General features: G+C 33.5%; 4 protein-coding genes and 1 long non-coding RNA gene across 5 annotated transcripts; all 5 read right to left on the bottom strand.

Annotated features, from left to right (window-relative positions):
• Nucleotides 1-3,218: 3,218 nt before the first annotated feature.
• On the bottom strand, nt 3,219-4,288 carry LOC121207849 (uncharacterized). The gene is made up of 2 exons (XR_005902963.1): nt 3,934-4,288; nt 3,219-3,566 (listed from the first exon to the last, which is right to left on the bottom strand). It is a non-coding gene; the product is annotated as an uncharacterized lncRNA (long non-coding RNA).
• A 22,932-nt stretch (nt 4,289-27,220) lies between these two features.
• On the bottom strand, nt 27,221-29,902 carry LOC121207848 (protein SUPPRESSOR OF npr1-1, CONSTITUTIVE 1-like). The gene is made up of 2 exons (XM_041078334.1): nt 28,531-29,902; nt 27,221-27,663 (listed from the first exon to the last, which is right to left on the bottom strand). The coding sequence occupies exon 1, from the start codon at nt 29,898-29,900 to the stop codon at nt 28,605-28,607; it is 1,296 nt and encodes a 431-aa protein (XP_040934268.1). The 5' UTR covers nt 29,901-29,902; the 3' UTR covers nt 27,221-27,663; nt 28,531-28,604.
• A 356-nt stretch (nt 29,903-30,258) lies between these two features.
• LOC107915656 (disease resistance protein TAO1-like) lies at nt 30,259-40,884 on the bottom strand. Its single transcript, XM_041078631.1, has 8 exons — nt 40,839-40,884; nt 40,434-40,535; nt 33,667-34,580; nt 32,435-32,584; nt 31,980-32,126; nt 31,124-31,270; nt 30,681-30,827; nt 30,259-30,387 (listed from the first exon to the last, which is right to left on the bottom strand). The coding sequence occupies exons 1-8, from the start codon at nt 40,882-40,884 to the stop codon at nt 30,259-30,261; spliced, it is 1,782 nt and encodes a 593-aa protein (XP_040934565.1).
• A 2,957-nt stretch (nt 40,885-43,841) lies between these two features.
• Nucleotides 43,842-50,405, bottom strand: LOC107915657 (protein SUPPRESSOR OF npr1-1, CONSTITUTIVE 1-like). The gene is made up of 13 exons (XM_041078630.1): nt 50,379-50,405; nt 49,860-50,006; nt 48,973-49,108; nt 48,523-48,668; nt 48,086-48,232; nt 47,669-47,815; nt 47,224-47,370; nt 46,785-46,931; nt 46,346-46,492; nt 45,464-45,610; nt 44,874-45,167; nt 44,699-44,774; nt 43,842-44,380 (listed from the first exon to the last, which is right to left on the bottom strand). The coding sequence occupies exons 1-13, from the start codon at nt 50,403-50,405 to the stop codon at nt 43,842-43,844; spliced, it is 2,247 nt and encodes a 748-aa protein (XP_040934564.1).
• Nucleotides 50,406-57,584: 7,179 nt separating this feature from the next.
• Nucleotides 57,585-58,235, bottom strand: LOC107916160 (disease resistance protein RUN1-like). Its single transcript, XM_016845314.2, has 2 exons — nt 58,105-58,235; nt 57,585-58,021 (listed from the first exon to the last, which is right to left on the bottom strand). Exons 1-2 carry the CDS (start codon nt 58,197-58,199, stop codon nt 57,745-57,747), a joined length of 372 nt encoding a protein of 123 aa, XP_016700803.2. The 5' UTR covers nt 58,200-58,235; the 3' UTR covers nt 57,585-57,744.
• Nucleotides 58,236-62,128: the final 3,893 nt, after the last annotated feature.

The raw sequence follows: 62,128 nt of genomic DNA, 5'->3' as shown, positions 1-62,128 counted from the left end.
TAGACGCAAGGACAGTATTTAATCGATTTGGTACCAATTTTGGGCGTAGTGAGGGTGCTAATCCTTCCTCAAACGTAACCGACTCCCGAACCCGTTTTCTCATATTTTCGTAGACCAGGATCGTTGTTTTAGTAAACCAAAATATTTTATTAAAATAACCAAATTCTTAGGTGACCCGATCACACCCAAACAAAAAAGATCGGTGGCGACTCCATATTTCTGTTTTTCAAAAGTCAATCCTCCCGTATTTTCATTAAATTTAAAATTTTAAAATGTTTGAAAAAGGGGTGGTTTCGACACTAAGAACATAATATAATTATCACTAAGAATATAGTTTATAATTATATTGATACACTATTAATATTTATCAATTTCTACAAGATTAATATTTACAAATAAGGAACTTAAAAAATTTGTTTATTTAAAATTTCAAAAATATTCACTAATTAATTTTCATAATGAATGTTTTAATTTCTTGGTAGAAGTGTTTTATTTCAATAAGTTCACCTAATAAAAACTAAAGTATTATAAATACTTAACAATAAATTATGTCATACCATTATTTATTATTTTGCACATATCAACTTTCAGCTATCAACTAAGTTTTACCAAATACTTTTAAATAAACAGTTAATGAAATCAATTGATTAAACAAGTTATTGCTATAAACTATCAACTATCAACTATCAGTCAATTGCCAAATAGGACTAATATATTTATGTTAATAAAAAATAAATTAATAAAAGTTAATTGCTAATATGATTATGTTTGAATTTTATATAATTTGTTAATATCAATATGATGTACAGATTTTGTGAAACTTTCTTGAAAGTGTCTGATCTGATTTTTACTAAATTCCTCTTTATGGAAAAGAAGAAAAAGAAAAAAGTTGGAGATGATTTGAAAGCGCGGTAGGAATAAGCGTTTATTAAGCGTTGTGTCAAAAATAATCCAACTCAACAAATCCTTTTTTATTCGTCAATCAAATCTGATTAAGATCTTCAAGTCAATCTATTTGGGATTTGCATCATAATTTCGTCCCTTTGATAACCTTTGCTTTGTCAAAAGCAGCAACTAAACTACTGCTTTCTAAAACATTAATTAAATCTTTGTCCAAAGCAGCTACTTTTTTCTTTTTCAAAGGAATAAAAATGAAGATATAAGAAGACTAACTGGTACTAATCGGGGGATCAAGTTTGTGTTTAGCAACAAATGTATATTAAATTCAATGTTACTAACATTAAGTACCGAGTTTAATGTCACAAGTTAAATAACAAGAACTCAATTGATTAAATTATTAATTTTTTATATTTAAAATAAATTATATTATTAAAATATTTTTTATATTTGAAAAAAAATAAAAATATCGTACGAAAAAAATTAAATTCATGCCACCAACATCAATAATATTTTAACTTTACTGCTTCAACCAAAATTTTACTTTGATTTGATGTGTTTATATTTATTAAGAAATCTCAATTAAAATATACTCCTTTATTGAATTTAGTATAACGAGTTAAGTGATATTAACTCAGTTGATTAAATTACTAATTAACCTCTCCATATTCAAAATAAAAATCAATTTTTTTAAATATATTTGTACTTTTGATTCCAAAAGGAAAAGGTTAAAAAGGAGAATAACAAAATAAAATAAAATAAACCAAAGGTTAGGTACAGAATTCTTAATTATCCAAATTCAATGCCTTTATTTACTCACTGCGGTGTTGCATCATATGAATGGAATAATTATAGGCTATTCTTTCATGGGTTGAAGCTTTTGGGGGTATGTAAAGGACATCAATATATGGGTTTTTTTTAAAAAAAAAAAAAGTATAGCATATGGAGCATAAAATATTTGTGTTATTTTACATAAACCTGACAATGTAGGTTGAAAAATGAATCAACACTGTTGTTAAGCACTCATATAAGAGAAATAATTATGTTTATACCTTAGAAACCGCACCATCCATGAATTTCTTCATTTCAAAAATGTGCTGACAATCATAAAAAATAATTAAGGCAAAGTAAAATGAATTAAAATGGCTTCTTTATTAAAATACATCAACTAGTTTTTTACTTCTTTGCAATAAGGTTTGAGATGTAGCAACAATCTGCTTCCCTTCTTTTGGATGAATAAAATTTACTTAGTAGATAACGTGATTGATGGAGAAAAGGGAGCTATGCTCTCAAGTTTCAACTGCCTTCATTTTCATTCCACAAAAAAGTTATTTTTTATGGCACTTTGAAACCTCGTCCAATCATCTTATTTTTCCAATAAAGTGGAATCTGGTGGGCTGAATTATCATGGAAAATTCCACAATGTTTTTTTGGTGGAATCGGGTATATAAACTACAGTTGAATATATTTTAAATTAATTTTAAATTTTAATAATAATGTGAGTCATACAATAATAATTAAAAAACATGATAAGTAGTTCAATATTATTTTAAAATATAAAATATGTAATTAAATTTAGAAAATAAAAAAGATGGGAAAACAAGGAGGGGTTATGTTGTAATATTCCCAATCTCTCTTGTTGGACGATTTTGGCCATTTGTTGGTCGGTACCACACCCCCCAAAAAAATATTTTTTTTAATCAAATCAAGGGGTGCCGCTATCAGTGTGCCAACACCTTAATTTTTTTCAAAAAAATACACGGGTGCTGGCTATCTAGTGTCAAAACCCTAATAATTATTTTTTTAATGGAAAAAAATAGTGGTGCCAGCCATCTATTTTCCATAACCCAATTTTATTGTTCATTTCAAGTCATTTAGGTGAATATTTTTGAACTAGGGTCATTTTTATAAATATATATATATTTTTTGGATTAGATGAGTAAAATAGCCCGAAGTTAGCCTTTACTCGTTTACAGTTAGTCAATCAAAAAATGTCATGTCAACACTCCCGTTAAAATGTAATAAAAAAATTATTTTATATTAATATTAAAGATAAATAATTATATTAATATTAAATATTATTTCTGGCTATCCTAAGTTAAATTGTTAACGGAAATGATGACTTGGTTACCCTCCATTAAATTGTTGATATAAATGATGACGTAGCATTTTCTTAATTGATACAATAACATTTTGATCCTCTATATTTATACATTCTATTAATTTAATTCTAATTTTAAATAATTTAATATTTAAACCTCTACAATTACAAAACTAATATATTTAATTATTTTATAACTTTTTATAGTGCGTGCAAAAAGTTATTTGAATTTTTCATCTTCTTTCTTTTCACTAAAATTTTAATATTTACACGCTTTATAATTGTTATAGCCCAAATTTTGCCCCATTTACAATTTTGACCCACCTACCCAATACACAAGACCCATTAAACCCAAACCAACAAACCAAATCCCATAGCCCAAATACCACCAGCCCAATACTCAACTAGCCCAACATAAAAAAAAAAGAAGAGAAACAGACAACAAGAAACCTTGGCTACCACACCCCACTTTCCTCTGACACTAGCACCATCTTTGGTCACCACCATGTCGGCTACCACGCCCCATGCTTCTGCCAACACCATCCCCGCATGCCTGGCACCTCCATACCTTGCAAGCAGCAATGAAGAGATAGAAACTAATAGAAAATGAAAGTGTAAAGGCTATAAAAGCCATGAAAACAAGTGTAAAAAAAGGGGCGGGAAGCAAAAAAAATTTTCTAGCAAAAAAATTCCAGCAGCAAAAAATTTCAAGCAAAAAAATTCCAGCAGCAAAAAAATTTCCAGCAAAAAAAATTCCAGCAAAGAAAATTCCAGCAAAAAATTTCCAGCAAAAAAAAAACCAAAAAAGGAACATTCAGCAATCTAAGCAAGAAAAAACTTCAATATCCGGCAAGCAACCAAGCAATCAAGCAACCAAGGACTAACCACCATTAACACCACAACCAAGCTCCCAAACCGAAACCCACTCTAAATACCTGAGCCAATCGATTATAAGCCACCCCAAAACCCAAATCTCAACTACCCGTAGCTTGATTTCACGCAGCGCATACGATGGCTGTTGGTGGCGCGCACGGTGGAAGGAAAAAGAAGGGTTCGGCGGCTTCAAGCTTGGATCTCTTCTTTCTTTCTTTGTTTGCTGCTGGAGATTTGTTTGTTTTGGGGGGGTTTAGTATTCAAAAAAGAAAGAAATATTTTAGTTAATGGGTTGGTTTATGTAAGGTTTGATGGGTTAAATTTAGTTTGGGTTAATTAGTGGATTGGGTGATATGTTAAGTTAGTGGGTTGGGTTGGTTGTGTTGGGTTTATTAAGTTAGTGAGTTGGGTTGGTTTGTATTATTATTATTATTTTAAATCAGTGAGTTGGGTTTAGTTTGGTTTGAAAAAATAATAAAATAAATAAATAAATAAATTTTTAAATAGTTGGGTCAACCCGACTCTATTTGCGGCAATCTAATCCAGTGACGATCACCAACAAAGGCCCATTTCAGCAACCCGAGGAGAAAAGAGATTAATTTCAGTAACCCATAATATTGGACTTCGGTATATTCTTACCCTTATTATTTACTCATTCCGAATTTAATATATATTTTAGATCACATATTATTACAACATTATTATTATTTTTCTTTTTATTATTTTAGAAATATTTTTATTTTCTTCTAATTAATTTCAATAAATAAGGCAACGTATCGATTTAACATAAGGTCGTTGATTTCATCGCTATGTTGGGTGAATATTATTGGCTCGTGTTAAAAATGGGACGTCCTTTTTGAAAAATCGAAAAATTTACAAATTCTTATGTTTTGAAATAGGATATTTATTTTTGTGATTATTGGTAAGTGATCAAATTTTATTTTTAAAATGCAGATGAGGATAGGTAATTTGTCAAAATTCTAGTGTTGTAAACTTTTCGTGTTTCCAAAATTTTCCGTGTTTTTCTAAAAAAAAATTTCAGGTTTGAAAAATTTTTGTGTTTTAAAATTTCTCATTTTTCAATTGGATCATGATTAAATATTAAATTGAATTCGTTCTTTGAAATTAAAGACAACGCGTGTTTAACAAGATACCAATTTTGGGCGTCGCGAGGGTGCTAATACATTCCTCGTGCGTAACCGACTCCCGAACCTTATTTTTCTCTGGATTTTTGCGTAGACCCAAATTTGGCCTTCATTTTTGTTCAAATAAATTTTCTTTTCAAAAAAGATGATTTATTAGGTGTCCGATCACACCTAAAAAAAGATCGGTGGCGACTCCCCTTTTTAAAAAAAACGAAAGTCGGTTTTTCAAATTTCCAATAAATTACCTCAATTAGCGATCGAAAGCTAAAAATTTTTTTTACGTCGCTACAGCTGGCGACCCGCTGGGGATCCTAACCTTTTTTTGAGAGTCGAGTCGAATTAAGCGTGCATTGTCGAAATTTTCAAAATTCCTCGTTCAAGTAAATATTTGGTCGTGATCCGAAAATCTCGTTTTTGAAAAATCATGCACTTGCATCTGTTGTAAATATTTTGCTAACTTATTTTATCTTTTTGTTTTTAAGCTCTAGATTCTTACGACTCTGATTTAATTTTAAATAAAACGAAAGGTTTGTGAGTTTCTCCCCACACATCGTGCATGTGCATTTTTGCATAACATGAGCTTTATACCCGGGCTCCGCCCGTTTAAGTGAAAGTAAACGCTATGCCTTCGTGAGTTAACTCGTCCCTCCGCACAGGCTAGTGAATACTTTCGGGTTACATATGACTTATGCTTTCGTGAGTTAACTTGTCCCTCCGCATAAGCATAAGTAAATGTAATCCCTCGAATTGGACTCGAAAGCCTATGATGGGCAATGACTGAGGCTATATACTAATCTTAGTAGATGACAGTATGGACAATTCGAGTACCTATCTAGAGCCAAAACCGCATATAGTGAACTGTACGAGCCACCTAACTAGAGCCATGCCTAACCTTTGTCCATTTACTAGTCACCGAAATAAGTACACGGGAAAAACACATCTTACCTTCTGTTTCTTTTACATTTATGCTTTCTATGCAAGGGAATCGAGTCCATTGGACCAAGGACCTTAATTTGTTAGATTTTCCACAGTTTTTCTCTGTTCATATGTGTTATGCTAACCAAAGTTGTTTGTCTGTATTTCTATTTTTCATCATGCATCAAAGGCATCTTGTTAGGAAGGTGTTGATTAGAGATTGGTTGCCAAAAATGGGTTTCTGATGGAGGAGTCAATTATACGAATGGCTGAAATGTTGTGTAATAGACTCTTTTAATTAAGGAAATGCCTAAATAGGGGCTATCTTGAAATTAACACCAAATTTTTGCATATTCATGACTGACATTCATCTGCCATTTATTCATTCATCCATTCATTGCATGTACATGTCCCTTAATCATTCACTGAGGCTGAAACCGTATGATCTACAGTTGTAACGCTACGAGTCTGGAATCATGCCATTCGTATAAGACGCGACTAAGAGCTAGAACTATGGAGGCCGAATTCAATGAGAGAATTGAAAGAATGGAAAAGGCCCAAAGAGAATTGCAAGAACAGTTGGCTAAATCACAGCAGGAAACGAGAGATCTGATGGTAAGGTCTCGAGAGGAATCACTCAAGCAAAGGGATCAAATGGCCAAAATGATGGAGATGATGTCAGCTTTTGTTAAAGGGAATGGACTTATGCAGAGTCCTGACGTTATAGAACCTCAGTCAAGAGTTAATCATGATCAGGATCCGTTTTATCCCCAAGATTCACCCCACCTCACGTTCATGTAACGCAAAGAGGATGTCCTCAAAAGGAGCCTATAGGCTTGGAGCAACGACCTGTACCACCTACTCATTTAGGGCAAGGTATATCTGTATCAAACCCCGGAGGTAATCCCGTTGATCCCAATATTCCAGATCGGGATGACCCAGTAGAGATAGCCATGTTGAAATTAGACGATCATGATGTTTGGGGCAAGTATAGGAGTTTTGAAGAAAGGCTCAAGGCAATCGAAGGCGCTGAAGTCTTCTCTGCATTAAGTGCCAAGGAGCTCAGTCTGGTGCCTGATCTGGTTCTACCTCCGAAGTTTAAAGCACTAGATTTTGAAAAATACGACGGAACGAGATGTCCAAGAACGCATCTTGTCATGTTTTTCTGAAAAATGACGAGTCACATGAATAAAGATAAGTTGCTAATACACTGTTTCTAAGACAGCTTAGTCGGATCGGCTCTTCGATGGTATAATCAACTTTGTAAAGAAAGGATCCGATCATGGAAAGACTTAGCATCAGCATTTTGTGAACAGTACAAGCATGTGTCTGACATGGTGCCTGATCGAATGACTCTACAAAGGATGGAAAAGAAACCAGCAGAAACCTTTAGGCAATATGCTCAAAGGTGGAGAGATATCTCGGCTCAAGTGGAACCACCATTGACTAAGACTGAGATAACAGTCCTTTTCATCAATACTCTGAGAACACCATTCTATGACAAGTTGGTAGGAAGTGCTACCAAAGACTTTGCGAACATTGTGATATCCGGGGAACTTATAGAGAATGCCATCAAAAATGGAAGGATGGAATGCCCTGAGAGCTCAAAAGGGCAGCACCCATGAAGAAAAAAGAGCCAGAAACCCATGTGGTGGGAATAGGAAGCCACTATGCTTCTAATTCGTACCCAACTCAACCATGACCTCGATATCACCCACCTCCGAATTTCACATACTTGGGAGTGTTTTGAACAATGGGACAGTGGAAGAGATCCGTGTAATTTTAAAGCTAATCTAGAGTAATATTCAAAACATACTTATTGCCTTAAGACCTAGAGGTGATAAGATTTCTTTTGAGAAATAGGTTTCGGTCCAAGATTTTTATTTCAATGAAATGCATCTTTTTGAGTAAATTTTCTTCTATTTATAGATTCTTTTATTATTTGGACTTTCATTCTTTTATTTTACATTCATGATCATCCTATACAAATAATCATCCTTAGAATCATTTATTCTCTAGAATTTTCCTTCATACCCACAGTGGGTCCCCAGATATCAATGTCACGAGCGACACTGTTACTAACTCCCTTTGGAGCAAGATGTGTGTCTAGAGGAATCTCAGGACTTTGAAGATGACAGAGACTGTGTCCATCTTCTGATTCGCGAAGGATAACAGAATGAGATGAAAAACAGATCCTAACTTACAAAGGGTCAGCTAACATTGTGAGCTTGGGAAAGTGATGAAGATCGAAACCTAGCTCACCGCAAAAATAAGGCAAGACTATTGAGTTATTTCTAAGAATTTAAGGATGTTTTTGCACGATCATATTAAGACGCACTTAGGAACATCTGGAAAGAGGTCCATAAGGGTGTCTAGAGAACACATGACAATGGTTCTGCAATAGCCAAGCTAATCAATGAGGATCGGATGTTGTTGGTCCACCATGGGAAGGGAATAGCATCAGTTATGACGTCAAGACTCACGTGCTTCTTTCATCTCTTCACAAACTTTTCAATACGTAGGGCATAGATGTTCTGGGGATGATTTCGTCAAAAGCTTCCAGTCAGCATCATCGTCGTGGCCGTCAATTGCTTCACTAAGAAGATGAATGTAGCTTCATATGCCAATATTATAAGGTCGACAGTCATGAAAAGAAAAAGAAAACAAAACAAAAAAAAAACAAAAAGAAAAAAAGGACAAGAAAAAAATAAAAAAAATCAAATGCCAGAAAGAATCATGTTTTAATGCGTAACTGTACAATGTCATATCACAATGCAACAAAGGCTGCCAAAAGAAAGATACAAAAATCAAGAAAAGTTATAGAAGGTGACCGAGACTTGTAAATATTGACATAAGAAGCTACCTTTTACTCTTTATGCTTATTAAAGTTGACCAGGACCTTCACTGGGGCATTAGAGGTGGTTCTGTCCATGGAAATTAAGATTCTTTTTCTCCAAGCTTTGATTGAATCAAGGATTGGATGAAGTAAAATGTCTTCATTAAACTTGACTGCAGAAAAAGGTTTGAAGGTCAAACGCCTATGATGCTGAGTTATGGCGGAAATGGTTCACCCAAAGGAATTTCATAGTAGGAACTTGGTATTGCAGAAGATCCTTGCTATACAAAAGGATTTCAAAGGGAAATGGATGCTTAAGAACTTTATGCGGTAAAGGAGGCTTTCCCCGAAAGAACACTAATCCAATCCTAAATTCGGATTCAGTCCAGAAATACTTGAAAATGAGTGGCCAAGGTGAAAACCCGCAAAGGGCGCCTTGTGACCTTCATTCATTCAAAAGAAAAAAAAAAGAAAAAAGAAAAAAAATGGAGAGGTCAAGGTGAAAACCCGCAAAGGGCACCTTGAGACCAAAGGGGTTTTGAGTTGAAAACCTGAAAAAGGCAGCTCAAATCTTGTTCAAAGGTGGGGCATATGGTAGTCTTGCTATACTTAAATTGACAGTGAAGAAGTATGCTATGTCTTGGAGCATTGACAAAGTACTCTGAATCCCCTAAACACATGTTGAACTCAGAATTGTCTCAAAAAGAGTTTGTACAGAGAAGCTCAGGCGGCGATATTTGGGGCACTTAGCTTTCCATTTTACCCATTTCTGAATTTATCTTTGATTATCTTATTCTTTTCAAAATAAGCTTCCAATAAACTTGCATTTACTCTCATTGTTCAACTTGTTTGTTTCGAGCTATGCTCTTAACCGATTTTCTTCTTGTCCATCAGTTCGATCCTTTTCAAGCATTTCGCATTGAAATAATGATTAATGGACTAATCATACTTTTATAAAAGGAATTTTGCATATTACTCTGAAAGCTTCTAAATAGTACAGGAACCTGAAACCAGTCGGTTGTTCAAGAGCTTACCAAGTGTAAGGGTTGGAAATATTTGAGCTCAAATTGAGTTTATCTCCTCAGATTTTCTGTCAAAAATATTAGTCGATGGAACAAATTACAGATCATACACCCTTGAGTTACAATAGGATACAGATCCTATAGCCATGAATTGCAGTGGAATGGTTTAAGGATAGTGCCAACCTTGTATCCCAAAATTACAGTGGAATGGACCCTAAAATTACGGTGGGGCTGAGCAAAACGCGATTATTTCTTCGGATTTTGGGTCAAAATACCAACCGAGCATTAGGGCAGCGTACTACGTCCGTAATAGAGCCCTGATGGGCAATGAGTGATGACGCCTTAAAAAAAGAAGAAGATCGAGATGAAAACCTGAAAAGGGTGTCTTGATAAATAAAAATTAGGATGAAAACCCGAAAGGGCGTCCTAATGAAGCAGGTTTGGGCCCAATGAGTAAAAAGATTCAAGAAGTGAGTCAAGCAGCAAGACTACAGTATTTGAAGGATTTTTAGCAGCTCAAAAATTTATACGCAAGAAGACATACTCAAAAAGATTCTTGATTAAGAAATGTGGAAGAGTTCATGCGTTGAAGATCTAGAGTATTTTGAAATGACATGCTCCAAACAAAAGAAATGTTGAGCATTACCCGGATGAGAATTTGATAAGTACAAGAGCCTCAACGCAAGGACAAAGTTCAACCAGGGGCAAGAGAGCGATAACTGAGAAACGCAGATTACTCGTGAAGCCAGAGGACGGGTACAGGGCCTGAAGAGAAAGTCAAGAGTCAAAGCAATGAACACAGATCATCAAAAATCATGACGGAAAGGGACATACGACAAACATGCCTAAGGCGCATAGCATAATCATGTAGGCATAAAGGCATTTAAGACAAACATGTACATATCATGATAACATCATGCATGACATATACAGGTACTCCAGTAGAATAAGAAGATGTGATGATAGTTGTATTGAATTAAAGGAAAAGACACCTGAGTTCCACCAGATAACATGTTTTGGTATTCTGATGCTTTTATTTCTGTTTCAAAAATTCAACTCATATTGCGAGAAATGAGTTGAGCCTCAAGACACGTTGAGGTAATTTCAATTTCTGTTTTCAAAATTCAACTCATATTGCGAGAAATGAGTTGAGCCTTAAGACACGTTGAGGTATTTTCAATTTCTGCTTTTCAAAATTCAACTCATATTGCGAGAAATGAGTTGAGCCTCAAGACACGTTGAGGTATTTTCAATTTCTGCTTTTCAAAATTCAACTCATATTGCGAGAAATGAGTTAAGCCTCAAGACACGTTGAGGTAATTCCAATTTCTGTTTTCAAAATTCAACTCATATTGCAAGAAATGAGTTGAGCCTCAAGACACATTGAGGTATTTTCAATTTTTGCTTTTCAAAATTCAACTCATATTGCGAGAAATGAGTTGAGCCTCAAGACACGTTGAGGTAATTTCAATTTCTGTTTTCAAAATTCAACTCATATTGCGAGAAATGAGTTAAGCCTCAAGACACGTTGAGGTATTTTCAATTTCTGCTTTTCAAAATTCAACTCATATTGCGAGAAATGAGTTGAGCCTCAAGACACGTTGAGGTAATTTCAATTTCTGTTTTCAAAATTCAACTCATATTGCGAGAAATGAGTTGAGCCTCAAGACACGTTGAGGTATTTTCAATTTCTGCTTTTCAAAATTCAACTCATATTGCGAGAAATGAGTTGAGCCTCAAGACACGTTGAGGTAATTTCAATTTTTGTTTTCAAAATTCAACTCATATTGCGAGAAATGAGTTGAGCCTCAAGACACATTGAGGTATTTTCAATTTTTGCTTTTCAAAATTCAACTCATATTGCGAGAAATGAGTTGAGCCTCAAGACACGTTGAGGTAATTTCAATTTCTGTTTTCAAAATTCAACTCATATTGCGAGAAATGAGTTGAGCCTCAAGACACATTGAGGTATTTTCAAAATCTGCTTTTCAAGTTAAGTTTCAAAAAATCAACTCATATTGCGAGAGGTGAGTTGAGCCTTTTAATTCCTGTTTTTCAAAAATCAACTCATATTACGAGAGGTGAGTTGAGCCTTTTAATTCCTGTTTTTCAAAAAATCAACTCATATTGCGAGAGGTGAGTTGAACCTTTTAATTTCTGGTTTTCAAAAATCAACTCATATTGCGAGAGGTGGGTTGAACCTTTTAATTTCTGTTTTTCAAAAATCAACTCATATTGCGAGAGGTGAGTTGAACCTTTTAATTCCTATTTTTCAAAAATCAACTCATATTGCGAGAGGTGAGTTGATTTCTGTTTTTCAAAAATCAACTCATATTGCGAGAGGTGAGTTGAGCCTCGGGTCACATGTCGAGGTTTTTTCAAAATCTGCTTTTCAAATTAAGTTTCAAAAAGATCAACTCACATTACGAGAAGTGAGTTGAGCTTTAGCTCATGTGCTGAGCTATTTTCAATTTCTGTTTTAATGTCTATTTTTAAAGAATCAATTCATATTGCGAGAAATGAGTTGAGCTCAAGATCACATGCCGAGTAGAGAATAAAGATTGAAGCTGGTTGAAGACGCCAGATTTTGTCTTTCTGAAGTTGCAGTGGAGCTGATCGAGGATATAAGATCTTGCCTTTCTGAAGTTGCAGAAGAAAAGACCACAAACCTCACTTCCCTGAAGTTGTAGTGGAACATATTGAAGATATCAGATCTCATCTCTCTGAAGTTGCAGAAGAGCAGAACACGACGGATCTTATAGCCCTGAAGATGCGAGTAGATTGAAAATACAAGTTTCTATCTCTTTGAAGTCACAGTGGAATGAACTAAAGCTACAAGATGCGAGGGACTGGAAAGAGACTACCTGAAGAAGAGAAGCGCTAAAGAGGTCAAAGCTCAACGAGGCTGGGCAAAATTGGTATTTCCTAAAAGTCTTTACTCTATTCTCGTTACACGACAACAACTCTGTTCTCGTTACACGACAATGAGTAAAGAGGGGCAGCTGTTATAGCCTAAATTTTGCCCCATTTACAATTTTGACCTACCTACCCAATACACAAGACCCATTAAACCCAAACCAACAAACCAAATCCCATAGCCCAAATACCACCAGCCCAATACTCAACTAGCCCAACATAAAAAAAAAGAAGAGAAACAGACAACAAGAAACCTTGGCTACCACACCCCACTTTCCTCTGACACTAGCACCATCTTTGGTCACCACCATGTCGGCTACCACGCCCCATGCTTCTGCCAACACCATCCCCGCATGCCTGGCACCTCCATACCTTGCAAGCAGTAATGAAGAGATAGAAACTAATAGAAAATGAAAGTGTAAAGGCTATAAAAGCCATGAAAACAAGTGTAAAAAAAGGGGGGGGAAGCAAAAAAATTTTTCCACCAAAAAAATTCCAGCAACAAAAAATTTCCAGCAAAAAAATTCCAGCAGCAAAAAAATTTCCAGCAAAAAAATTCCAGCAGCAAAAAAATTTCCAGCAAAAAAAATTCCAGCCAAAAAAATTCCAGCAAAGAAAATTCCAGCAAAAAATTTTTAGCAAAAAAAAAACCAAAAAAGGAACATTCAGCAATCTAAGCAAGAAAAAACTTCAATATCCGGCAAGCAACCAAGCAACCAAGCAACCAAGGACTAACCACCATTAACACCACAACCAAGCTCCCAAACCGAAACCCACTCTAAATACCCGAGCCAATCGATTATAAGCCACCCCAAAACCCAAATCTCAACTACCCGTAGCTTGATTTCACGCGGCGCATACGATGGCTGTTGGTGGCGCGCACGGTGGAAAGAAAAAGAGGGGTTCGGCGGCTTGAAGCTTGGATCTCTTCTTTCTTTCTTTGTTTGCTGCTGGAGATTTGTTTGTTTTGGGGGGGGTTTAGTATTCAAAAAAGAAAGAAATATTTTAGTTAATGGGTTGGTTTATGTAAGGTTTGATGGGTTAAATTTAGTTTGGGTTAATTAGTGGATTGGGTGATATGTTAAGTTAGTGGGTTGGGTTGGTTGTGTTGGGTTTATTAAGTTAGTGAGTTGGGTTGGTTTGTATTATTATTATTATTTTTAAATTAGTGAGTTGGGTTTAGTTTGGTTTGAAAAAAAATAATAAAAATAAATAAATAAATAAATTTTTAAATAGTCGGGTCAACCCGACTCTATTTGCGGCAATCTAATTCAGTGACGATCACCAACAAAGGCCCATTTCAGCAACCCGAGGAGAAAAGAGATTAATTTCAGTAACCCATAATATTGGACTTCGGTATATTCTTACCCTTATTATTATTATTTACTCATTCCGAATTTAATATATATTTTAGATCACATATTATTACAACATTATTATTAGTTTTCTTTTTATTATTTTAGAATTATTTTTATTTTCTTCTAATTAATTTCAATAAATAAGGCAACGTATCGATTTAACATAAGGTCGTTGATTTCATCGCTATGTTGGGTGAATATTATTGGCTCGTGTTAAAAATGGGACGTCCTTTTTGAAAAATCGAAAAATTTACAAATTCTTGTGTTTTGAAATAGGATATTTATTTTTGTGATTATTGGTAAGTGATCAAATTTTATTTTTAAAATGCAGATGAGGATAGGTAATTTGTCAAAATTCTAGTGTTGTAAACTTTTCGTGTTTCCAAAATTTTTCGTGTTTTTCTAAAAAAAAATTTCAGGTTTGAAAAATTTTCCTGTTCTAAAATTTCTCATTTTTCAATTGGATCATGATTAAATATTAAATTGAATTCGTTCTTTGAAATTAAAGACAACACGTGTTTAACAAGATACCAATTTTGGGCGTCGCGAGGGTGCTAATACATTCCTCGTGCGTAACCGACTCCCGAACCCTATTTTTCTCTGGATTTTTGCGTAGACCCAAATTTGGCCTTCATTTTTGTTCAAATAAATTTTCTTTTCAAAAAAGATGATTTATTAGGTGTCCGATCACACCTAAAAAAAGATCGGTGGCGACTCCCCTTTTTAAAAAAAAAACGAAAGTCGGTTTTTCAAATTTCCAATAAATTACCTCAATTAGCGACCGAAAGCTAAAAACTTTTTTACGTCGCTACAATAGTTGTCAAAACTCGATAAACTCAAAACTATGAGTTAACTTTGGATTTTTTTATGATCTCCAAACTCGAAGCCTCAACTATCTTGCTAATGCATTGAAATCTCCAAACTCGAAGTCAAACTTGTGGCAGTGCAAATCCCAAATAGATTTAACACAATAAAATCCACCAGTAGCTAAATAACACTCATTGAAGCTCTCAAGGATTTAAGACAACAGAAAAATTACTGAATATATTCGTTTTCAGTATCTCAAGGTATTCCCCTGCATCGTTCGGTTTCTTTGTATCTATGGCGGTGCTTAAGATCGACCACAAGGCATATAACAAAACCCAATAATTTCCTCTCGCTACACTTATTTGTGCCTATCCTCAAAACTATTGAAGAATTCGTGCTTTGATACTGCAACTTATTTGTTGAAATTTCATTTCTAGGGAACAACAAAACAATTTGTCTCCCTGAAGTTCGTATTTTCGTAATTCATCTATCGGTTGCTTTACTATGGACTCAATTCTAAGCATGCCATTTTCCAAAATGTTGAGAATTGAATCTTGATTCAAGTTGAATCAATTAGAGAACTTGATTACACGGATATTGATCTGCGAAACCACTTCCTTTAATGATGTACAGTCATGTGCAATCTAAGGTTAGAAGCAGCTTACTTAGACACCCTACAGACGAGGACAGTTCTTTGATTCAGAGTCCCGAATAAATCTAATTCTGTTAAGCTTCGAGGGATTTCTGGAAACTTGGCAATCGAGCAATGACTAAGATTCAGGTAATAAAGAGATTCCAATTTGGAGATTTCGCTGGAAATATTTTTGAGCTTTGAATTACTCATATCCAACTCCCCAACTTTGAGGAGATGCTCAATTCAATCAGGCACTTCTTGGATCCCAGTATTTTGTAAATTTAACCCAGGAAACTTGGTTAGTTTATAACATCCCTTAAGTTGTAGCGTTTTTAAGAGATGTCAAAGGATTGAGGCAAGGAAGTTCAGCCAAACATTCGCACCCACAACAGCTAAGGATTTCAAGTTGCTTGGCTGTTAATAGATTGTAGATCTTCCTTAAACTCTTGCGATTAGAAAGGTCAATTTGTCTTAAATTAACAACATCCTGTACAATGAAAATAATTAAATAGCACTTTAAATTGCATCTTTGGGAGTATTGGAAAAGAAAGGAAAAAAAATTATTAGTCTACTTTAAAATTAATTAGATTATAGCACACCTGCATGGGGATGAAAATTTTATGTAACAAATTATAAAATTTAGTTTTTTTTAGTACAAAAATTATAAAATTTAGTTGAAATGGTAAAATTGTGATAGTGAATGTTATAATTTTAAAATTAAAATCTTATGATTCTCATTATGTATGTATTTCGTTAATTTTATCAAAATATAAAAAGACATAAATACTTCTAAAATAATATTTGTCACTTTGTAAATTTTTTTTTTGATAATTTTGCAATTGAGTAGAATATAAATTAACGAATGACACTAATTCAATCAAAAACATTAGGATAGTTTTAGACCAAAGTGGGAAAATGAATATGACTTGAGAGTAGCATTAAGCGAATTTAAATATAGATTTTTATTAATGTTATTTGCATTTGAAATTAATTCAATTTTCTCTATTTTAGTATGAAATTTTATTGAGCTAAGTATATAAAAATAAAATCCATTATTTTAATTATTTTATACTTGAATTTACAATTAAATTATTAAATTTTAAACTTTAGATTGATTTTTTTTTAAATTGCTACAATAAAATTTTAGAAATTTTTTTATTGGAAAATGATAGAGATGATGTGAAATCATAGTTTCGTGCAATCTTTCCTCGTAAATAAATATATAATAGAATAACTACATTTTTTTTTGTAAAATTTTACATAAAATTCTAATATTTCATAACAGAATATTGTAATTATGTTTTAAAATTATTTCAACTCACATGGTAATTCAAGATTTAATAACAGATTAAATAATTCTAAATTAATAAATATCATCCAACAATAAATTTACCCAATTGATAACCACTAATGATTGGGTCAAATGACAATCAACAACCTCTATAAGATTTTACATGCCATTATCATAACATTTAACATGCCATGCCACATTCCCCACATAACATTATGATTTTTTTTTGAAATGGTTTTTAAAAAAAAATAAAGTACACTTATTTTTTTTAAAATTCAACTTAGGTCACCTAACTTTAAAATGTTTACAATTTAATGTCTAAAATTTGTAAAATTATCAATATCTATTTGTAACATGATGAAATTTTCATATTTCAATTAGAATATATTGATTGAATAATTTAAGTCATTTAACTTTAAAAAAAAATCAATTTTTTTTCTTACTTGAATGATTTAACTCAACATCTTATACCTATTTATTGTAGAAAACGTTATCCAAAAGATATGAGATCCAAAATTTACTGCAAAGACGATAATTGATGACTAAAAAATAACAAACAAATATTATTTAAATAAGACTAAAAAATCTTTAACATTAAAAATAGCATTTATCTTTGAAAGAATCTATTAAATTAAATATGTAATTGTACAAAGAAAATAAGGAATAGAATAGTTAATTCTTAGTGACCGAGTCACGGATTGTCAGTGCCAATATTGTAAACCCACATCGTTTGGATTTCTTACAAAATGAAAAAAATTCTAGTGTCTTGCTGGTTTTATGGGATAAATTTAAAGGCTCAATAGCTTTGAGAGTGAAAATTGTGAAAGGGGTGCCATTGAAAATTCTGATCTCATATAAACCAATTGATAAATTGGGGAAAAGGTCATGAGGATGAAAACATCACAATGAAACAATTGTAAATTACCTCTCAAGGAAGGCTAAATTTCTGAAGTGCATATGGTTCCTCTCAAGGTTCAAAACCCAGAAAGAGCTTACGAAATAGCTTTAAATTTGAATTGACTCAATGTTGAACAAGATCAAGAAGGCAAATCTGTTGACAAGTTGCAGTACTGCCTCAATATCTCAGTTCAAGCACAAACATAAAGCAAGCATTCAATGGAAGAAATCGAAGCTCTTAAAAAGCTTACTTGTTCCTCCTTTTTCTAGTATAGGTAAAGCTCCAAGCATAATGGCATTTCCAAAGATCTACCATCAATTCTCTATTGACTCTCTATTTTGGTTAACATTTGTTACGTCGCATTAAACTGTGCAAGTAAAAAGCACAACAAATACCAAAGACATGAAAAAAAAAAAGAGCAGAAATCTTGTAATCATGAATTCATGAAAGAAAATGTGAAACATAAATTAATGTATCAATATACCATTGAAAGCAAATGCAGTGAGTATTAAGACCAATGCTGGAAACTAAACAATAAAGCTCCACTTACACCCTACGGCATAAGAACCAAGGCTGGAAACTAAACAATGAAGCTGAATGAAGCCCAGCACTGATCCTATGAATTAAAACCAACCAATAACAAGTCAACTGCCAAAAAGAATTTAAGAATTTTATGAACTCCAAAGCAGAATCTTTTTAATTACTAAAATTTTAATTCACATGGCATTATAAAGTAATCAAAGAAGTATAAATTTTGTGTTTTTTCTTATAGTAGATCATAGTTTAGTATTACAGAAAGTAATTTTAATTACTAACCTTCGAATCTTGAACTTGTTGGATACCATCTCATAAAAACCAATGTGCAAACCAATTCCAATGTTGCATCCTTTCAATTCCAAAATAGAGTAAAAGGGAAATTTGATTCAAGTTTTAGCACAAACTGATGTAACAATCAAGTCAAAATGGCTGTACCATGAAGCCAACTCTTCATTCGAAGTTCCAACTAAACCAAAATCATTTGAATTTATTACAACATTCTTTCTTCTAAGTATTTATATGGGATTCCTCTATGGGTCGGCATTGAAAATATGTTGGAGTTTTAACCCACTTTAACCGGATGAAGTAAGAACTTCAATCTGGACTTTAACAGCAACGTATTATACCCGGATAAAATATGAAGGAAAAATGCTTGAAGTTCAAGCTTTTAGCTACTGTCAAGAATGGAGAACAGAACTTAGAATTTTTAGAAAGCAAAGAAAAGATGGAGCATATGGAAAGAAAAACTGATATTTTCATTCAAAATAAACTTTGGCTCAAAGCTATTACATATACCAGTCATTGGCTGGTTAAAAGATCAACAAATTCATCACTTAAACACTACCTAACTCCACTTATTACACTGGAACTAGGTGATATTACTTGCACACTTAAACAAAGCTGGTAACCAGCTCTTTGACCATCAAGTTACATCAATTGTCATCCAAACATAGTTCAAAATGAACTATATTACAAAAAATATTGTTAAAGAGTAACAAAATAAAACTGAGATGAAACAGTAGCATAAATATCTCCTATTGCACGTATTTTACCCGGGAAACTTATGTGTAAAAAATTCTTGCGTGCATGAACTGCATGTAGGCCAACTTTTCTGGTTCAAGATGCATACTTCACCCGGTAATAGTACAACAATTTGATCTCTTTTCTTTTCTTTACAGCTGCATGCATGGCTTGGGCTGCTTCTTGAAACTTTGGCTTCTTTACATGTTGCATGCAGGCCAATTTCCAACACTCCTCCTTGGCTTGCATGCTGCAAACTCTTGTTCTTTAAGCATTTTCTGATGATTTTATTCACTAAATCATTTTTCTCATCTCTTTTTGCTTCCAAATCTCTTTGAAGGTCCTCGACCATTTGCTTCAACTCTGATTTTTGATTCTCCATTTTATTCAATCTTTCGGATGATTTTTGTTTCTTTCTCTCAAACTGCAATTCCAATTTTGCCTTCTGGATATGAAGAGATTCCAGCTGTTGCTGCAATGTGTTTGCCTCGTCCATTAACCTCTGTACTTGATTTGATGCTTCGTCATCTTCAAATGCAAAATTTTCTTTCAACAGAGCCTTCTCAGCTTGCAACGTCTCATTCTCTGATAGCAGATTATTTTCCTGAGCAGTCAAGTTCTTCACACCTGACAATGATTCACTGTAATCATTCTCAAGTTTCTTCGTGAGAATAATAATTTCTTTTTCCCTCTTTTCTAACATTATTTAGAGTTTTAAAATGTGGGATTGAAGTCCTATATTTTGTTCTCCCAGTTTTTCTGCTTCACTTGCTTTGTTCTCTAACTGCTCCGCCATATCTCTGTTAGTTGCTTGCAATGATTTCAATTCAAGCTTCAAGCTAGTTACATGTGCCTTTAATTCTTTTATCTGAGCAGATGATTGGTTCCCATACATATCATGCACCTCTTTGAGTGTCAAAAGTTTCCTTTCTTTCTCAACTAAATTAGTGAAATTTTCAACCAAATCTTCTTTGGTTAGCTGAGCCATTGACATGTAGTTGGCATGGCTAAGCCTCTTATGACACAGCTTGGATTCATCTGCAGCAGCTGTGTAGGCACTATCTGGACTCTTATTCCAGTCCACAATAAAACTTTTTTCTGTCATTGTTACTGTCATGAGCTTGGATCCACCAGGATCACTAATCAGACATTCTTTTCCTTTGAATACAACTGAATAACCCTTTCTCAAGCAGTTGAGCAATGCTAAGCAAATTTCTATCAATTTCAGGCACTAACAAGACATTTGTAACTAGTTTAGTACCTGTAGGAGTGTTTATCAACACATCTCCTTTGCCTTCAGCTTTGATGAAGTGTCCATTTCCGACCTTCACATTTTTTTTGAAGCTTCTGTCAATTGACTTAAAAATGGCAGCATCAGGGGTCATGTGGTTTGTGCAACCACTGTCTATCAACCATCCATTTGTGGCTTTTCTTTTAACAGTTGAGCAAGAAACTGCAAAAACTTATTCTTCTTGGTCATTGTCTTCTTCTACTACTTGAGCTTCATCTCTTGGTTGTTGGGATTGTAATACCCCGAAAATTTTTATAGTAAAATATTATCCGTGATATAGTAAAATAAGGAAATAAAGTGACAAAAAGGGAAATTTTGAGTTATGTCAATATTGGGAAGTATATTATGACATATTGATTCAAGAAAGGATTAAATTGTAAAAGTGAGAAAAGTTTTGTGGCCCAAGAGTAAATACTCAAAATTTGAAGGATTAAAGTGTAAATATGAAAAGTTGAAGGACTAATAGTGCAAATATTTTAAGGGTGGAATGATCTAGAAGTCGAGAAAAATTGATGAATTAGGACCAAATTGAATAGGTGAAGAATTATGAGGGACTAAATTACAATTTTACCAAATTAAGTGATGACTCAAGAATGGAATTTTAAAAGATCACAAAGGGCAAAATGGTCAATTGGAAGAGAGAGAAATCTAGAGACAATGATGATGTTGGAGATATTTTAGATAAATTAAATAAATAAATATTAGTTTATTAATACTTTAAATTAATTTTTAAATAATATTTTATTTAATATATATATGTGTAAGGAAAGAAAGGGGAGGATGATCACCTCTTCTCATGCAACTAACGTGAGAAGAAGAAGAAGAAAGAAAGTTTTCCTTTTCTTACAATTTAGTCCTTCCTCCAAAATTCATTATTTTCACCTAAAATTGAAAGAATTTCCATAGCCATCAAGAGAGAAAGATAGCAAGGAGATGATGGGGAGCAAGAATATCAAGTTGGATTCAAGAAATAGAAGCTGGAGGAGAGAGAAAAATCAAGTTAAAGATTGAAGTCAATAAGAAAAGGTAAGTACATTAAGATTTCAATATGTTTTTAAGTTTGTTATTATTAACAAAGTATGGAAATAATGTTATAGTAGAGTTTTCTTACATAAGGTCCTATGTTCTTGATATGTTAGTGAAGAGAAAATAATAGAAAGTGATGAGAAATGGTGTAGAAAAAGAGAATAAGGGTGTTATAACATGGTAATTAATATCTGGCACTAAAACAGTTCTAGACAGTAGCAGTAGTCTAATTTTGTAAAATCACCAAAAAATTTAAAAATCAAATTATAGGATGAACAAAATATGAGATTAAATCTTATTGAGTCTAGTTTCTTATAGAAGAAACGGTGTAAGTAATGGATTTGTAAATCATGAGATATATTGAATTTTGTAAGACAAGATCAGAATGAATTCGTGTTCCCCTGTTCTGAATTTGGAAAATCATCAAAAATTAGATAGAAATAATTAGGGACTTAAATTTATATGTTTAGAATCTTTAATGAGTATATTTTCAATAGAAATAAACGGGAATATCATTCGAATTATGTATGAGGAGATAATTAATTTTTAGTGAAGAAGGTCAGAACCGTCAGACAACAGAACAGGGGTAACTTTAAAGAATAAACTGTACTTATTGGCTAAACCAAAAATTCTGAAAATTTTATGGAAATAAGATATATGAGTCTAGTTTCAGGGAAAATTAGCAGATATTAATTTGGAGCTCTATAGCTCCAGATATAAATAATTTAGTGACTATGACACAGATGGGCAGCTTGAATATTCATAAAAGTAAATAATAAAAATTATAGATGATGTTACTTCCAAGTGTGTTATCTACATTAAGGATGTGGAATGGAGAGGAGGAGAAGGAAAAATATGTATGAATATTCATCTAGCATTGCTAATTTGCATATTTTAGGCTCAGGGACTAAACTGAATAAAAGTAAAACTTTATGGGAAATTTTGTAAAAATGTCAGAAATGACTAAATTGCATGAAATGGATTAATTTTATTATTTAAATTACAAAATTGAATGAAATTATTAATTTAGTTCAAGATAGGGGAAAACATGTTTTAGGGATTAAATTGAAATGTGTTGAAATTATGGAAAATTCTGATATTTTATAGAATTCATGGATTGTTATCAATATGTATGAGAATAATAGCTGGAAATAAGGATTAAATTGCAAGAATTTTATTTTCCTAACCCTAAGGATGAAATCGTCATTAATTAAAAGTTTAGGGGCAAAATGGTAATTTTTCCTAGAGCATTAATTAAATGCATTAGAATATGAAATGAATGAAAATGATGATCAAATTTATTTATAAAGATCTGGACGACTCAAATATGAGACTTGATCGTGGAAAAGAAAAGATATCGGATTAATGAAATTATAAACACAAACAAGCAAAAAGGTAAGTTTGTGTAACTTGAACTGTATTTTAAATACTTGAAATATGTGGTTATGTGATGAAAATATGATTTGAATGTTCAATTCATGATAATTGATGAAATATTGCTAATACTCGACATAAATTGAAAATAAATCCCGGTTGAATGAAAGGAAAATTTGATGGATCTCTGAAAAGGAATTGACAGAAAAATGGATCTAGCCCGGACAGGTGATCCTATTCTGATATAGCCCTCTCGAATAATACGTGTAAAATGGATTTAGCCCGGACGGGTAATCCCGACAATACTCTATGAGTTTATATTACAGGGGCTTTAGCCTAGACTGGTAATCCCACTGAAGGATGAGGTTCGCGGGAGTGTGCTCTCTGATATGAAATGTGTAAGACCATGGTTGAAAGATACCATGGAAACCTGATATGAAATGTGTAAGACCATGGTTGAAAGATACCATGGCAACCTGATATGAAATGTGTAAGACCATGGTTAAAAGATACCATGGCAACCTGATATGAAATGTGTAAGACCATGGTTGAAAGATACCATGGCAACGTGATATGAAATGAATAAGACCATGGTTGAAAGATACCATGGCAACGTGACATGAAAAAAATAAAACCATGGTTGAAAGATACCATGACAACATGACAGAAAATGAGTAAGACCATAGTTGAAAGACACTATGGTATCATGTCAAGGATAAATAAGACAGTGGATGGGAGACGCTATGACATCTATTGAACAATTGATATTCAGGTAATACGTATCAGATGACGAATGGTTATATGAAATGGTTGTGTGAAATGTTTACAAGAACTAGTTATATGGAAATATATGTACAAAATAGTTGTATGAAATAATTATGAAGATAGATAAACGAAATAAGTACAAGTACATGGAATATAATTTATTTTAAGTTTGATATAAACTATTACCGGAATAAATATATATAAATTATACGAAAATGATGGAGCATGAAATATTGAAATGATTGATATATATACTTATGAAGAAACGGTAAGAGAATGATATGCTTTATGACATGTACATATATGATTATCTTTGATATGTTGATACAAGGAAATTATGTAAGTAAAGACAATTATTAAATTCAAGTGTGACATGTCGAGAAAATAAGTATATCAATGTTGAATTTATATGAAATATGTGCAAGTATACTAACAATGATGTGGTTTGACGCTTAGACAAGTGTTAAACTATTGATTGAATGGTAACTTGTTTAATTATAAGAAGCATTGAAATGGTAAGTACTTAGATGAAAATAGAATTTAAGATTTTGCGAAATTTTTTTATGATCCCGATTTAATTTCGGTTGGTTTTTAATGTATGTTTGGGGCTTCGAGGGCCCAATAAAGAGACGTTATGATTATTTTCAAAATATGAATAATAAATGACTCAGAATTATCTGAAAAATGTTTAGTAAACTTCGGTAATGCCTCGTACCTATTCCAACAATAGATACGGGTAGGGGGTGTTACAGGGGTTGGTTGTATCTTGGTCTGCCTTTGTTTTTGCAAACCCTTTCTACATGACCCATCTTTTTGCAGAATCTGCACTGCACATCAGGCCTGAACCAACATACTTTACCCGGATGACTTACCCTTTTACAGTGTGGGCAGGGTGGATAGCTTCCTGCACCATCTGCTTTAGGCTCGTTTGACTAGGTATTCTTGCCTTTGTAGGCAGAGGTGCTCGAGGCAGACTTGGCCTCGGCTTGAAAGGCACCTTCTTGGTGCTCCTCCGATCTACTGGCCCTCCTTTGCTCTTGTGCATACAGAGCATTGATCAGCTCTATTAAAGAGATGCTGGTCAGGTCCCTTGAATCTTCAAGAGATGAGATTTTTGCCTCATACCTTTCTGGTAAGGTAGAGAGCACTTTCTCCACAATCTTTGCTTCACTAAACTGCTCACCAAGGAGCCTTATGCTGTTTACTATAGCCATAATTCTGTCTGAATACTTCTTGACAGTTTCTTCTTCCTTCATCTTGAAGTTCTCGAACTCCCTTCTCAGATTCAACAACTGCTGCTGCCTTGTCCTCTCTGTGCCTTGGAACTCCTCCTTGAGTTTATCCCAGGCTTGTTTTGGTGTTTCACAAGCCATGATTCTAGTAAAAATTACATTAGAAACACAGTTCTGAATGCATGACATGGCCTTGTGCTTTTTACTTTTTTCTTCAGAATACTGCTTCATTTGAGCCACTGTTGGATTTGCTCTCAATGGTTCTGGTTCAACATCTGAGTTAACCACCTCTCATAGATCAAATGCCTGGAGGTAGGTTCTCATCTTGACTACCCAAGTGTGATATCCTTCTCCATTAAAAACTAGAGGTGCAGCTGGTGAGAAGCTTGATGAAGCCATCAGTATGTGATCCAACTATAACAGGTCCACTAAGATAAGGGCTCTAGATACCAATTGTTGGAGTTTTACCCCACTTTAACCGGATGAAGTAAGAACTTCAATCTGGACTTTAACAGCAACGTATTATACCCGGATAAAATATGAAGGAAAAATGCTTGAAGTTCAAGCTTTTAGCTACTGTCAAGAATGGAGAACAGAACTTAGAATTTTTAGAAAGCAAAGAAAAGATGGAGCATATGGAAAGAAAAACTGATATTTTCATTCAAAATAAACTTTGGCTCAAAGCTATTACATATACCAGTCATTGGCTGGTCAAAAGATCAACAAATTCATCACCTAAACACTACCTAAATCCACTTATTACATTGGAACTAGGTGATATTACTTGCACACTTAAACAAAGCTGGTAACTAGCTCTGTGACCATCAAGTTACATCAATTGTCATCCAAACATAGTTCAAAATGAACTATATTACAAAAAATATTGTTAAAGAATAACAAAATAAAACTGAGATGAAACAACAGCATAAATATCTCCTATTGCACGTATTTTACCCGGGAAACTTATGTGTAAAAAATTCTTGCGTGCATGAACTGCATGGAGGCCAACTTTTCTGGTTCAAGATGCATACTTCACCCGGTAATAGTACAACAATTTGATCTTTTTTCTTTTCTTTACAGCTGCATGCATGGCTTGGGCTGCTTCTTGAAATTTTGGCTTCTTCACATGCTGCATGCAGGCCAATTTCCAACAAAATAACATCCAGGCTCCATGTGTTCATTCAACGAGTTTTGATATAAGAGTAACTCTGCCAAATTCTGCATGCATTTATATAATCAGGGGAAAAGAATGCCATGAGGATACTAATAATCAGAATGAGTCCAAAGTAATTTACCCAAGAGCATATGCTTCTTCTCAAGGGCCAAAATCCAGAAAGCAAAGCTGGATGGGATGAACAAGGTGGCTCTGTTGACAAGTTGCAGTACTGCTTCAATATCTCAGTTCAACCACAATAAAAAGAAATCATTCAGTAGAATAAGTTGTACATCTTAAAAGCTTACTTCTTACAAATATCTGTCATTTATTCCCTCGGCTGTTTTCCTTACATCAATCATTCCCATCTTTATTCCCTTCATATTACCAAATTCAAAAAGTAAAAGCTTAATCTCTAGGTAAAAGGGCACATCTATAAGTGTGGATTTTGCATTTATTCACAACCTTCACCTTAACACCAGTAATTTTGTGGGAACATCATTTGTTGGTGAGAAAGAAGATATCAAAACCACCCATAATCTGCAACTTCAATTCCAGTAGAGTATCGAATTTGTGTTCGGCTTGACTTTCATCCAAGTTTTATGGAATAGTTGGTAGGTTTACCTTAGCTAACATGAATATGAATAAAAAATCATGAACTGAAAACATATATATATTTATTAACGTTTTAAGGAAATATGAAACATATATCAATAGGTGAATGAATCACTGAAGTAGAATGCAGATAGTATTAAGATACAAAATGGTTAAATCTCTACTTACTGCCCGTGGCATGAGCACTAATGGTGGAACCTAAACAATTAAGCTGAATGATGTCCACCACTGATCCTATGAATCAAAACCAGCTAATTACAAGTCAATTGCCAAAAGAAATTCAAGTATGAATCTTAATATCTCTTCACTACAATGCTCAAACAACATGAGAGGCAGTAACATACAAAGAAATTTTAGCCCAAACTGATATGATAATCAAAATCCAAGATAAGAAGCTATCAACTCCAATGGCTCTACCATGGAACTAACCCAATCTAGCTTGATAATGAAAACTGTCGAAGGTTGCATCTAGCTCCAAGTGTTCATCCCACAAGTTTTGAGATCTCTTAAAAATTCTGGATTTATATAATCCCATTAATAAATATGGGAAAAAATGGTTAGGATGTTGAAAATCATTATATGAACCTAAAATCATGATAATAAGTCAAAGTCAAAGGTAACTTACTTCTTCACCAAGACTGAATTGCCAGAACCCAGAAAGGGCCTTAAAAGATTACTTTGAAGTTGTGTTCACGAATCTGTTGACAACTTGCATTGTCACCAAATATCAGTTCAAACACTAGTATAAATTAAGCATTCAGCAAAACAAATTGAAGCTCTTACAATTCAGGTCCTCCTCATTATATGGCCAAAGCTCCAATTCAGCAGTGGCAAAAATAACTAATCTTTCTAATGAATCTAGATATCATTGAAGGAAAATGAAACAAGTATTGAGATACCAGATGACACCAATGCTGGAAACTAAACAATGAAGCTGAATCGAGTCCACCACTGGTCCTATGAATTAAAAAAAACCAACCAATAACAAGTTAATTGTCAATAAGAATTAAATATGAATTTTAATATCTAAATTTTAAGAACACAGACACAACAGGGGAATGAAGATGAGAAAGTAATAATAATAAGCAACAATCACAAACTTTTGAACAAATTTCTAATTTTTATGTTCATAAATTATGCTTTTAACATTTACAATGTAGAACTACAAGGTTTCAGAATGGTAAAGCACCTTCTAAAACACAAGTAATTTATAAAGCAGAGCAAGTTAGATTCATCCTGGTCGGTGTTATAGTATCTAAATACACATGTGATTAATGTGTGAATTAGCTAAGTGGTTAAGCAGTTACAAAGTTGGTATTTTGTTAATAGCAGTTAAGATTTCTCTTCTCTATATAAGTATATATATGAACCGATTAAAGAGGATATAATAGATCATTACCTTGTGAGTATTTCTCCAAAAAAAAAATGATAGAATACTAGAGAAGTAACAGATTCTTTAAAGAGAAAACTATAGAAGAATAGAAGGAGAAATACTCACAAGGTAATGATCTATCTTATCCTCTTTAATCGGTTCATATACATGCTTATATAGAGAAAAGAAATCTTAGCTGCTATTAACAAAATACCGACTTTGTAACTGCTTAACCACTTAGCTAATTCACACATTAATCACATGTGTATTTAGATACTATAACAGTCGGTTTTAATTAATTAAAGCACTTCATTTGCTGTCATTAATTTATAAGTTGAAAATTTACTATTAACAATGGTGGAAAACAAAACTATGCCAATATGAAAAATGAAATGAAAAAATTGAAAAATGTATGATAATATGAAAAAATGAGATGAAAATGAAACCCCTACCCATGCATTTGGATGACATTATTGAGAAGTTGAAATTCCTCAAAAGCAGAGCCAAAGATGGAAAGAAATACAAACTATTTCAGTCTTTTAAGTCCTCCATCCCCTTCTTTACCATCATGGCTAAAGCTTCTTTTGTTCCCAGCAACTCTCTTTTCAGTAGCATCTGTATCACTCTTTTTATCCACGTAAAATACATGAACACCACATCTCTCCAGCTCCATAAACCCTCCTTCTGCTGCATTTAAATCCAAATGTCCGATGTAGAAATTGAATGATGCCTCCTCATAATTCTTGTCTTCTATAACCATGTCGGTGCTAGATAGAATAAACACGTGATAACCCATGTACGTGTCTAGCTTAAAAAGACTGCCGAAAGATATCTTACTTATGAAATTTTCACAGCCACTTCCACCATTGCCACCACCGGCGGCTGTAAGTTGGTACTCACAATTAAATAGACGATCTAGGAAATAATGGCGGTGAGCGAGATTAGCCACAAGGCAGATAGCAAAAACCAAAAATCTGCTCCCACTACCCCCATTTGGGGCTATCTTCAAACTTAAGGAAGAATTCAAGCTCCGATACTTGAAATTATTTGCTAAAATTTCGTTTCCTGGGAAACAGCAAATCAAACTTTGAGGGTAATCACGAAAGTTTTTCCTAGCATATGTCGTTGCCCATTCTTTAGCTAGGGATTCAATTTTGAGCATGGCATTTGCCTCAATGTTTTTAGTTGACTCTTGATTCAAGTTGAAGCAATTACGGAATTGCATCAAAAATTTAGGATTTCTGCAAAACTCATTCTCAAAAGAACGAAACTGATTTAAATTTTGATCTGCAAATGATACTTTTTCTAACGATTTGCTGTCATTGACACTCAATACTTCCAGATATGGTGGAAGCTCTGAGAGTAATTCGACCATTGGGCAACCACTAAGATGCAGATAACGAAGAGATTCCAACTTGATCGATACATTTTTTACGGCTGAGCCACTCATATTTAAGTGCTGAAGATTACATAGAGAGTCGAAACGCAGTTCTGTAATTGGACAACCACTAAGATCCAATTTACGAAGGAATTCCAACTTGATCGATACTTTTTTTACCTGTGGCTTCCCCAACAGCAAAGTTTCAAGTTTGTGGAGATTCTTAATTGAATCAGGCACTTCTTCTATTCCGGTTTCTGATAAATTTAAAGAACAAAAGTGACATGGGACTTGAGGAAGCTTCTTGAGACTAGAACATCCATAAAGAAGAAGCTCAGCAAGAGATGCCAAATGATTGAGGCAAGGAAGTTCAACTAAACTTTCACAGTTATAGCAATGAAGGAGTTTAAGGTTGATAGCTCCCGAAATATTAGGTATCTTCATTAAATTCACGCACCCACCACAACGAATTTCTTTTAAGTTAACAAGGCTCTGTATATAAAAAAATAATTGTATTACGTTTAAGCATCAACTATTTATTTTAAGCAGTAAAAAGTAAAAAAAATAAAAAATTATAATACTATAAAAAAATAAAAATTTATATTTTACATATCAAGTGTGAAAATTCATCCACAATTAATAAATCAAATGATGTCATTTATCTAAATAAACTAAAATCTTTTATATTTATTTTTTAAAAACTTTAAATAAAATGTTATCATATAAATATTTGATATATCAAATTATAAATCATTTTTTTCGAAATAAATATAAAAACACATACCATATGATCATCTTCATTCTAAAGCTCAACTAAACTTTCGCAGTTAGAGCATTCAAAGATTTGAAGCTTGATGGCACTTGAAAGATTAGGTATCTTCCTTAAATTCACGCACCCGTCAAAGCAAATTCGCCTTAAATTAACAAGGCCCTGTATAGAAAAAATAATTGTATTACTTTTAAGCATCAACTATTTATGTTAGGCAATAAAAAATGAAAAGAAAATAAATAATTATAATACTATAAAAAAATAAATATTTATATTTGACGTATCGAGCGTGAAAATTCACCCACAAATAATAAATTGAATGATGTCATTTATCTAAATAAAATAAAATCTTTTATATTTATTTTTTAAGAACTTTAAATAAAATGTTATCATATAAATATTTGATACATCAAATTATAAACAATTTTTTTCGAAATAAATATGAAAACACATACCATATGGTCATCTTCATTCCAAAGTTCAACTAAACTTTCCCCGTAAGAGCAATCAAGGATTTCAAAGTTGATAGCTCTTGAAAAATTAGGTATCTTCCTTAAATTCACGCACCCACAAAAGCGAATTTGCCTTATATTAACAAGGCCCTGCATAGAAAAAAAAATAATTGTATTACTTTTAAGCATCAACTATTTATGTTAGGCAGTAAAAAATGAAAAGAAAATAAATAATTATAATACTATAAAAAAATAAATATTTATATTTGACATATTGGGCGTGAAAATTCACCCACAATTAATAAATTAAACGATGTCATTTATCTAAATAACATAAAATCTATTATATTTATTTTTTAAAAACTTTAAATAAAATTTTATCATATAAATATTTGATACATCAAATTATAAATCATTTTTTTCGAAATAAATATGAAAACACATACCATATGGTCATCTTCATTCCAAAGTTCAACTAAACTTTCCCCGTAAGAGCAATCAAGGATTTCAAAGTTGATAGCTCTTGAAAAATTAGGTATCTTCCTTAAATTCACGCACCCACAAAAGTGAATTTGCCTTATATTAGCAAGGCCCTGCATAGAAAAAAAAATAATTGTATTACTTTTAAGCATAAACTATTTATGTTAGGCAATAAAAAATGAAAAGAAAATAAATAATTATAATACTATAAAAAATAAAAATTTATATTTGACGTATCGGGCTTGAAAATTCACCCACAATTAATAAATCAAACGATGTCATTTATCTAAACAAAATAAAATCTTTTATATTTATTTTTTAAAAAAACTGTAAATAAAATGTTATAATACAAATATTTGATACATCAAATTATAAATCATTTTTTTCGAAATAAATATAAAAACACATACCATATGATCATCTTCATTCCAAAGTTCAACTAAATTTAGAGCAATCAAGGATTTCAAGCTTGATGGCTCTTGAAAGATTAGGTATCTTCCTTAAATTCACACACCTCTCAAAGTAAATTTCCCTTAAATTAACAAGGCCCTGTATAGAAAAAATAATTGTATTACTTTTCAGCATCAGCTATTTATGTTAGGCATTAAAAAATGAAAAGAAAATAAATAATTATAATATTATAAAAAATAAATATTTATATTTGACATATCGGGCATGAAAATAAATAAAAAAATATCATTTATCTAAATAAAATAAAATCTTTTATATTTATTTTTTTAAAAATTTAAATAAAATGTTATCATATGAATATTTGATACATTAAATTATAAATTTTTTTGAAAAAAATATAAAAACACATACCATATGATCATCTTCATTCCAAAGTTCAACCAAATTTTCACAGTTAGAGCAATCAAGGATTTCAAGTTTGATGGCTCTTGAAAAATAAGGTATCTTTCTTAAATTCACGCACTGACCAAGGTGAATTTCCCTTAAATTAACAGGGCCCTGTCTAGAAAAAATATTTATATTACTTTTAACTACCAACTATTTACTATAGTAACAAATGAAAAAGGAAATAAATAATTATAATATTAAGAAAAATAAAAATTCATATTTTATGTATTGGGTGTGAAAATTAACCCACAATTAATACATCAAACGATGCCATTAATTTATATAAAATAAAATCCTTCAATTTATTTTTTAAAAACTTTAAATAAGGTGTCATCATATGATTATTTGATACACTAAATTATAATTTCTTTTTCCTTAAAGAATTCTTAAATGAAAAAAAAGTATGGAAGCACACATACTGTACTATGACCAACTTCATTCCAAAGTTCAACCAAACTTTCACAGCCAGTGCAACGAAGGAGTTCAAGGTTGATGGCTTCAGAAAGATTAGGCAGCATCCTTAAATTCTTGCAATATGTAAGGTCAATTTCCCTTAAATTAACAAGGTTCTGTGTAAAAGAAAAATATATATAAATAATTATATCACTTTTAAGTATCATCTACTTACTTTAGGCGTTAAGAAATGAAAAGAAAATAAGTAATTGACAAGATCCTACCACGATGAGAACATAAAGTAGTTACATTACTTTAGAGTATCAATTACTAATAGCAAAACTATCAAAATAAAAACTTATATTTAATGTATTGGGTGTATTAATTCACCCACCATTAATAGATCAAATTGCTTCTTTTAAAAATAGAATAAAATACTTTATATATATATTTTAAATTTTTTAATAAAAATATGTTATGATATAATTAAATGTTATATCAATTATAAATTCTTTTTCTTAAAAAAATTCTTACATGAAGAAAGTATAAAAATATATATACCTAATGACCTTCGTTCCAAAGTTGTTCCATGTTTCCATGTGGTAATTCCAGCAGAGTAAGGTTCTTTAGATTAAAATTTGATGATAAAGATTTGAAGGGGTAATATTCCCATCGAAGATACCTTAACTCGTCAGGAAGAAATACATTATCCATTTGCAAAGAACTAGGCAACGATCTTGAAGAAAAACGGAAGTAGATATATCTAAGATTAATCATGTTTTCAAAAACAAAAAGTTGGAATAGTAGAATATCCATGCGTGACATGTCTAACTTTATTCCTTGAATTCGATCAGTTCCTAATAACAAAAACCAATTTATCAAATATTAGAATGGAGAAATTTATAGGCATTCCCTTAAATAACTCATAAAAGAAGTAATTATATTAGTTTAGCCGTGGACTAATTGAGCATTTTTAGGAATTTTTAGATACAAAAAGTGTTAATTTTTTTCAAGCCAATGGATAAGATATTTAACTAAGCCACAAACCTTGACCAGATTCTACATTATACTTAAGACATAGGTCATTATGTGTGCAGTAGGACAATAAATATTTTATTTTTTAAAATGCTAATTAAAAGGGATACTACTTTATACAATATAAAAGGTATAGATTTATATAGTACTGTTGTACCACTTGGCAGTTTCTCAATGAAGCATATTAAAAAAATAAAAGAATATAAATGCAATTAATACTTACTTTATAATATTTGAGTATTTGATCCACGTCTTTGTGACACCATAGCCTACTGCGCTCTCCAGGGCTTTTAGATTCTTGGCTAACAATGTCCTTTCCCATCTCTTCAAGCATATCATGACACCATAGCCTACTATCCTCTCCAAGGCTTTTAGATTCTTGGCTAATAATGTCAATTCTCATCGCATCGATCACACCAGGAATAGATGAGACGCTAATGAGGCGCTTGTCGACCAATTTGATTATTCCACACTCTACACCCTTATAAGAATTACTTAGAATAAGTTTTGTTTTTCCTATGGTTTCCCCTTTAAATAAGCATACAATGTCAAGAAATATATTCTTCTCTAGCTCACTCAACCCATCATAACTACTTTTCAGAACCTCTAAAATTTGTTCGTCTGGGGGACCATCCTTTAGCATCTCTACCTTACTATTCCAATAATCTTTATTCCTTTCATATAAATCAGAACCCAAAACTCTAAGAGCAAGTGGACTGCCTTGGGTGTACATTACAAACCTACGGGATAGGTTTTGAAAATGAATCGGGGGATTCAACTGCTTAAACGCAAAGGTAGAAAAAAGTTGAAGAGAATTGTTCTCATTTAACCCTTTCACCTCAAGTATTGTGTCAGCTCCTCCACTCTTAAGCACTTGTCTATCTCTAGATGTTATAATGATTATACTTCCATAACCAAAAAGTTTAATACCCATACAATGTATTTGGTCTGAGTCATCAACATCATCAAGGGCAACAAGTAATTTCTTATTCTTGAGCCTCTCTTGAGTTAAAGTGGATCCTATGGAGGGGGTGCCAATATCAACATCTGAGTTCAATAATTTCGAAAAAAGTTCATTTCGTAAAGATTCCTTCCCTCGTTTTTCTATTTTCTCTCTAACATTTTGAAGAAACCTCACTGCAATGCTCAAACAACAAGAGAGGCAGTAACATACAAAGAAATTTCAGCCCAAACTGATATGATAATCAAAATCCAAGAAAAGAAGCTTGTTGCGCGGAAGTGTGTGAAAGAGTAAAATTATTGTACTGAAAAATCACACTAAGTTCAATTCCCAGGAAAGAGAGGTAGATCACGAAGATCACTTAAATACCAAGTCTTTCCTAGCCAGAATATCCCTCTATCGTAATTTAATAGCACAATAAATCACTACAATCACATTCACAAAATATGCAAAACAAATAATAAAGAACACCAGAATTTTAACGAGGTTCAGCAAATTTGCCTACGTCCTCGGGCACTACCAAATATATTTCACTCCAAAAATTACAAGTGAAATTTACAAATAGAGAGAGAATAATGCCTTAAGTAGAGAATGGCAATTATGGGATGAAGAAAGTAAGAAATGGTTAGGCCTATTTATAGTTGAGGTTCAAGGATCAACTTGCAATGTCCCTATACAATTAGGGACCAAAATTGCAATTATCCCATGCCAACTTTTAACCCAACTTGCCAACCAATTTTACTTTCTACTTTCGGTGCCCACCCTTTTTGACTTTTCAAACAATGGGTGGGTTCCAATAATCTCCACCTTGAAGATTTGATTAGGATAATCTTATCTTCACGCAATTCTTTCTGCTTTTGACAACAATACTTGATAGTGCCTTCTTCAACTGTTAAACTTGCAGGATATTGATCAAGTTCAAACAATGTTCGAACTTGGTTGCTGTTACCACCTTGGTCATCATATCTGCGGGATTATCTGCAGTCTTGATCTTCTGAAGACAAATTTTCCCCTCTTCAATAATTTCCCGCACAAAATGGAATCGTACGTCGATATGCTTTGTACGTGCATGATAGACTTGATTCTTTGCTAAATGAATAGCACTTTGACTATCACAATACACGTTAATATGCTCCTGAACCAACCCCAAGGTTTTAGCCATACCTTGTAACCAAATAGCCTCCTTTACAGCCTCTGTTACAGCTATGTACTCGGCTTCTGTGGTTGACAACTCAACTGTAGACTGTAGTGTAGACTTCCAACTTATTGGTCCTCCAGCAAGTGTAAACACATAACCGGTGGTTGATCTTCGCTTGTCCAAATCCTGGAAAAACACTTACTGTTCGATGTTGGATTACTGTCCAAGTGTATTATCCTGCTTGAACAGTAATCCAACATCTACGGTCTTCTGAATATACCGTAGAATCCATTTCACAGCTTGCCAATGTCCTTTTCCAGGATTATTCATATACCTGCTCACTATACTAACTACCTGTGAAATGTCGGGTCTTGTACACACAATTGCATACATCAAGCTACCCACTGCATTAGAATACGGAACATGCAACATGTATTCTCGTTCCGTATTCGTTGAAGGAGATAGTTGTGCAGAAAGCTTGAAATGAGAAGCCAACGGGGTACTTATAGGTTTTGTCTGCTCGTTCATGCCAAACTGCTGTAGTACCTTTTTCAAATACTGCTTCTGAGACAAGCTAACTCTATCATGAGCTCTATCTCTCCATATTTCCATGCCGAGAATCTTTTTAGCTTCTCCTAGATCTTTCATCTCAAACTCAAGATTGAGTTGAGTCTTCAATCTTTCAATCTCAACTTTGCTCTTAGATGCTATTAGCATATCATCAACATATAAGAGCAAGTATATGAAAGTTCCTTCTTGTAGCTTCTGAAAATACACGCAATGATCAAATTTAATTCTTGTGTACCTTTGCCCTTTCATGAACTGATCAAATCGCTTGTACCACTGCCTCGGAGATTGCTTCAATCCATAAAGTGACTTTGTCAGTTTGCAAACCCAATTTTCTTTTCCAGCAACCTTGAATCCATCTGGCTGAGTCATATAGATTTCCTCTTCCAAATCACCGTGTAAAAACGCGGTCTTTACATCAAGCTGAACTAGTTCAAGATCATACTGCGCAACCAAGGCTAGCAAAATCCGAATAGACGAATGCTTCACAACTGGAGAAAACACTTCATTGTAGTCTATTCCTTCTTTCTGAGCGTAACCCTTTGCTACTAATCTAGCCTTGTATCGAATTTCATTTTTATCAGGAAATCCTTCCTTCTTTGCATATACCCATTTGCATCCAATTGCCTTCTTTCCCTTGGGTAGTGTCACCAACTCCCAGGTCTTATTTTTATGAAGAGACTGCATTTCTTCATTCATTGCTTGCTTCCACTTTACACCATCAGGGTTACTTATTACTTCTGTGTAAGTAGAAGGAACATCATCATCTGTAATTAGAAGTGCATAGGCCACTATATCATCAAAGCGAGCAGGCTTACGAATCTCTCTTCTTGGCCTTCTATATGCAATTGAATCTTGTTGCTGTAGAGGTTCTTGGGTAGGAACCTCTTCATCATTTGTCCCTTCAATATTAGCTGGATCATCGTTAACCTTTTCAAGCTCCACCTGCTGCAAAGTACTACTGGTTTTGTCATCCTTTTGTGAATCCTTGTACTTCAACATGGTTGATTCATCAAAAGTCACATCTCTACTGAAAACAATCTTCCTTGTATCAGGACACTAGAGACGATATCCTTTTACTCCATCAGTTATACCCAAGAATAATGCTTTCTTTGCTCTTGGGTCTAACTTAGATTCTTTTACATGATAATATGCAGTGGAACCAAATACATGCAAAGAATCATAATCAGTAGCAGATTTACCAGTCCACATCTCCATAGGAGTTTTTCCATTTATTGCAGCTGATGGCAAACGATTAATTAGATGGCACGCATATGTAACTGCCTCAGCCCAAAATTCTTTGCCCAATCCTGCATTGGACAACATACATCGAACTTTCTCCAGTATAGTTCGATTCATTCGTTCTGCCACCCCATTTTGCTGTGGTGTATCCCAAACAGTGAAGTGTCGCACAATGCCCTCATCTTGGCATACTTGTAGAAATGGATCGTTTTTGTACTCAGTACCATTATCTGATCGAAGTCGTTTGACCTTTCGACCAGTCTGAGTCTCCACCATCTTCTTCCATTTCAGAAATGCATCCAAAACTTCACTTTTTCTTTTCATTAGATACACCCATACTTTTCTTGAATAATCATCAACAAAAGTAACAAAATAGTGCATACCTCCCAAAGAAGCTACTTTGGTAGGTCCCCACACATCACTGTGAACGTAGTCCAGAATTCCTTTCGTATTGTGAATTGCTGGACCAAATTTTACCCTCTTCTGCTTGCCCAGAACACAATGTTCACAGAATTCCATTTTGCAAGAATTTGCACCTTTCAATAAGCCTTGCTTCACCAATGTCTGCAAAGCTTTTTCACCAGCATGTCCCAATCGCATATGCCATAATCTGGTAGCATCTGAATGTACATCTTTTGTAGAAACTGTTGATGTTGATCCAATAACTGTACTTCCATTTAAAAAATACAAGTTATTTCTTCTTGTGCCTTTCATCACCGTCAGTTGCCCAGCTACTACTTTTAGTAATCCATCTCTCAAAGTGATTGTGAGCCCTTTAGATTCTAGGGCCCCTAATGAGATGAGATTTTTCTTCTGGCTAGGTACGTAGCGAACATCTGTCAAGACTTGGATTGAGCCGTCGTGATTCTTCAATTGGACCCACTCCCATTATCTTACAAGCACTATCATTGCCCATAAGAACAATTCCACCTTCTAGCTCTTTAAGACTAGAAAACCAGTCCTTATTAGGACACATATGGTAAGTACATCTTGAATCCAAAATCCACTCATCCGTTTGACATGCCATTGCCATGCCAACCAAGCTAAAGTCTGACTCCTCATCATGCTCCGCTACACATGCATTAGAAATAGCCTTGCCCTTTTGTAGCTTAGGACAATTCTTTTTCCAATGCCCTTTTTCACGGCAAAAGGCACATTCATCTTTGGCGGGTCTCCCTTTGGACTTTCCCCTTCTACCAGATTTGCTGCTGTGTGAACGACCTCTTACTGTTAAGACTTCTGCGGTTGTATCTCTGTGATCTCTTTTATCTTTCTTTCGAGTCTCAGATCTATACAATGCACTACAGACTGCATCAAATGTGATCGTGTCCTTCCCATGAAGCAATGTGGTGGTAAGATGATCATATTCATCAGGAAGGGAATTCAACAACAATAATGCCTTGTCTTCATCTTCAAATTTCTCATCCAAATTTAGCAAGTCTGCTAAAATTTTATTGAATGAGTTCACATGGTCATTCATCGACATACCGGGTGCATACATGAATCGATAAAGTTTCTTTTTCATATAAAGCCTATTTTCAAGACTTTTCGTTAGAAACTTCTCTTCCAGTGTATCCCATAACTTCTTCGCTGATGTCTCCCTCATGACAGAGTACTTCTGCTCTTTGGCCAAACATAGGCGGATTGTACCACATGCCTGTCTATTGATCTTGGCCCACTCCTTGTCATCCATCTTGTCAGGTTTTTCTTCAAGGGCTATATCTAGCTCTTGCTGACATAAGACATCCAGGATCTCACATTGCCACATACCAAAATTATTGGTACCGTCAAATTTCTCTACTTCAAATTTTGCATTTGTCACAGTAGTCCTTGCTGATGACGATGCTGCTGCCATTTTTCTCCTCAATCCCAACTACTGTATACGTGAACAGTACCGTATACATGAATAGTGCTGTATACATGAATAGTACTATATACGTGAATAGTGCCGTATACGTGAATAGTACCATAAACGGTCGTATTCCCCAAGTACGAACCTGGCTCTGGTACCAATTGTTGCGCGGAAGCGTGTGAAAGAGTAAAATTATTGTACTGAAAAATCACACTAAGTTCAATTCCCAGGAAAGAGAGGTAGATCACGAAGATCACTTAAATACCAAGTCTTTCCTAGCCAGAATATCCCTCTATCGTAATTTAATAGCACAATAAATCACTACAATCACATTCATAAAATATGCAAAATAAATAATAAAGAACACCAGAATTTTAACGAGGTTCAGCAAATTTTGCCTACGTCCTCGGGCACTACCAAATATATTTCACTCCAAAAATTACAAGTGAAATTTACAAATAGAGAGAGAGAATAATGCCTTAAGTAGAGAATGACAATTATGGGATGAAGAAAGTAAGAAATGGTTAGGCCTATTTATAGTTGAGGTTCAAGGATCAACTTGCAATGTCCCTATACAATTAAGGACCAAAATTGCAATTATCCCATGCCAACTTTTAACCCAACTTGCCAACCAATTTTACTTTCTACTTTCGGTGCCCACCCTTTTTGACTTTTCAAACAATGGGTGGGTTCCAATAAAGCTATCAACTCCAATGGCTCTACCATGGAACTAACCCAATCTAGCTTGATAATGAAAACTGTCGAAGGCTGCATCTAGCTCCAAGTGTTCATCCCACAAGTTTTGAGATCTCTTGCAAATTCTGGATTTATATAATCTCATTGATAAATATGGGAAAAAATGGTTAGGATGCTGAAAATCATTATATGAACCTAAAATCATGATAATAAGTCAAAGTCAAAGGTAACTTACTTCTTCAACAAGACTGAATTGTCAGAACCCAAAAAGGGCCTCAAAAGATTACTTTGAAGTTGTGTTCACGAATCTGTTGACAACTTGTGTAATAACTAATTTTGGCCCAGGCCAATAAAACAAAAAATAAAACTCAAATAAACAATTAAAAAGTTCAATTTTTTTAAGTCCATTTACAACATAGCCCAAACAATTAAAACTCATTTTAGACCCAAGTTCAAACTCAATTACAAAGCCCAAACCAACCTTAGCCCACTATCCTAAATATTTTCAGTAAACACACACACACAAAAAAAAACCTAGCCACCAAGCCTTCAGCTGCTGCATGCTAGACCAACCATTGGCCACCTCGCGCAGAACCTTCCCCGCACACCACCACTGGCCTTCCATGCCTCTAACACCTGCAGAGAGAAATTAATCCAAAGTAGCAAAGAAGTAAATAGCAAAAAACAAAAACAATGAAACCAACAGTTTGTAGATCGACTTTAAAAGCCAAGATCTGTTCTTTGTAAATGGTAATGAATACTTTACACACATTATTAATCGAAAAAAAGAGAACAGAACTTGGAAAAGGTGGATTTCAATTTTCTTCACTTGTTTTCTTTTCGTCTTTTAGTTTCTTTTTCTATTTTTATTTTTTTTATAAATCTATTTTTTTTATAAGAAAAGGGCGTAAAATCAAAAAGAAGGAATAAAAAACTTACCAAAATCACCCCGTGGCCGCGTCGTCGGAGCTCTCCTCTCCGTCATCGTGGTCGAGTCTAAAAGGGGGGTCGGGGCCATTTTCTTTCGGCTTTTGGGTTGCAAACCTTCAACATATGTAAAAACGTGGGCTTAAAAATCCATATTGTGCAATTCCGGCCACCACTCACGGCGGAGGCACGATGAACCACCGGCGATATTGGGTTTCAAACCCTAGCAGAGGGTACTTGAGAGAAATGGGGGGCCCCTCAAAATGGCGTCGTTTAGGGGGGAACTCTCGACCCGACCCGCCAGGGGGGAAGACCCGCGTGTTTTCTTTAAATGGAAAATATCCGCGTTGGTCCCTTGCCTTTTCTATCCTTTTATTTAATCCCATTTTGCATTGTTTCCTTTTTTAAAATCTCGTCCTATTATTTTATTTTATTTCTAATTTGATCCATGGCCTGGACAGTTGAAATGCGGCGCATTAGGACTGGGAATATTGTCCTATTTTGTTCTCGCGACTTTAAACGCATTTTATTTTAGTCCCTGGCAGCTTTCTGTTATGTATGATATATCCCCTTTTTTTACTTTTTTTTATTTAATCATTGTCCCTTTTACTTCAAACTGTTTTATCATATTTTATTATATGTTTTATTTATTATTTATTTAGATGTTATATTTTATTTAGTCTAAAACTATTTATATGTTATTCGTAAATTTATCTTACAATTTATTTATTTTAAACTATTTGTTATTTTTATTTCAAGTTTTTTCTTCCTTCAACATTAATTATTTTAAATATATATTATTTATTTTAGTTCCCATTTTATAAACTGTTTCTTTAAAAAAAAAATTTTCTTCCACATACCTATTTTAAGTTTTTACAAGATATTTCAAATTGCTTTTAAGTTAATGAATTTTAAATTTCTTTATATATTATTGTATTTTATTTTAAAATATATTATATGTGTTAATTCTTTTAATTTTTTATACTATTTACTTTAAATTGTCATTTATAGTATTTATTTTAAAATTCGTTTTTATATATTATTTATTTAAAATCATTTTGATTATTTACTTTAAATTGTTATACCTTATTTTAAACCTTATTTATTTATTTTGAAATGTTTTATTATTATTTACCTTAAAGATTCTTTATATTATTTATTTCACACTTTTATATACACATATATTATTTTTATTAAATTTTATATATATAATCCTTTTTTAAATTGTTTTTGTAAATGGCTGATTTTTTTTATTTCTTTTCGCATATTACTTATTTATTTTAAAACTCATTTATTATCCTTTTAAATTTTTTTATTTTACATTTTATCATTTTAATTAACTTTATACCTATTTTTTTATTGATTATTTAATCCATTTGTCTTTGATTGTTAATGATTAGTGTTCAAATGGTGCATATTGTGAGATTATTGCCATTGCGTGTGCTTTAATTCGTTTATTCGTATTTTCATTATTGTCATTTGCTTGTATTATATTGTATTCGTGTTATATTATTCCATGCTCTATGTTATATTTTTGTTTTATCTAGTTTAAATCATATCATACATTAACCCAACACATTTATCCAATAAATCGTTTTATTTTAACCCAAACAAATAACGCATGTCGTTTAAATATCGTATTCGCTATAATTCAAACACAAAAATTTCAAAATAAGGCAATGTTTCGCGTTTTGAAACATCGAGGAATCGTACCCTAACTTACGGGATTTCGATTTTTTCATTGAATCTAAATAGCCAAATATCTTTTCGAGTTTTAAAAAACACAAAATTCTAATTAAAATTAAAGACAAACTTGCGCTCGAGAGTTTATGGTATTGTGTCCTAACTTACGGGATGTGATACTCCGATATCTCGAGACGAGAAAATCTTTAGCAATCGTTTCAATTAAATTCAAGCATTTTTTTTAAAATCGACGTTAATAAGAAAGGATCGTATTTTAAATCCGTTCTCGATTTTCAACTTTCAACATTAAGACACTAACTAATCAATTCGGTATCAATTTTGGGTGTGACAAGGGTACTAATCCTTCCTCGCACGTAACCGACTCCCGAACCCATTCTCTCGAGTTTCGTAGACTAAAAACACCGTTTTAGTAAACTAAAATGTTTTATTAAAACAAAGGTGATCCGATCACACCTAATAAAGATCGACGGCGACTCCCGTTTTAATTTTCATTTTCAAACAAAGTCGATTCCCGTTTTCAAAAAAAAGGTTTCGACAACTTGCATTGTCACCAAATATCAGTTCAAACACTTGTATAAAGCAAGCATTCAGCAAAACAAATTGAAGCTCTTACAGTTCAGGTGCTCCTCCTTATATGGCCAAAGCTCCAATTCAGCAGTGGCAAAAATAACTAATCTTTCTAATGAATCTAGATATCATTGAAGGAAAATGAAACAAGTATTGAGATACCAGATGACACCAATGCTGGAAACTAAACAATGAAGCTAAATCGAGTCCACCACTGGTCCTATGAATTAAAAAAACCAACCAATAACAAGTCAACTGTCAATAAGAATTAAATATGAAATTTAATATCTAAATTTTAAGAACACAGACACAACAAGGGAATGAAGATGAGAAAGTAATAATAACAAGCAACAATTACAAACTTTTGAACAAATTTCTAATTTTTATGTTCATAAATTATGCTTTTAACATTTACAATGTAGAACTACAAGGTTTCAGAATGGTAAAGCACCTTCTAAAACACAAGTAATATATAAAGCAGACCAAGTTAGATTCATCCTGGTCGGTTTTAATTAATTAAAGCACTTCATTTGCTGTCATTAATTTATAAGTTGAAAATTGACCATTAACAATGGTGGAAAACAAAACTATGGCAATATGAAAAATGAAATGAAAAAATTGAAAGATGTATGATAATATGAAAAAATGAGATGAAAATGAAAGCCCTACCCATGCATTTGGATGACATAATTGAGAAGTTAGAAATTCCTCAAAAGCAGAGCCAAAAATGGAACGAAATACAAACTATTTCAGTCTTTTAAGTCCTCCATCCCCTTCTTCACCATCATGGCTAAAGCTTCTTTTGTTCCCAGCAACTCTCTTTTCAGTATCATCTGTATCACTCTCTTTATCCACGTAAAATACATGAACACCACATCTCTCCACCTCCATAAACCCTCCTTCTGCGGCGTTTAAATCCAAATGTCCGATGTAGAAATTGAATGATGCCTCCTCATAATTCTTGTCTTCTATAACCATGTCGGTGCTAGATAGAATAAACACGTGATTACCCATGTACGTATCTAGCTCAAAAAGACTGCCGAAAGATATCTTACTTATGAAATTTTCACAGCCACCTCCACCATTGCCACCACCGGCGGCTGTAAGTTGGTACTTACAATTAAATAGAGGATGTAGAAAATAATGGCGGTGAGCGACATTAGCTACAAGGCAGATAGCAAAAACCAAAAATCTGCTCCCACTACCCCCATTTGGGGCTATCTTCAAACTTAAGGAAGAATTCAAGCTCCGATACTTGAAATTATTTGCTAAAATTTCGTTTCCTGGGAAACAGCAAATCAAACTTTGAGGGTAATCACGAAAGTTTTTCCTACCATATGTCGCTGCCCATTCCTTAGATAGGGATCCAATTTTGAGCATGGCATTTGCCTCAATGTTTTTAGTTGACTCTTGATTCAAGTTTAAGCAATTACGGAATTGCATCAAAAATTTAGGATTTCTGCAAAACTCATTATCTAAAGAACCAAACTGATTTAAATTTTGATCTGAAAAGGATACTTTTTCTAACGATTTGCAGTCATTTACACTCAAGACTTCCAGATATGGTGGAAGCTCTGAGAGTAATTAGACCATTGGGCAACCACTAAGATGCAGATAACGAAGAGATTCCAACTTGATCGACACATTTTTTACCGCTGAGCCACTCATATTTAAGTGCTGAAGATTACATAGAGAGTCGAAAGGCAGTTCTGTAATTGGGCAACCACTAAGATCCAATTTACGAAGGAGTTCCAACTTGATCGATACTTTTTTTACCTGTGAGTTCCCCAACAGTAAAGATTCAAGTTTGTGGAGATTCTTAATTGAATCAGGCACTTCTTCTATTCCCGTTTCTGATAAATTTAAAGAACGAAAATGACTTGGGACTTGAGGAAACTTCTTGAGACTAGAACATCCATAAAGTAGAAGCTTAGCAAGAGATGCCAAATGATTGAGGCAAGGAAGTGCAACTAAACTTTCACAGTTAGAGCAATCAAGCACTCTTAGATTAATGGCTCTTGAAAGATTAGGTATCTTCCTTAAATTCATGCACTCCTCAAAGTAAATTCCCTTAAATTAACAAGGCCCTATATAGAAAAAATAATTGTATTACTTTTAAGCATCAACTATTTATGTTAGGCAGTAAAAAATGAAAAGAAAATAAATAATTATAATACTATAAAAAAATAAAAATTTATATTTGACGTATCGGGCGTGAAAATTCGTCCACGATTAATAAATCAAAGATGTCATTTATCTAAATAAAATAAAATCTTTTATATTTATTTTTTAAAAATTTTAAATTTGATACATCAAATTATAAATTATAAATCTTTTTTTTTTAAAATAAATATGAAAACACATACTATATGATCATCTTCATTCCAAAGTTCAACCAAACTTTGGCAGCCAGAGAAATTAAGGATTTCAAGGTTGATGGCTCTTGAAAGATTATGTATGTTCCTTAAATTCACGCACCCATCAAAGTCAATTTCCCATAAATTAACAAGACCCTGTATAGAAAAAATAATTATATTACTTTTAAGCATCAACTATTTATGTTAGGCAGTAAAAGATGAAAAGAAAATAAATAATTATAATACTATAAAAAAATAAAAATTTATATTTGACATATCGGCCGTGAAAATTCATCCACAATTAATAAATCAAATGATGTCATTTATCTAAATAAAATAAAATCTTTTATATTTATTTTTTAAAAACTTTAAATAAAATGTTGTCATATAAATATTTGATACATCAAATTATAAATCATTTTTTTTTCGAAATAAATATGAAAACACATACCATATGATCATCTTCATTCCAAAGTTCAACCAAACTTTGGCAACCAGATAAATTAAGGATTTCAAGGTTGATGGCTCTTGAAAGGTTAGGTATCTTCCCTAAATTCACGCACCCCTCAAAGTGAATTTCCCTTAAATTAACAAGGCCTTGTATAGAAAAAATAATTGTATTACTTTTAACCATCAACTATTTATTTTAGGCAGTAAAAAATAAAAATAAAATAAATAATTATAATACTATAAAAAAATAAAAATTTATATTTGACATATCAAGCGTGAAAATTCATCTACAATTAATAAATCAAATGATGTCATTTATCTAAATAAAATAAAATCTTTTATATTTATTTTTTAAAAACTTTAAATAAAATGTTATCATATAAATATTTGATACATCAAATTATAAATCATTTTTTTCGAAATAAATATGAAAACACATACCATATGATCATCTTCATTCCAAAGTTCAACCAAACTTTGGCAGCCAGAGAAATTAAGGATTTCAAGGTTGATGGCTCTTGAAAGGTTAGGTATCTTCCTTAAATTCATGCACCCCTCAAAGTGAATTTCCATTAAATTAACAAGGCCCTGTATAGAAAAAATAATTGTATTACTTTTAAGCATAAACTATTTATGTTAGGCAGTAAAAAATGAAAAGAAAATAAATAATTATAATACTATAAAAAATAAAAATTTATATTTGACATATCGGGGGTGAAAATTCACCCACAATTAATAAATCAAACGATGTCATTTATCTAAATAAAATAAAATCTTTTATATTTAATTTTTAAAAACTTTAAATAAAATGTTATCATATAAATATTTGATACATCAAATTATAAATCATTTTTTTCGAAATAAATATGAAAACACATACCATATGATCATCTTCATTCCAAAGTTCAACTAAACTTTCGCAGTTAGAGCAATCAAGGATTTCAAGCTTGATGGCTCTTGAAAGATTAAGTATCTTCCTTAAATTCACACACCCCTCAAAGTAAATTTTCCTTAAATTAACAAAGCCCTGTATAGAAAAAATAATTGTATTACTTTTAAGCATCAACTATTTATTTTAGGCAGTAAAAAATGAAAAGAAAATAAATAATTATAATAGAATAAAAAATAAAAATTTATATTTGACGTATCGGGCGTGAAAATTCATCCACAATTAATAAATCAAACGATGTCATTTATCTAAATAAAATAAAATCTTTTATATTTATTTTTTAAAAACTTTAAATAAAATGTTATCATATAAATATTTGATACTTCAAATTATAAATCATTTTTTTCGAAATAAATATGAAAACACATACCATATGATCATCTTCATTCCAAAGTTCAACTAAACTTTTGCAGTTAGAGCAATCAAGGATTTTAAGCTTGATGGCTCTTGAAAGATTAGGTATCTTCCTTAAATTCACGCACCCCTCAAAGTCAATTTCCCTTAAATTAACAAGGCCCTGTATAGAAAAAATAATTGTATTACTTTTAAGCATCAACTATTTATGTTAGGCGGTAAAAAATGAAAAGAAAATAAATAATTATAATAGAATAAAAAATAAAAATTTATACTTGACGTATCGGACGTGAAAATTCATCCACAATTAATAAATCAAACGATGTCATTTATCTAAATAAAATAAAATCTTTTATATTTATTTTTTCAAAACTTTAAATAAAATGTTATCATATAAATATTTGATACATCAAATTATAAATTATAAATCATTTTTTAAAAATAAATATAAAAATACATACCATATGATCATCTTCATTCCAAAGTTCAACCAAACTTCGGCAGTTAAAGAAAATAAGGAATTCAAGGTTGATGGCTCTTGAAAGGTTAGGTATCTTTCTTAAATTCACGCACCCCTCAAAGTGAATTTCCCTTATATTAACAAGGCCCTATATAGAAAAATAATTGTATTACTTTTAAAAAATAAAAAGAAAATAAATAATTATAATAGAATAAAAAATAAAAATTTATATTTGACGTGTCAGGCGTGAAAATTCATCCACAATTAATAAATCAAACGATATCATTTATCTAAATAAAATAAAATCTTTTATATTTATTTTTTAAAAACTTTAAATAAAATGTTATCATATAAATATTTGATACATCAAATTATAAATTAAAAATATTTTTTTCGAAATAAATATGAAAACACATACCATATGATCATCTTCATTCCAAAGTTCAACTAAACTTTGGCAGCCAGAGCAATCAAGGATTTCAAGCTTGATGGCTCTTGAAAGATTAGGTATCTTCCTTAAATTCACGCACCCCTCAAAGTAAATTTTTCTTAAATTAACAAGGCACTGTATAGAAAAAATAATTGTATTACTTTTAAGCATCAACTATTTATGTTAGGCAGTAAAAGTTGAAAAGAAAATAAATAATTATAATACTATAAAAATAAAAATTTATATTTGACATATCGGGGTGAAAATTCACCCACAATTAATAAATCAAACGATGTCATTTATCTAAATAAAATAAAATCTTTTATATTTATTTTTTAAAAACTTTAAATAAAATGTTATCATATAAATATTTGATACATCAAATTATAAATCATTTTTTTCGAAATAAATATGAAAACACATACCATATGATCATCTTCATTCCAAAGTTCAACTAAACTTTCGCAGTTAGAGCAATCAAGGATTTCAAGCTTGATGGCTCTTGAAAGATTAGGTATCTTCCTTAAATTCACGCACCCCTTAAAGTAAATTTTCCTTAAATTAACAAGGCCTTGTATAGAAAAAATAAGTGTATTACTTTAAGCATCAACTATTTATGTTAGGCAGTAAAAAATGAAAAGAAAATAAATAATTATAATAGAATAAAAAATAAAAAATTTATATTTGACATATCGGGCGTGAAAATTCATCCACAATTAATAAATCAAACAATTTTATTTATCTAAATAAAATAAAATATTTTATATTTATTTTTTAAAAACTTTAAATAAAATGTAATCATATAAATATTTGATACATCAAATTATAAATCATTTTTTTCGAAATAAATATGAAAACACATTCCATATGATCACCTTCATTCCAAAGTTCAACTAAACTTTTACATTGAGAGCAATCAAGGATTTCAAGGTTGATGGCTCTTGAAAAATTACGTATCTTCATTAAAATCAAGCACTTATCAGAATAAATTGCGGTTAAATTAACAGGGCCCTGTATAGAAAAAATAATTGTATTACTTTTAAGCATCAACTATTTATGTTAGGCAATAACAAATGAAAAGAAAATAAATAATTATAATATTATAAAAAAATAAAAATTTATATTTGACTATCGGGCATGAAAATTCACCCACAATTAATAAATTATACGATGTCATTTGTCTAAATAAAATAAAATCTTTTATATTTATTTTTTAAAAACTTTAAATAAAATGTTATCATATGAATATTTAATACATCAAATTATAAATCATTGTTTTCAAAAAAAAAATTGAAAACATATACCATATGATCATCTTCATTTCAAAGTTCAATTAAACTTTTGCAGTTAGTGCAATCAAGGATTTCAAAGTTGATGTCTCTTGATAGATTATGAATCTTTTTTAAATTCACGCACCCATCAAGTTGAATTGCGGTTAAATTAACAAGGTCCTATATAGAAAAAATATTTTTGTTACTTTTAAGTATCAACTACTTACTTTAAATAGTAACAAATGAAAAAGGAAATAAATAATTATAATACTAAGAAAAATAAAAATTCATATTTGATGTATTAGGTGTGAAAATTAACCCACAATTAATACATCAAACCATGCCACTAATTTATATAAAATAAAATCTTTCATATTTATTTTTTAAAAACTTTAAATAAGATGTCATCATATGATTATTTGATACGCTAAATTATAATTTTTTTTTCTTAAAGAATTCTTAAATGAAAAAAAGTATGAAAGCACACATACGGTATGACCATCTTCAATCCAAAATTCAACCAAACTTTCACATCCACTGCAATAAAGGAGTTCAAGGTTGATGGCTTTAGAAAGATTAGGCAGCTTCCTTAAATTTTTGCAATTTGAAACGTCAATTTCCCTTAAATTAGCAAGGTTCTGTGCAAAAGAAAAATATATAAAAATAATTATATCACTTTGAAGTATTATCTACTTACTTTAGGCAATATAAAATAAAAAGAAAATAATTAACAAGATCTTGCACATGATGAGAACAAAAGTAATTTCATTACTTTAGAGCATCATTTACTTAGTTTAAGACTATCAAAATAAAAATTTATATTTGATGTTTTGGCTGTATTAATACACCCACCATGAAGATGAAATGACGTTGCTTCTTTTAAAAATAGAATAATATATATATATAATTTTAATAAAAATATATTATCATATAATTAAATGCTATATCAATTATAAATTCTTTTTCTTAAAAAAAATTCCCAAATGAAGAAAGTATAAAAATATATATACCCGATGTCCATCCCAAAGTTGTTCCATGTCTCCATATGGTAATCTCAATACCACAAGGTTTTTTGGATTAAAACTTGATGGTAAAGATTTACAGGGGTAACCGTCCCATCGAAGATACTTTAGCTCATCAGGAAGAGATACAATATTAACGTGATTTGTATATAGTTTTCTATCATTTACCCACCAGAAAATATTAAGAGAATAGAAGATGATATATTTAAGATTAGTCATGTTTTCAAAAACAAAAGGGCATAATAGTAGTTTATCCATATGTGACATGTTTAACTTCATTCCTTGAATTCGATCTGTCCCCTGATAACAAAAATCAATTTATCAAATATGAGCATGGAGAAATTTATGGATATTCCATTCTAAAAGTTTTTTTTTTCAAATCAACGCATAAATATTTAACTAAGCCATAAACCTTGACCAGATTTTACATTATACTTAAGCCAAAAGACAATAAATATTTTATTTTTTAAAATACTATTAAAAGAGATAATATTTGATACAATATCTGTTGTTCCAATAGGGTCGGAAGCGTGTAAATTATTGTACTAAAAAATCACACAAAGTTCAATTCCCAGGGAAGAGAGGTGGATCACATGGATCTCTTAAATACCAAGTCTTTCCTTAGTCAGAATATCCCTTCTATAGTAATTTAATAGCACAATTAAATACTACTATTATACCCTCAAATATTGAAAGAAAAATAGGACAAGAAAGAACACAAGAGTTTTAACGAGGTTCGGTAAATTATACCTACGTCCTCGGGCACTAACACCAGATGATAACTTTACTATCTTCAAAATATTACAAACAAATAGAATTCCTTAAGAATTCTCAAATGGGAGAAGAAAGAAAACTAAGAGAGAAAGATTGGTTGGGATGGTATAAATGAGAAATGGTTAGGCCTATTTATAGTTGAGGTTCAGGGACTAACTTGCAAATGGCCTAAAAAATTAGGGACCAAAATTGCAATTATCCCATTCAACTTTAAACAACTTGCCTACCATTTTTTTCTTTCGGTGCCACTTCCACCTCCCATTTTTTTGACTTTTCAACACCCCTTTTAATTTGACTTTTCAACAATCTCCACCTTGAAGATTTGATTAGGATAATCACATCTTCACACACTTCCTTCAACTCCCCAAATTCGATAAAGTTATCTTTTGTAGTGCCTCCAAATGCGCTCTCGAGCGCCATACACTTGAAGGTGCTCAAATTCTCAGGATGTTAATCAAGTTCAAACAATGATTAAACTTGATTGTTGTTACCACCTTGGTCATCATATCTGCGGGATTATCTGCTGTCGGAATCTTCTGAAGTAGAATTTTTCCTTTTTCAAAGACTTCCCGCACAAAGTGATATCTTACGTCGATATGCTTGGTTCTTGAATGATAGACTTGATTTTTCGCTAAATGAATAGCTCTCTGACTGTCACAATATAAACTTATGTGACTTTGAACAACTCCTAAGTCTTTCAACAATCCATTAAGCCAAATAGCCTCCTTAACAGCTTCTGTAACTGCCATATATTCTGCCTCTGTAGTAGACACAGCTACTGTAGACTGTAAGGTAGACTTCCAACTCACTGGGGCTTTCGCAAGAGTAAACAGATACCCCGTAGTTGAACGACGTTTATCTAAATCACCAGCAAAGTCGGAATCAACATATCCAACTACAAACTGACCAAATGCTTCATCCTGTTCAAAAATTAAACCAACATCTACGGTTTTTTGAAGATACCGTAGAATCCATTTCACAGCTTGCCGATGTCCTTTTCCAGGATCATGCATATACCTGCTCACAACTCCAACAACTTGTGAAATGTCAGGCCGCGTACACACCATCGCATACATCAAACTCCCAACTGCATTAGCATATGGGACTTTTGCCATATATTCTCTTTCTTCTTCAGTTTTCGGAGATAATTGAGCACTAAGTTTCAAATGAGAAGCAAGTGGGGTACTTACATGTTTTGTGTTTTCATTTACACCAAAACATTATAATACCTTTTTCAGATATTGCTTCTGATTCAAACAAAGCTTGCCTCTCTGTTTATCTCTACTTATCTCCATGCCGAGAATCTTCTTGGCCTCACCTAGATCTTTCATCTCGAACTCTTGATTCAACTGAGCCTTCAGCTTATCTATCTCTTTTTGGCTCTTCGAAGCGATTAACATATCATCAACATACAAGAGTGGATAAATGAAAGATCCGTCATGCAGCTTCTGCAAATACACACAATTGTCATATTTGCTTCTTGTGTACTTCTGCCTTCTCATAAAGCTATCAAATCGCTTGTACCACTGCCTCGGGGATTGCTTCAATCCATATAGCGATTTGTTCAGCTTACAAACCCAATTTCTACCACCAGCATCTGTGTATCCTTCGGGCTGAGTCATATAGATCTCCTCTTCTAACTCACCATGCAAGAAAGCCGTCTTAACATCAAGTTGAGCTAGTTCCAAATTCAACTGTGCTACCAAGGCCAACAAAATTCTAATGGAGGAATGCTTCACAACAGGGGAAAATACATCATTGTAGTCAATTCCCTCCTTCTGAGCGTAGCCTTTAGCTACCAATCTTGCCTTGTAGCGAATATCCTTCTTGCTAGGAGATCCATCTTTCTTTGCGAATACCCACTTGCATCCGATTGTCCTTTTACCTTTTGGTAATTGCGCCAACTCCCAAGTATTGTTCTTCAGGAGAGACTGCATTTCTTCATCCATGGCGCTTTTCCATTTATCACTTTCTAAGCTTTGCATTGCTTCTTGATAAGTGATAGGAATATCATCAACAACGGGAAGAGCGTAGGCCACCATATCAGTAAATCGAGCAGGTTTACGAATTTCTCTCCGTGGCCTTGCAACTGCAACTGGTTCTGGTGTACTTAGTGGTTCTTGGGTCAGAACCTCTTCAACCTCTAATTCCTCCATTGTGGCTGGAGAATTAGACTTATTAACTGGGCAAATCCCCATCTGCTCAAACTCCACCTGTTTTGGAGTACACTCCACCTGCTGTGGAGTATTGCTCGTCTGAATATCTTTATCTGCTACCTTTTTCAATGTGGCAGATTCATCAAAGGTAACATCTCTGCTACAGATCATTTCTTTGTGCTTAAGCACCAAAGACGAAATCCCTTCACTCCAGAAGTGATTCCTATAAAGAGAGCTTTCTTTGCCCTCGGATCTAACTTTGACTCCTTCACATGGTAATATGCAGTGGATCCAAACACATGTAAGGAATCATAATCTGTAGCCGGTTTTCCAGACCATACCTCCATAGGAGTTTTTCTTTCTAATGCAGATGATGGCAAACGATTAACAAGATGGCCAGCGTATGTCACAGCCTTAGCCCAAAATTGCTTGCCCAATCCAACATTGGACAACATACATCGAACTTTCTCCAGCAATGTTCGATTCATACGCTCTGACAATCCATTCTGCTGTAGTGTATCCCTAACTGTGAAGTGTCGAACAATACCATACTCTTGGCACACATCGAAGAACGGATCACTTTTATATTCCCCTCCATTGTCCGTCCTAAGCCGCTTGATTTTCTTGCCAGTCTGGTTTTCGATCATAGTTTTCCATTTAAGAAAAACTCTAAGCATTTCATCCTTAGTTCTCATGGTATACACCCAAACTCTTCTGGAAAAGTCATCAACAAAAGTAACAAAGTAGTGTTTTCCTCCCAATGAAGGTGTCTTGGAAGGCCCCCACACATCTGAGTGAACATATTCCAAAATACCTTTTGTATTATGGATAGCAGTACCGAATTTCACTCTCTTTTGCTTTCCCAGAACACAATGCTCGCAAAATTTTAATTTGCAAGCCTTTGCACCTTTCAACAATCCTTGCTTTGCCAGAATTTGCAAGGATTTTTCGCTGGCATGTCCCAACTTCATATGCCACAACTACATTGAGTCCAATTCTTTATTACCAGAAGCTGTAGCGACTGCTCCAATAACTGTACTACCTTGGTAGTAATACAAGTTATTTTTCCTGATGCCCTTCAATATCACAAGTGCGCCAGATGTCACTTTCAAAATCCCATCTCTCATAGTAACAACTAAACCATTGGATTCCAAGGCTCCCAATGAGATGAGATTTTTCTTCAAACTGGGCACGTACTGAACATCAGTCAGAATTCTGGTTGATCCATCTTGATTCTTTAATTGGATTGAACCTATCCCAACAGTTTTACAGGCATTGTCATTGCCCATATAAACAACTCCTCCATTTAGTTCTACTAAATCAGAGAACCACTCCCGGTTAGGGGACATATGATAGGTACAACCCGAATCCAATATCCACTCATCTGAATGGAACGACGATGATGATGCAACCAGTGATAGTTCAGAGTCACTAGTATCATGCTTTGCAACACAAGCATCTACAGCAGCTTTTCCCTTATTCTTCAGCTTTGGACAATTTTTCTTCCAGTGGCCTTTCTCATGACAAAAGGCACATTCATCTTTCCCGAGTCTGGACTTTGACTTTGATCTCCCCTTCTGAGTTTTCTTCCGAGTGTATGAACGACCTCGGACTATTAAAGCTTCTGTATCTCTGATTGAGTTTTTCTGTATCTCTGAGTTTTGGCCGCACAGACTTCGCTCAGAGATATATCACTCCTGCCATGAAGTAGGGTAGTTTCTAGGAACTCAAACTCCTCATGAAGTGACCCCAACAGCATCAAAGCCAAATCTTCATCTTTGAATGTCTCATCCATATTTAGCAAATCAGTGACTAACTGATTAAATTTGGTGATGTGATCATTCATTGTGGTACTTGGGACGTAAGTGAAGCGAAACAGTCTTTTCTTCAAGTGGAGCTTATTTTGACTGTTTTTCTTCAAAAAATTTTCTTCAAGTGCCACCCACAACTTATTTGCAGAAGTCTCCTTTGTAAAAGCATACCTCTGCTCTCGAGAAAGGCATGATCGAATTGTGCCACATGCCAATCGATTGATCGCCTTCCAATCTTTCTCATGTACATCATCTAGTTTCTCTTCATTAATGGCAATGTCTAGACCCTGCTGAAAAAGGGCATCTAGAACCTCACTTTGCCACATACCAAAATGGCCCATGCCATCAAAAATCTCCACGGCCAGTCTTGCATTTGCAATTGTCGGTCTTGTCCACATGGATGATGTTGAAGCTCCTACACCGACTGTTTTCTCCATAATCTTTCAATATACCTAAGGAAATCTTTTCTGATGTGGAAGATCAGTTCAAACTGCAACCACAGAGCATACTACGATTAACCTTCGGCTCTTGATACCACTTGTTGTTCCAATAGGGTCGGAAGCGTGTAAATTATTGTACTAAAAAATCACACAAAGTTCAATTCCCAGGGAAGAGAGGTGGATCATATAGATCTCTTAAATACCAAGTCTTTCCTTAGTCAGAATATCCCTTCTATAGTAATTTAATAGCACAATTAAATACTACTATTATACCCTCAAATATTGAAAGAAAAATAGGACATGAAAGAACACAAGAGTTTTAACGAGGTTCGGTAAATTATACCTATGTCCTCGGGCACTAACACCAGATGATAACTTTACTATCTTCAAAATATTACAAACAAATAGAATTCCTTAAGAATTCTCAAATGGGAGAAGAAAGAAAACTAAGAGAGAAAGATTGGTTGGAATGGTGTAAATGAGAAATGGTTAGGCCTATTTATAGTTGAGGTTCAAGGACTAACTTGCAAATGGCCTAAAAAATTAGGGACCAAAATTGCAATTATCCCATTCAACTTTAAACAACTTGCCTACCATTTTTTTCTTTCGGTGCCACTTGCACCTCCCATTTTTTTGACTTTTCAACACCCCTTTTAATTTGACTTTTCAACAATATCAAATGTATAGATTTATATAGTGATGTTGAACCACATGATAGTATCTCATTAAAGCATATTAAAAGAAATAAAAGAATATATGAATACAAGTAATGCTTACTTGATTATATTTGAGCACTTGTTTAATGTGTTCATGACTCCATAGCCTCCTGCACTTTCCAGGGGCTTTAGATTTTTGGCGAATAATATCTTTTCCCAACTCTTCAAGCATATCATGCATAGATATTATATCTTCAGATGAGATATTAATTAGGCACTTGCTGACCAATTTGCTTATTCCATCATCTACACCCCGATAACAACTTAGAACATGTTTTATTCTTTTTATGGGTTCCCCTTTAAAGAAGCATGCAATGTCAAGAAATATATTCTTCTCTACCATACCTAGCCCATCATAACTACTTTTCAAAACCACAAAAATTTCGGGGTGGAAATATTCCCCTAGCTTCTCCATCTCACTTTCCCAATCATTTATAGTCCTTCCATATAAATTACAACCCAAAACTCTAAGAGCAAGTGGACTGCCTTGGGCGTACTCCACAAACTTGCATGATAGATCTTGAAAATCAACTTCAGGATTCAACTGCTTAAATGCAAAGGTAGAAAAAAGTTGAAGAGAATCATTCTCATTTAATGCTTTCACCTCATGTATTGTGTCAGCTCATCCACTCTTAAGCACTTGTTTCTCTCTAGATGTTATAATGATTTTACTTCCAGAGCCCAAACGTTTAACACCCATACAATCTATTTGGTTTGGGTCACTAATATCATCAAGGACAACAAGTACTTTCTTATTGTTGAGCCTCTCTTGAATTGAAGTGGATCCTACAGTGGGGGTGTCTATATCAACACCTGACTTCAATAATTTCGAAAGAAGTTCATTTCGTAAAGATATCTTCCCCTGTTTTTCTATTTCCTATCTAACATTTTGGAGAAAGCAACAACTTTCAAACTCTAAAGAGATTTTTTTATACACAGCCTCAGCAAGGGTTGCTTTGCCTTGACCACCCATTCCCCAAAGTCCTATTACACGACTGTCTTTTTGCTTAATCAGCTTCAAAATCGTCCTTTTCTGATCATCTATTCCAACCAATTCTTCAGAAGCACTTCCAGACTTAATATTCGACAACTTTTTTATAACATATTCAACAACATCTTTAATGTACTGGGTTTCAGGTCTAGAAAAAAAATATAAACCAGTAAATATGAAATGTAAAACAAATATAAGTTGAATATAACAAGATGAGAAAAATATAGTTACTTGTCAAATTTGCCTCCTTCTATATGCCACCCTTTTAATTCATCGACCTCTGCAAAAGCAGTTTTCCATTGTTGTACTCTATCAGCTGGTTGCTCTGATTCATGCTCTTCGAAGGATGCCTTAAAATGCCCACCAATATTTCGCACATCGGAAGGATCAACATGGTAAAAGACGAGAAGAACAATATGTTTGTCAGTGGGATTGTGCTTGCGATCCATGATGTCAGAAAGTTCACCTAAGCATGATTTTGAAGAAGCATAGGCTTTAGATAAAACACGAGGATTGAGAGATTTGAGGCCGAAATTGCTCGAGAATATGTTGGTGGAAGTTTCTCTCCTTTTTTCAGTGTTTCGTTATTGGGGAAGACATCAATTCCTACTTTTTCCAAAGCATTGACTAGGTGATTGGAGAAGTTGAGGCGTGTGTCTTCACCTAAGCTTAAGAAAACTTGATGCTTCATCAACTTTTGCATAACATACGCAACAATATCCTTGATGTACTGGGTTTCAGGTCTAGCAAATAATAGAAGAAGTATATATATTGAATCCAAAACAAAGATAAGTCAAATATAAGGAGATGAGACAAATATAGTTACCTATCCGAGATGCTTCCATCTATATGCCACCCTTGTAATTTACCAACTTCAGCAAAAGCAGTTTTCCATTGTTTCACTTCATCAACTGACCTCATTGTTTCATGCTCATCAAATGATTTCTTAAAACTCCCATCAATATTTGTTGAAACAAAGACAGCAGCAAATCAAACAAATGAAAACACCAAGAGGATAAGCTCTCGAACAGCAAGCAGAAAAGAAAAGAAAACAGAACAGAAAACTCAAAAGCAAAAATGTAACTGAAATGGAATACTACTGCTTTTCATTTCATTTGAAAATATATGAGCTACAAAATTAGAATGTCAGTTACCTAAACTTGTAACTGCTCCCACCTATTTTGGCAAGTTGCCAACTAAAGTAACACAAAAGAAAGCTGAACAATTTTTAGCCATTACATCCATCAATTCAAATCTTAACAACTCTAAAAGTCTAATTACATTTAGCTTGGATGGCATTACAAAATGAACAAAAAGTAAACAAAATAATTAAGCTACTTCTGGTCCTGCTTGAATGCTGGTCTGCTGCAGCTGCTGGTCTGCATCATGGCCTTCTGTTGCATTGCAGTCCATGCTCAACACTCCTCCTTGGACTGTAGGCAACAAACACCAACCAAATCTCTAAGAAATTCAAACCTCATAGTACCAAAAGGCTTTGTTAGAATGTCAGCCAATTGATCTTGTGAACTACAATATGCAAGATTCACATCCTTTGATTGTACTGCCTCTCGAACAAAATAAAATTTGAGCTTAAAGTGCTTCGTTTTGCCATGAAAAACAGCATTCTTAGAGATAGCTATTGCTGATTGATTATCAACCATAATCTCAGTAGGCTCAAATTGTTCCTCATTCAAATCACACAACAATTTTCTAAGCCAAATAGCTTGGCTTACTGCTCCAGCTGCTGCTATGTACTCTGCCTCAGCAGTTGATTGAGCAACTGTTTGTTACTTTTTAGAGCTCCAACAGAAAGCTCCTGAACCAAGAGAAAAGAGGTACCCTGAGGCACTCCTCATATCATCAATCGAACCTCCCCATTCACTGTCTGAGTAGCCAGATAACTTCAGCTGACCTCCTGTCTTGAACATCACTCCAAACTTCAAGGATCCTTTCACATACCTGAGGATTCTCTTTGCAGCCTTTAAATGTGATGTATTGCAGCTATGCATAAAACGAGATAGCAAACTGACCGAATGCATAAGGTCAGGTCTAGTTGCTGTCAAGTATAGCAAACATCCAATTAGACTTCTATACTCTCTTTCATCCACCTTTTTTCATCTCCATAGCTGCTCAACTTCTGTCCCATGACTAGAGGTGTACTCACTGGCTTGCAATTTTCCATATGAAACTTAGTGAGAACTTTCAAGGCAAATGCATGCTGGCTGATAAAAATGCCTTGATCAACTGGTCTACTTCCATACCAAGGAAGTAAGTCATGATTCCCAAGTCTGTCATGTCAAACATGTCTTGCATATTCTTCTTGAACTCCTGAATCAAATCGACCCTGCTTCCAGTCACTAATAGATCATCCACATATATTGAGACAATCAGCAAAGTCTCATCTTTAGACTTCTTTATAAACAAAGTTGGCTCACTCAAACTTTTCTCGAAATTGAGCCTAGACAGGTAAGCATCTATCCTGTCATACCAGGCTCGAGGAGCCTGTTTTAGTCCATAGAGTGCCTTCTTCAGCTTGTAAACCTTGTCCTCCTTTCCTTGGACTTTAAATCCATCAGGCTGTTCAACATAAATTTCCTCTTTAAGGAAGCCATTCAGGAAAGCTGACTTGACATCAAGCTGATGGACCTTCCACTGTTTCTGTGCAACGAAAGCAAATAGAAGCTTTATAGTATCCAGCCTTGCCATTGGTGCAAATGTCTCCTCAAAATCAATGCCAAACTGTTGATTGTACCCTTTCACCACAAGCCTTGCCTTGTGCTTGTTCAGAGAGCCATCTGCATTGAATTTGGTCCTGAAAACCCACTTGACACCTATGACCTTCTTCTGATCAGGTCTGTCTACTAGATCCCAAGTGTCATTCTTATGGATCATGTCGATTTCAGCCTCCATAGCCTTCTTCCAGCTCTTGCTTCTTACAGCTTCTTCATAGCTTGAAGGCTCAACAATGGCCACATTGCATCTTTGGTAGATATCAGCAATAGACCTGGTCCCTCTCACAGGAGCATCATCTACATTGGCATTACTGACTTCATTTTCTGCCAATTCCAGATTGCTGTCAATCTGCTCTTCTTCAAACTGACTTGTGTTAGAGCCATCTAGACTCCAAAACCTTCCTTCATCGAATTTGACATCCCTGCTTACCAAAATCTTCTTGGTTGAAGGATCAAATACTCTGTAGCCCTTCTTGCAGCTACTGTAGCCAACAAATATACCAGGAACTGACCTCTTCTCGAGCTTGGTTCTTCTTTCTGCAGGGACAAGTACAAAACACTTGCAACCAAACACTTTTAAATGGGAAACAGTTGGTTTAAGATCATACCATGCTTCAAAAGGAGTTTTATCATTCACAGCATGTGTTGGCAGCCTATTGAGCAGGTACACTGAGGTGTTGACACCTTCAGCCCAAAAAATGCTTGGAAGCTTGCTTTGAAACAACATACACCTGGTCATGTTCATCACTGTTTTGTTCTTCCTCTCACACACTCCATTTTGCTGAGGAGTGTACATTGTGGTTAACTGATGATGAATCCCAGCCTGCTCACATAGCTTCTGAAATCTTTCAGACAAGTATTCAGAACCATTGTCTGTCCTCAATGCCTTAATCCTGCAGCCTGTTTGATTTTCTGCCAATGTCTTGAACTTTCCAAAAACTCCAAACACTTCTGACTTCTGTTTCATGAAATAAACCCAGCAAAATCTGGTCAGATCATCAATAAACAGTATAAAATACTTACTGCCATTCAGTGAAGGGGTCTTCATTGGTCCACAGACATCTGAGTGCACCAACTCAAGTCTTTCTCGAGCCTTCCATGCTTGGTTAGCTGAAAAGGGCAACCTGGCTTGTTTGCCAAGCTGACACACCTCACAAACACCTTCACTTGCACTAACCTTCACCATGTCCTCTGTCATGTTCATTTTGTGCAGCAAATCAAGTGATTTGAGGTTAACATGGCCAAACCTCTTGTGCCAAAGATCAGTATTGTCAACTGAGCTTGTATATGCACTTTTCTCAAGCTGACTCACATCCAGCATAAAACATTTGTCTCCCATAGGTGCTGAGACAATCTCCCTACCATGAGCATCACTTATAACACAAGAATCATTCTTGAAAACTAGTGAAAAGCCTTTCTTGACTAGCTGGCCTACACTGAGAAAATTTTGGTCTATTTCTGGCACATAGAGCACATCAGAAATGATTTTGTTACCTGAACCAGTGTGAATCACCACATCACCTCTACCTTTTGCTTCAATCAAGTTGCCATTGCCTATCCTGACCTTCGAGACATAGCTCCTGTCAAGGTTCTAGAAAAGGCTCTCATCTACAGCCATGTGGTGTGAGCAGCCACTATCCACAAGCCAACTGATCTTGCTGTTAGCTGCAAAACATGAAGCTGTAAATACATGCTCCTCCTGAGCTTGGACATCCTCGGCAGACTTGGCTTGTACTGGTTGTGCTTGTGCCTTCTCATGACTTCTACAGATTTTCTCATGATGACCATACTTCTTACAGCTTTTGCACTGTATATCTGGTCTGGTCCAGCAAAATTTTTCTAGGTGATTGGTCTTCTTGCAGTGAATGCATGGTGGAAACCTCCTTCTACTGCCATCTTTCTTTGATCTTTCACTCTTTTCAAACCAAGGCTTCTTGGCTTTCTGGCTTGAGCTGGAGCCTTCTCTGACCTTTGCTTGAAAAGCACCTTCAAGACTCTCCTCCTACCTACTTGATCTTCTCTGCTCAAGTGCATAGAGTGAGTTAATCAACTCAGACAAAGAAATGGTTGTGAGATCTCTCGAGTCCTCCAATGAGGAGATTTTTGACTCAAACCTTT

The sequence above is a fragment of the Gossypium hirsutum genome, chromosome A10 (assembly GCF_007990345.1).
Source record: "Gossypium hirsutum isolate 1008001.06 chromosome A10, Gossypium_hirsutum_v2.1, whole genome shotgun sequence".
In the NCBI taxonomy this organism is placed as follows: Eukaryota; Viridiplantae; Streptophyta; class Magnoliopsida; order Malvales; family Malvaceae; genus Gossypium; species Gossypium hirsutum.
The sequence above is the reverse complement of the archived record's forward strand: the minus strand, read 5'-3'. Positions and strand labels throughout refer to the sequence as shown.

What these genes read in the sequence shown, in the direction of transcription:
- LOC121207848 (XM_041078334.1), bottom strand. Translation starts at nt 29,900, where the DNA reads ATGAAGATACCTAATATTTCGGGAGCTATCAACCTTAAACTCCTTCAT.
- LOC107916160 (XM_016845314.2), bottom strand. Translation starts at nt 58,199, where the DNA reads ATGAGGTCAGTTGATGAAGTGAAACAATGGAAAACTGCTTTTGCTGAA. An exon ending in GATGGAAGCATCTCGGATAG is followed by an intron (nt 58,022 to 58,104) that starts GTAACTATATTT and finishes ATTATTTGCTAG; the next exon opens with ACCTGAAACCCAGTACATCA.
- LOC107915656 (XM_041078631.1), bottom strand. Translation starts at nt 40,884, where the DNA reads ATGACGGAGAGGAGAGCTCCGACGACGCGGCCACGGGGTGATTTTG. An exon ending in GCTGAAGGCTTGGTGGCTAG is followed by an intron (nt 34,581 to 40,433) that starts GTTTTTTTTTGT and finishes TGAGCATTGCAG; the next exon opens with TGAGGTTTCTTCAAAATGTT. An exon ending in GGAATGAAGATGACCATATG is followed by an intron (nt 30,388 to 30,680) that starts GTATGTGTTTTC and finishes TTTTCTATACAG; the next exon opens with GGCCTTGTTAATTTAAGGCG.
- LOC107915657 (XM_041078630.1), bottom strand. Translation starts at nt 50,405, where the DNA reads ATGGAACAACTTTGGGATGGACATCGG. An exon ending in AGTTGAACTTTGGAATGAAG is followed by an intron (nt 48,669 to 48,972) that starts GTGATCATATGG and finishes TTTCTATACAAG; the next exon opens with GCCTTGTTAATTTAAGGAAA. An exon ending in GGAATGAAGATGATCATATG is followed by an intron (nt 45,611 to 46,345) that starts GTATGTGTTTTC and finishes TTTTCTATACAG; the next exon opens with GGTCTTGTTAATTTATGGGA.